The 60,948-nt window shown below is 41.8% G+C and overlaps 3 protein-coding genes and 1 long non-coding RNA gene across 5 annotated transcripts in view; 1 reads left to right on the plus strand and 3 right to left on the minus strand.

Annotated features, from left to right (window-relative positions):
* The window catches only part of MSH2 (mutS homolog 2), an 84,969-nt gene extending 84,941 nt beyond the window's left edge, over positions 1 to 28 (minus strand). The window contains exon 1 of the mRNA XM_048504761.1: positions 1 to 28. This exon is cut by the window's left edge and continues 491 nt beyond it. The gene's annotated coding sequence lies outside the window, so the exon portion shown is untranslated.
* Positions 29 to 1,976: 1,948 nt separating this feature from the next.
* On the minus strand, positions 1,977 to 10,579 carry EPCAM (epithelial cell adhesion molecule). 2 transcript variants are annotated; one of them, XM_048519479.1, is made up of 9 exons: positions 10,282 to 10,576; positions 7,809 to 7,916; positions 7,468 to 7,711; positions 6,781 to 6,840; positions 6,628 to 6,688; positions 5,963 to 6,064; positions 5,657 to 5,848; positions 3,167 to 3,208; positions 1,977 to 2,431 (listed from the first exon to the last, which is right to left on the minus strand). In XM_048519479.1, exons 1-9 carry the CDS (start codon positions 10,349 to 10,351, stop codon positions 2,390 to 2,392), a joined length of 921 nt encoding a protein of 306 aa, XP_048375436.1. In that variant the 5' UTR covers positions 10,352 to 10,576; the 3' UTR covers positions 1,977 to 2,389. The 2 variants fall into 2 exon arrangements, with proteins under 2 accessions (XP_048375436.1, XP_048375444.1); XM_048519487.1 differs by lacking the exon at positions 7,809 to 7,916 and having other exon boundaries at positions 10,282 to 10,579.
* Positions 10,580 to 10,631: 52 nt separating this feature from the next.
* LOC125446021 lies at positions 10,632 to 14,749 on the plus strand. The gene is made up of 3 exons (XR_007246353.1): positions 10,632 to 10,738; positions 13,033 to 13,101; positions 14,485 to 14,749. It is a non-coding gene; the product is annotated as an uncharacterized LOC125446021 (long non-coding RNA).
* A 15,401-nt stretch (positions 14,750 to 30,150) lies between these two features.
* LOC125446029 (adipocyte plasma membrane associated protein) lies at positions 30,151 to 60,558 on the minus strand. The gene is made up of 9 exons (XM_048519523.1): positions 60,364 to 60,558; positions 52,658 to 52,774; positions 48,669 to 48,784; positions 40,821 to 40,913; positions 39,093 to 39,209; positions 35,578 to 35,752; positions 33,393 to 33,527; positions 32,757 to 32,949; positions 30,151 to 31,502 (listed from the first exon to the last, which is right to left on the minus strand). Exons 1-9 carry the CDS (start codon positions 60,453 to 60,455, stop codon positions 31,293 to 31,295), a joined length of 1,248 nt encoding a protein of 415 aa, XP_048375480.1. The 5' UTR covers positions 60,456 to 60,558; the 3' UTR covers positions 30,151 to 31,292.
* Positions 60,559 to 60,948: the final 390 nt, after the last annotated feature.

Consider the following 60,948-nt stretch of genomic DNA (forward strand, 5'->3'; position numbering starts at 1 on the left):
CTGTTCTTCCGTTAGATTGCCCAGACTGCTGCTCTTTTCCCCTTGGCTTGGTGTACTCTTGCCAGCAATAACAGTCTCCGCCCCATTGCGTGTCGCGCAGCCAATGAGAGCATATTGATATTACCAGTTCCCCCCCCCACACACACACACACACGCTGATTACGTTTAGGCCGCAATAGAAATAACACAATCTATCTCGAGCACCATGGCAACTGGTGCATGCTTGGGGCTATGATAGGATGCGAATAGTTTAGAAACTATAGAATCAGAGTATTTGTCCAAGGCTTTCACGACCGGATTCAACTGGTTGTGGTGGGTTTTCCGGGCTGTGTGGCCGTGGTCTGGTAGATCTTGTTCCTAACGATGCAGGCGAAACGTTAGGAACAAGATCTACCAGACCACGGCCACACAGCCCGGAAAAACCACCACAACTATAGAATCAGAATTGGAAGGGGCCATATAGGCCCTCTAGTCAAACCCTTGGCTCAATGCAGAATCAGCCTAAAGCATGCCTAACAAGTTTTCCTCCCAGTGCTCCTGGAAGACTAGGAGAGGGAGCTCAGCATCTCCCTAGGCAGCCAGTTCCACTGCTGAACTACTCTTGTGTATGTTTTACCATCAAGTCAAGACTAACGTCCAAGGGTTTCCAAGACGAGAAGTTCAGAGGTGGTTTTGCCATTGCCTGCTTCCTGTTAGGCCTCTGGGTTTTCCTTCCCCAAACCCTACTAGACTTGCCATCTCTAGGTGGGGAAATACCTGGAGATTTTGAGGATGGCTCCTGACGGCAGGGTTTGGGGGAACTTCAACGGGATGTAATGCCTCAGAGTCCACTTTCCAAAGAAGCTATTTTCTCCAGGGGAATAGATCTCTTGTAATTGCAGGAGCTTTCCAGCTACCACCTGGAGGTTGGCAACCATAGTCAAGGCTGACATGTGTGACTGGCCCAAGGTCACCCGGCAAAATTTCCACTGCAGAGTGGGACTTCAAACCTAGTTTCCCAGATCCTAGTCAAACATCTTAATCACTACACCACAGTGGCTCTCAAGTACTGCTCTTATTTTCCTAACAATCCAGCTGGTACCTTTCTGCCCATAATTTATACTGATTATCAAGAGTCTTATCCTCTGCTGCCAATGGATGACAGCCTTTCAAATACTTGAAAGCACCCATGTCCCCAGTCAACCTTTTCAACAGAATGAATATTCCCAAGTCCCTCAGCCTTTCCTTGTAGGACTTGATCTCCAGGTCCCTGATAATCCTTTTCTCTCACCTCTGCACCAGGCTCTATTCTGTCTTGAAGTGAGGCTTCCAGAACTGAACACAGGTGTGGCCTGACTAACGCAGTGTACAGTGGGACTATGACAGCCTGCGATTTGAATGCTGTGCCTTTGTTATATACCAAGATCAGAGTAGCCTTTTTGCCACTGCATCACATTGGTTGCTCAAATTTAGGTTATGGTGCACCCCAAGAGCTTGTTTGCACACAATGCTAGAAGCACATCTCCTGTCCACTATGCACAATTCTCATTTTGCTCCCTAGAACTCTTCATTTATCCTTGGCCTATTGCAGTAGTTCTCAACCTGGGGGTCGGGACCCCTTTGGGGGTCAAACAACCCTTTCGCAGGGTTCGCCTAAGACTCTCTGCATCAATGTTAGGGTTGGGGGTCACCACAACATGAGGAATTGTATTAAAGGGTCCGGCATTAGGAAGGTTGAGAACCACTGGTCTATTGCATCTTGTTCACATCTGCCCACTTTTCCAGTGTATTCAGATCTCGCTGAATTCTCTTCCTGTATGTTCGCTCCTCCTCCCAATTTGAAGTAATTTACAAATTTAATGAGAAGTCTCTTCACTTCATCATCCAGATAACTTAAGAATCTTGTCGACTGCTGTCAAGTCAGTCTTCCCTTTGAGCTGAAGAACTTTAGTTACTTCCACTGATCAGTCTAGCAATATCAAGGAACTGGCAACACATTGGATCCAGGATTTATTAAACTCATAACTTGTAAAAAAGTCCAGCAGATTTGAATAAAAATATTTTACAGACACTTTAAAAAGCACACCACACTTTACTGTATGCAAGAGACATGTCTGACAGTCAAAGCAGATTAGACATTCTGTAGAACTTTCAAACATGATTCTCATTCAGTATACACTAAACAACAAGGCATCATTAAAATATTACATTAATTGTGACAAGAGGAGGATTAATTTGAACATGCTATGTCTTAGCCCTGTAAATGCAATATGCCTGTACAGGTCCTACATTTGAGGCAATCCTCTTCACTAAAGCTACAGGTATTCACTGTATAAAAATGACGTCCACATAGTTTATGTTCAGTTTTGTTGTTTTCACCACACTTATCTTGTGATCCTTGTTACAACAGTTAGGATTTTAGTTCTCTGTGCATTTCATTCATTTCCTTTACCTGAGGAAAAAGACAGAAAAACTTAGTTGTTTACCAGTAGCACTAGCTAAAAACCATGGCAAAAGTTTAATCAGCCTGTCAAGAGGTGATGTGAACACTTATCGCAAATGTGCATCTGTAATGTTCATAGTTATGAGTAACCCTCTTGACTAGTGTTTGAGTCAAGAAACGCACTCTCATACTGCTAAGTATTGATCATAAATTAGGTTCGCAAGAAGTCATTAGATACAGAAAGAAATTAAGTTGCTATTGTAGTTATACACCAAGTTTTAAGATCAATATATGCTCTAGCCACTTTATGAGGAAGCTTGAAATTCATTGCCACTGCTAGTTTGCCCAACAGATGTGTCTGTTCACTATCAGTTTTATCTACAATTTTAGGAAAAACCTCTTTCCCTAGATAATCTGAACTGAACACCCTTAAAAGAACGTAGCCATAGCTCTCCTGGGCAACAATGGACTTCACCTACCAAGCACAAGTTAGTTCCCAAGCCTACAGGTGTCAAAGCCTGACACTCAAAGGAGATTGTTGTTCATCCTATTAAACTACTGGCAATCTCCTGGTCATCTTTGTTGCACAGTTTATTAGCCCCTGGTTTCTAACACTTGAACCACGCAGATTCATTCTACTGAAGTCATTGTCCACAGAACATATTCTAAGTGCTCCAAAATTTAAGGTATTAGAAAAACTGCCCAGCTATTTTAAAGGCCCCTCTTTTTGAAATGAGCACTTACCTCTGCTTTTTCATATTTCCCCGTCTTTCTTCTAGTGAAAACCTGAAGGGAAACAATATATTAGGCACAGTCCTTTCATAACATAATTTAGTGTATCCACAACTACAAAGAAACAAAGAGCTAGAAGGGACTTCAGGCGTCATGTAACACTTGCACAACACAGGAAATTGACAGCTACCCTCCCATTCCTCCAGTTACCCCTGACCTATGCAGAAAGGAAGGCAAAAAATCTTTAGTATTGCTGGCCAATCTGACCTGGAAGAAAAATCCTTCATGACCCCCAAGTGGCAACTGGCATTACCCTGGGCTTGTAAGAAAGGACCATGAGACCCAAGTACTGGCATCCTTTTCTGCTCTCCCTCTCATGACTTGCCTAAGTTCAGGAATAAGCATTGACATCAGGTGGCCATCTAGTCTCAACTTAAAAGCCTCCAGGGAAGGAGAGCCCACTACCTTCAAAGGAACACTGTCAGAAAGTTCTTCCTAATGTTTAGCTGAAAAATCTTTATTTAATTTCAACCTGTTGGTTCTGGTCCAACCTTCTGGGGCAAAGAACCTCTTCTCCATTCTCTATATGACCACCACTCTGAAGCCGTTGTAGCAGGGGAAAGCAGACTAAAAATCTAATAAGTAAAACTTTGAATATCGCTATCATATCACCTCTCAGCTATCTCTTTTGCAGGCTAAACATACTGAGATCGTCTTTCAAACTGAAGCGCCCAAAACTGAACATAATACTCCAAAGTGACGCCCAGCCACAGCAAAGTGCTACCATCACTTCATGTGACCTGGACAATACTGCTGCATTTGCTTTTTTAAGCTACTGGACCACATTCCTGGCTCATGTTCAGTGTCTGGTCTACTTTCTAAGTCCTTCTTGCATATGGTACTGCCAAGACAAGTCTCCCCCATCTTATGATGAATTTGATTTTTCTTACCTAAATGCAGAACCTATCCTGTTGAAATTTATTTTAGTCGTTTTAGCCCAATTCTCCATTATGTATCTTGACTCGATCTTTGACTGTATTTGCTACCTCAGTTATTAGTTACCATCTGCAAGTTTAATGAGCCTCCCCTTTATTCCTTCATCCAAGTCATTTATAAAGATGCTGAACAACACAAGGCCAAGGACAAAATCCCAGAGGTATGCCACTTGCCACCCCTCTCCAAGAGGACGAGGAATCATTAAAAAGCAGAGTCATTAAAAAGCAGGTCAGTAGTTACCAGGATCCTTTCCCCCCCTTTCTTGAAAATGGGGACAGCATATGCTTGCCTCCAATCTTCTGGCACCTCACCTGTTTTCCAAGAACTCTCAAAAATAATGGATAGAAGCTCAGAAATTACACTCACATGTTCCTTCAGTAGCCTTGGATGAAATTCGTCAGGCCCTGAGGACTTAATATCATTTAAATAACTAGTTGTTTAAATAGCACCCTATGCCTATCCTAGGCTGTAACTCCCTTCCCTCATAATGTGTTCTCCTTCTGCCAAGTTGACCACTATTTCTCTTACAAGAGAAGACTGAGGTGTTTTCTTCATAACTTGTTAAAAACTTCACTTTTTTTCTCCCTGCAGTGTGCCTTTCACTTCCTTGTTCTTTTTCTTGCTTTTTTGTTGTTTAGCCTAAGGTCTTATTAAGCTTTAGCTTTTCTTACACTCTCCCTACAAAGCATTGGTTGTTTATATCCATCCTTGGTTTTAAGGCCTTCCTTCCATTTTCTAATGAGTCCTTCAGGATTCATTTATTTAGAAAGCTGTTTATGGAACCATCCTGGCTTCTTTAGGCTCCTCCCATTTTTCTTTCTCACTGGAATTTTTTGTGATTGTGTCTTCATTATCTCACTGTTAAGCAACTCCCACTCCTCTTGAACTCTCTTGTCCTTAAGTATTTCTGATGACATTCTATCCAGCATACATTTAAGTAACTCCTATGTCAGAGGCTGTCCACTAGTGAATCTGCTTGTTAAACATACTGCCCATGAAATATTCCACAATTAACCTTTCCCAGGGCTGGCTGCTCATCCAAGGAACACATCTCATCCCTACTTTCATTTTAGTGAAAGGGAATGGAAAGTAGGGAAGAGATATGATCCTCATATGAGCAAACTGCTGTCTCCAGAAGTGCTCCTAAGTTTTTGCAACAGTGAAAACAAAGAGGATCCCTGGAGCTGTTTCACATCTGGTAAACAAGTTTGAGCAGACTTAAACCTTTTCTCAGAGTCCTGATCCAAATCACAGCCCTATGTCCTTGAAAACTAAATACTTTCAAAGACTGCCAAGAGTTTAATATTTGATATCTGGTTTGCCAGGATCCAGGGCTGACCCAGAAACAAGAGTTACATGTAGTTGGAGCCTCACTCTCCCCTTTACACTTATAGTGAAGTAGTATTTCCACAGACTGAATAAGTCTTTTCACAAAAAATTAGTGCCCCCTCTTGGCTTTAACTGTAACCTATAAGGAGCTAAAATTGATCATTGGACAAAGCGTACCAATACAAGGATGCCAGCAACTACTGCTAATGTCACAACAACAATGACAGCAATTATTCCAGCGGTCAAATTAGTCATTGCGAACTCTGGTGGCTTTTCATCAACGTAGTAGATCAATGTGTCTTTAAGTTGCAGAGGTTCTCCTTGGACTGTAATGTTCAAGAATGAATAATGTATGGCATTCCCTTTAACCTGAAAGCGAGCAGAAACATTACTCTTTCCATGTGGACCTTGGAAAGGTGGTATTGAACATGTTAAAACAGAAAAGAGCATATTTTGTTTAAAATAACAGGATGATATACATACCTCTTTTTCAAAGTAGTATGCTACATCTGCTATATCCACATCCTTTTCAGATTTCTCTGAAGCATTTTGTTTCAGTTCAATAGTGATATAAGGGTTTTCATACTGGAAGAAAAGAGATAATATAATAAGTCAAATCCGATTGTTCCCATTTTCATATTTGAGAAATCAATGAGTTTAACAGCAATGTTCCTTTGAATAGTAGTATGAGAGACATAACTACATCAGCAACTACAACTAGTTAACTAACTGTTTTAGTGCTGACTGATAAGAATATAACACGTGAACGCTCAGCTTTGATAGCTCAGAACACTGAAATGGGATTTCACAAGAAATGCCAACTGTGAAATAGCAAGCTATGGAATGGATAGTGAAGTAAGAATAGATTATAGCCTGCTTTTCCTTGTGCTCCCACCCGCCGCCAGCAAAAGTTAGGAATTACTAGTAAGCAAGTACAGATTGGCAATATCAGTTCTCCCATTCTAGTTTTTCAGCCATTTGATATGCCATCTTGTAACTAAAAGCAGCATATATTAAACAAAGAAATTACAATGTACACATTTTAAAATTCCCACTATTCTAAATAAGGTATGTTTGATATTGATAGGAAGCAGCCTGCAAGTGAACCAAGAAGATCTTGCTATTAGTATTCTATGTCACTATCATACCGTAACACTTATGTGCTTCTGATTCAAGAGATAACGTTGAGCAAGTGCTTCTGTGAAGGCCCTGCAAATTAAAGGTTAAGAATTAGAAGCTGCCTTGTTCTAAAGATACTTCCAATAGGGGTATAAGTTCAGCCCAATATTAGGAAGACTTACCTCTTGACAGAATGGTTGTCCAAATCAGTATTAACAGGTGTCGTTTCAATAATAATCCAACTGGGGAAAAAATTGAAAGTTTTTTTTACCCTAAAGAAATTAGCTGGATATTCCTGGAAATTAGCTGGATATTCAGGAAAATGTTGCCTGTCAAAATTGCTATAAGGGTGAACTTTTAAACTTTATGGGAGCCATTTTGTAGATGTAAACTGCAAGTTTTAATTTTAGGATCAGAAGCAACAACCAGATTATAAGGCTGCCTTCTCTTTAAAAGCTTACCTGTGCCCCCACCTCCCACCAGCAAGAGTTAGGAATTATTAATAAGCAAGTACAGATTGACAATATTAGACCTACCATTCTAGTTATTCAGCCATTTAATATGCAACCTTGTATCTTGTTTGTTGAGGTTAATAAAGATTTTATCCGTTGGATGGGCATGCTCCTTCTAGTTCCAATTCTGACCCCATGTCTGTTGTTGTCCGCTTTAATGGTATATTGCTGGATCTAATTTTAAACCTTTTCAAATTGCTACAATATGTGGATGTTGCTTGCATGCTCATGCAATTTTGATTGATACAAAAATTTACCTGCTGGCAGCTATCACAAAAGCATTGTTGATTATGCTTGCATATTCTCTTCAAGGAAACATGGTGCAAAATACAAATTCATTTTCACATTAAGACTTACCTTGTCCTGACTACTTCACTGCATGTAATATTTTCATCACCCTTTTCAGTTCTTCGTACTCCAGCGGAGTTCACACACCAACAAGTGCTTGTCCTATTACACTGTTTAGCTTTGAACCTGCCATCATTGTCACACTCCGGATCATAAATACCATCGTTGTCTATAAAAGCGTGACTTGGTCGAACTGTCCTAGGCTTTTTTAAGCGATACATTTCTGCCTTCATCAGTAGGCATTTTGAAGTCACTAAAAAGGAAGAAATATAACAGCCCACCTTCAAACTCAAGGGTGATTTTTACCAAAAATATGTATGTTAGAGTTACCCAACTATTCTTGTACTTACATGTTTCACAGGACACTGTAACATTAGACCCCACAGAGATACACTTGCATTCACCATTACTTAATATGCAGTTTTCTACTTGTTTGTTCTTTTTACATATACATTCTTCTGCAAAAGTCAAAATACATTTATTAGAAATCTTTGGTTATCAGTAAAAGATGCAAGCAATTATCTTTACTTCAGAGTGGAAGCTCAACATTTTCAACACAAGGAAGTCTGGTGCAAGGTTCTTGTTATTTCTTAATGTCTGCTATACGGATGCATATAAATACTGTGAAACCAACACCATGCTTTATTCCTGCACTTTTATAAAAGGTGTAACTGGTATCATTATTCACAGCTCAGATTAAGCCATTACTACAAAGGATTAATCCACTGGTTTTTTGTGCACACAAAAAGCAGTTACAAAAATCCAAATAGGTCCTTAACACAACCCCACATAACACTGATTTTCCAGGCAGGATGGAAGAAAGGCAGCTAGGGAATGTGCAAACAGCACTTTCAAGGAACTGGCTTGAATTCTCTTCCCTCCCCACCCGTCCATCAGAGGGGAGGGCTGAGGGTGATTGAGACCCAGGCACCTGCCCCTGTTGCTCACTGGTTGTAATCTCCCCTGGTTTAGCCTTCTGTATATTTTTATTTTAAACGTATTCAACTGCTCATGTAGAGCTACTCCACCCATTCACCTAGCCTGAAGAGTACACCGGTTTTGATTACAAGATGTACCAAAACTCAGTTAATATTGCATACTCAACAAGTTGGCCTCTTCTAAAAGGTGTGGCTCACAAACACAGGGCAGTTTCTCAGATCACATTTAAATACCTAAAGAACTATTTTAACAAATATCCTGGAATCTTTCCTTATTCCCTCAGACATTGGTCTCAAAATACAGTCACTCCCCATCCATGTCCCCAAGGCCATTTTGATTTTATTTATACTTTCAAAAAGCACCAAATATTAAGGCAAGTAGTGTAACATTCCAGTTTCATTCAACAGATTGAGCTCAACATCTATGATTTGGGGGACAGGAAGAGATTTCTATGAAGACATCTCTCAACACTATTTGAGAATGCTCCAGCAGCATAACTTTGAGGAAACTGAGCACAGCAGCCAAAAGGTCTTGCAGCTTTTGGAAGACTATAAGAAATTCATTCAGGCATAATCATTGCTGAGCCACAGACCAAGATGAAATATCCTTTGACTTACAAAAGACTGTGCCCACAGGAATAAAACACCACAAGACAGATTAACAGGGCTATCAAAATATACCCTTAAATTAATTTCATGGGGAGGGGATCCCATGGAATCCAAGTCTCCCTCCCTCAAATGTGATGCTTTTTGAGGGTCTAATCGTCAGATACGGCAAAGTCTCCCCCCCCCCCCCCCCGCACCTCCTTCAAGAAAGAGCAAGCTCCTGGAAAGAAAAGTGTGGAAGAAAAACCTACTGTTGGGTAAAGTATTGGAGTTGGGAAGAGGAAACTTAAGAAACGGGCAAGTCCTGACTGGTTGTTAAAAAGAGTTTTAACTTCCCGCTCTAGAACAAGCAAGAATGCCACAAACAATATCCCTTGATTTGTATCTCGCTGGGAACACATTTAAGGCTTTTTGACTCCTCGAATAGTCAAGATTTCTTCCCATCTGTGATTAAACTAACAAATCTTGTAAATAGACAGGAAAACATGAATTCGATGGGAGATGGAAACTTTACTTTTGATAAGAAGCTGAATCGATCATGTAAAAATAAAAACTCTAGCATGGATAATGTGATAATGATTACCTAACCAGTAAAGGTGTTTTAGAGTTGGTGGATAGAAGACAGCGATTCAAAGACTTCGTGAAGGTTTCTCTGGGATCCATTATGTAATGATTAATTAATACAGTTTTGGATAAATGTCTTTTCTGTTCCTAACTATTCTGAAATACCTTTTTCTATTTCTATTCTGTCAAATAGATATTGTAAAAATTAATTTAATTTTTAAAAAAATTCTTCCCACAATGGCTACGCGAGGTTCACCTGTGATCGACGGAGGTTGTACTGTAAAGGTGGGCAGGTGTGCTTAATGGTCTACCTGTGAGGAAGAAGGCGCGCCCGCCCGTATACAGGCAGCCCTCGTGCTTGGGGCGCTTCGGTTAGGGCGGCGCCATGAGGGGGTCTCGCGCCTCCGAAGCAGCCGGAGCCTCGACGGGTAGGCAGCCAGTCAGGCAACTCCTCCCTCTCCAGGTGCGACTGTCGAGCTATAGATACCACCCAAAGCCCCGCTGTCCGATTCGTAACGCGCAGGTAACCTGGTTCTTCCCCCCACCCGCTCAGAGCCCCATAGACGCGACGCCATTTTGTGGCGCCGCCCGAACTTGCTGCCCTTGTCCATGGGGGCGCCCGACGGCGCCATTAAATATCCCCTCGTGCAAACTCTCGGGAGAAGAAAAGAGCGCAGCGAAGAGAAGAGAAGCGGCGGGGGAAAGTCCCACTTACCACTGTGTACGGAGACGGTGAGAGCAAGCACTGCCATCAGGACCAATGCGAGCCTGCGGTGAACAGCCATCGCCAGGTGAAGAGTGGCGCGAGTTGACAGAGCGCTTTTCCTCCTCAGTCGCCCGCCTTGTTCTTCTTGTTTCTCAGCAGGTCCCGCGGGTAAACCGAGCCTCTCTTCTCACCGAGCAGCGCCGCTGCCGTGGGCTCCGCTCGGACCTTTGCTGTCCCTTTCCTGGTCGCGCTCCCGCTGCCTCTTCACGCAAAAGACAAATGAGTCTTTTTGGCTCCCGCCTCCTAGGGTTTATAGCCCGCGGCAACACCTGAGCGAAACCGGGCGCGGCTGGAGGGGGCGGGGCGAGAGGGACTCACCTGCGAGCCTGGCCGACCGTGTATGGGCTTCCGGCGGAGGGCGAAACGGGGAGGAGCCGTCTGGTGGAATATACCTGTTTGGAATATGGTGTGTAAAGCCTTCAGAAGGATCGTTTTAATTTAATGAACCTACTTGTGTAGGATAATTTTATTCTTTTTGCAGACACTTTTTACTCCTTGTGATTTCTCCGTTTTCCATCCTGCTGTATGGTGCTTTCATGGTGTGTAAAGCCTTCAGAAGGATCGTTTTAATTTAATGAACCTACTTGTGTAGGATAATTTTATTCTTTTTGCAGACACTTTTTACTCCTTGTGATTTCTCCGTTTTCCATCCTGCTGTATGGTGCTTTCATGAGCAGCTTTATGATGGTATTTATCCTGTACTTTCTACATCAGAGGCAGCGTGGTGTAATGGTTGAGAGTATCTGCGAGACCCAGGTTTGAATTTGACTTACACCATGCAAGCTCACTGGGCGACTGAGTCAGTCACACTGTCATTGTAATCTACCTCATAGGATGGTTGTGAGGATAAACTGAAGAGAATGATGTAAGGTGCTTTGGGTCCCTATTACAAAGAAAAGCAGGATACATAAATAAATAATATACAGCAGGGGAAAGAATAAACTATGATGATAGTAACTTTGTATTAACATAGAGTTCCATATTCCATAATAATTTTTGAGTCCACTGAAAGGGAACAACAGATTGAGTAATCAAATAGTTGAGACAAGGGTAAAAAATACTGATTAGGGAATATATATTGTTAATAAAATCTCATCAAAAACCTGGAAAATATGTAAACCTCTCACACCAGAAAAACTTGTGAATTCTAATTTCATGTTCAGACTGGACCAAGACACTAAGTTCAGAGGAGGATTTTGTCAAACTGTTTTTACAAGAGGCAAACATTGGTTCATGGGCTCTAAGTTTCTTCACTGCAGTCATTTATTGGCTAGACTGGAATCAATGATTAAAAATAACATTTGGAAGAAATGTTAATGAACAAAATTACAACCAAAATAAGAAAAATTGGTAAGGAACTGAGGTGTCACCATCCCAAAATAAAAGTTTCCCTCCAAAACTTAAATTTGCTGTGTGTGGGGGCAGGTCAGGGATTACTTCTTATGGACATCTCTCAATTTCAGGGCAAAAGCTTGGGGAATGACCATACTTCAGTAACAGACCCCATATACGAGTAAAAGCCCAGCATTTTTATCTGAAAAGGTTTCAGGTATTAGAACTGAGGCAGGCATCTGTTTGAGACCCCAAAGAACTGAGGAATAAACAATATTGGCGAAGGCTTTCACAGCCGGATTCAACTGGTTGTTGTGAGTTTTCCAAGCTGTGTGCCATTGTCTGGTGGATTTTGTTCCTAACTATATTGATACAGTAATGCCTTCAAATATGTAATTTAAGGCAATGAAGGGCTTTAAAGATTACAACCAGCACCTTGTATTAAACTCAGCAAACAACCGGCAACCAGTGTTATAATTTTAATATAGGTATTATAGTAGCCTGCGACCTGCTGCTCAACAAATCAAAGTTTAGGTTGGAAGAGAGTGGTTTCTTTGGCCATAGGAACTTCCTCCAACCTGTGTAGGACATTACCCACTTATTTATTCATTCAGTCATACATTGCCTTTCTATCAGAATGTAGAGTACTTTACAACACCTTTCTCTCCTCACTAATCTTCACAATAACACAGTGAGCTTCCAAGGCAGGGGGGATTCAAACCTGGGTGTCACAGATCCTAGACTAACATAATAAACACTACACCACACTGTCTGAAATGTTAGAGGCAACTGTAAAATTTAATTGAGAGGGCATTTTTATGGGTTGATGACAAACACACAAACTGGTTCCATCTGTAATTTTAAAAGCACAAGTGACTGCCTATCAGTAATCACTCTACTCTCCTTTTCCTACAGCTTGCTTTGTAAAATACTTTGCTCATTGAAAATTAGCAGAAATATGAACTGTAATAAAGATGTGGAAAAATTATTTCCTAATAAAAGAATCCTTGTGCACACTGAAATGAGCTGTTTAAACCCAGATCATATGGACACATATGTTCCAGATAGTGTCATTGTAATCCATCTGATTTCAAGCAAACAGAGGTTAATGAATGTAGAAAGCAAAGATAAAGCAAATCTACAGAGGGCATAGGCTTCTGTGGGATTGATGCAAGACTGCCGAAGGAATTCCCACAGGCCTTAATAACGACATAGACCTGTTATGTTTATCTTGAAATGCAAGATGAACTTCTTTGAGCTCGTGTTTATTAACATATTTGTGAAGGGGGAGGGAAGGAGTCCTTATTTTCAGTGCCTGCCTTCCTTTCTCTTTTTCAATGCCTGCTTTTCTCTTCCCTGTACAAACAGATTTTTTGGCATGGCCTTTGTAACTAAAGAAATAATACAGTGCCTGAAAAATATTCCCTTGATAATAGGGTAAGTAAAAAACTAATTAGCTCATGTTAAGGATACAGCTTGTTGCTTTTCTTTTTTAGGGAATGCATTTGGATACTCCCCAAGTTCACTCCACAACTTTTAAAAAATTTTCATTAGCCCATTATGCATGGAACGCTTTCCTCGGGGCTCTGCACTGTGCAGTGGAGTTGTAATGGGGTCACCTCACATTTCTTTGTTTACATGCGAGGAGTCACCCCACTGTCTGCTGCGCAGCTTGCCTGCTGAACTCTTCCAAGTGTCAGTTCTAACTGCTTTTTCCGGTTCTTTTTACCCATCAACTCACTGTTAAAGGCACAAATCTCATTACACCCAGTGGTCGCAAGATTATTAGCTTTGTTAAAGCCCTTTAACTTGCTGTTATAACTGTTGTATCAATATTGTAGCCCCTTTCTAAAAAATAATCCCTCTGAACAGAAGAAGCAGAGCAATTCCTTGGACCACACTCTACTGAAGAAGAGGACCATGCCCTAGAACTCATGGGGTCTGTTGCATGGTGAGGGGGGAGAATAAGAGGTACAAAAGAATTCTCTCTTACTGGATCAGCTTCTGGGCTAATTAAGCAAAGGAGTTTTTTCAGCTTTAACTTTGGCATCATGAGGTATTCAGTATTAAAACTTCCAGTTCAGAGTGGTATTAATTGTCAGGATCTTTACCTGGTAGTCCATACATGATTGTCAGAGTTGCATGCGTTCCTCCTGCTTTAACAACCTCCTAATCAATTTCCCTTCTATGCAAGTGCATTGTGTCATCTCATCCTTTAGAGCAGGGGTTTCCAAACTTTTCAGTACAAGGGTTTTTAATCTATTAAAATGTTATTCATACATTTTATAAAACTGATTTTTTTCAGCCTGTGAATATTTGTAAAATGTATGATGTGGCCTTTGTACTAAAAAGTTTAGAGGCCCCTGCTTTAGAGTCATGATTAGACAAACAAATTAGTCAAAAGTTCATTTTGGCTAGCTCAGTTCTGCAAATGCTCAGGCAGACAGAGTCCTCCTTTCACAAGAGGATAAAAACACCAGTTGTCCAAGGCAGCTCCAGTTTCATGTCAGCCTTCTCTGCATGGGGGCACCTGTTTGAGCATGTTTGCATACTCCAGGCCACTTCAAACATTCCTTCTTTCACAGTTGAATCTATGTTTGCTTGAATCCAGCAGCCTGGTCAAGGAGGCATCATGCCCCTTTGCTTTGTGGGACCATCACCAAACCTAAAAGCAAGGGTGTCCCTTCATGGAGCTTGTAAGGGTAGTATGAACTCCAAAGAGGCTGCAGTGCTCATTCCAGGACAATGTTTTGCTAGGGGTTTTGGTCCATGTAGGAAGCATTATTACCTAAATTTTCTTGAACTCTGGCTTACATTTAGATCTGCCTTGGATGAAGAACCATCATGTACTCATAAGAACAAACAACGTAACATGAGACTTACGCAAGTAGAGGAATATTTTCTGGTGAAGGCGTCGTCCTTGTTCTGCCGAGCTGAAATTATCTCCCAGCTCATGTTAGCAGAGCACCTCAGGAGCACTCTTCCCAGGTAGATTGGTTCAGATGGTAGAAATCTTTAACTAATAAAAACTCACAAAAAAGCAGGTGTTGATTTATTTGCCACCAAAGCAAACAGAGGTTCAAGGTTCAGAAGCAGTTGGAGGACAGGAAGCAAAACAGGCTAGGTGGGTCAGAGGATTGATTTTTGCATTCCTGCTCTTTCCTTTCCTTCGTAGAACTTTGAAGATCAAACACCAGGAAAACATGATTACACCCAGGTGCCCCTAGTGTTTTGACATAATGACGTTTTCAATCAAGAGTCCTTGGAGGTGCTTTCTGTGATACCTGAAATGGTGGGAAGTCTCTCCCTTTTAGTGTTGGGAAATTAGCTGGAGCAGACTCTTGGCATTGCAAAAGGCCAGGCAACATGGGGTCTTGACTGCCTATTTATACAAGAATCAGTTTTTATATAACAGAGCCCTCCGGGGATGGGGCGGTATAAAAGCTTAAAAAATAAATAAAATAAAATAAATATAGAAACATGCCAGAGAGTGGATCAAAGGTTAACTTTTTTATTAAGGGGTAAAAATGGGATACACAGGCACACAATAAAACAGCAGAACACACACACAGTCCTAAGATATAGACAGTTGTGAGGGGATAGATCTGGAATAAATAATAGATAGGGAGAGGCAATTAAGTTACAGTCACCTGATCTAGGAGCGGAATGGTCCAAGGAACAGAACTGAGCGACCCGCACTTAGCTCTGGAAGCACTGTGGAACAGTATCACAGACAAAGAGTTGTCCAAAGATACCGAACACTGTCTATTGGGATTGTGGTCTTTATAAGGAAAAATGGACCCTCAGGATTATGCAGAGTGATCTAAATCTCCCTAAACAAAAGGGATTTCCTGCCCTTCATGGGAAGGACAAGAAACAGACATTAACCTGCCCCCCTACCTCTCACAGGCTGACCTAGCCACAGTAATCCACACAAAGGTCCCCTCTGGGCTAAACTAGCCACAGTAATCCACATATCTGCAAGACCGCCTCTCCCCTTATTCCCCTCAAAGACCCCTACGGTCTGCAGAGGTGAATTTGTTGGTGGTCCAGGACCCCAGGAATGTTCAGCTAGTAATGACATGGGCCAGGGCTTTTATGGCCCTGGCCCCAGCCAGGTGGAATGCGCTCCCTGGTGATGTCCGGGCCCTGTCTCAGTTCCACAAGGTCTGTAAAATGGAGTTGTTCTGATGGGCCAACCAGGCATCCCTTTTTCTAATATCATTCATGGTCCTCGTCTGGATACAGCATGCACATCTGTCTTTTATGTTTCTATGCCATCTTGTTGAAACTGGTTTTTAATGCTTATGTTTATATTTTTATATTATTTACATTTTTGTATTGTTTTTATATGTAAGCCACCCTGAGTCCTATGGGAGATTGGCGGGGTAAAAATGTAATGAATGGTGGGTCATCAGTCTAATGGGTTGAGATATCAGCCTGATGTGCTGCCAATCACCCAGAGTTGGCTGACGTGTTAGGGGTGCCACTGTTGTTCATTAAAAACAGGGACTCTTGGTCCACCACAGGTCAATCTGGCAACAGCTGTGTTTAGTGTTGATCCTGAGGTTATCTCTACCAGACAGGAATCATGTCAGTCTTTGATTACAAATTTAAAATACCACTTGGAGGCATTTGTTGAATGATGTTCAGGCATTCTTCATCTGCCCTCAGCTGTTAAATCCAGGATGTGCTTTTTCTTCAGAACTGGATGCAGGGTTAAGATTAAGCATCAAAAATAATCAAAAAGCATCTCAGGGCCTGATCCTTGATGTCACCTCCTTCCCTCCTGAACCCCCACTATGGTTCTTTGAACTCTTGTTTATCTACCCATGAAGCATTGGGAATAAACGTCACTGAAAATTCTCATGCTCAAATTTCTGGTGGTGGGAACTTCTGCAAGACTGGTTTACAAGGTGAGTGCCCATACCATTGATAAGGAATATTGTCCAAAATGATTTCAGTGTCTCAACCTCCTCCCTGACTAAATAATTGGGAAGGGATATAATTTTCACCTCAAAAGGGTGGCATAAGTCCGTGCCCTGGATGCCAGCATCCTGGGGGCAATGCCAGGGTAGAAGCCAACGGGTTGTCTCTGCCCCCAGCCATACCTCCGGAGAGCCCCTGCTACACCAGCAGAGGCGCAAGGGTGCCGACACAGTGCTATGGACCATGGCGGGGCATTCTGGGAGGCTGCGATAGCTGCCTGCCGGAGGATTTGCCCCTCTGCCAGGGTGGGTACTTCAGGGAGGGTAAACCTACCAGCACAGGGCTCTCCTGCCTCCATAACTGTCTCCGCCGCCGCCCCCACCCCCCGGGTCAGGATTGGGCTGTTGGCCTCTTATGCTGTTTGTTGGTGATCCAACCAGTAGATTGATAGCTATGTGGCTGTTGCCTTCAGGGTGATGCCATATAGGGCAGTGTGAAGGTTGGGACCATGAGGGGGAAAATCTCTCACCTCCCAACGCTTTAAGGTAATATTCCATAATTCTTTAAGATCTTCTGTTTGTTGCTGGTCAGCTTTTCTGTGTGTGTGTGTGTGTGTGCGCGCGCGCTAGCAGCCCATTGTGGGGGAGATACAGTGGACCCTAGCAAAGGGTGGAGGATGAAGCATCTCTCCCCCGCAGTGGGCTTTAATGGGGCTGAAGCAGCCCTCCCACACTTGCTTGCAACACAACACTTACCTGGGTCTGTGGCTCAGGGGTGGGAGAGGTGTGGCTTGGGGTAGGTTGGCAGGTGAAGGTCGGGGGAGAGTGGAAAGGAGTAGTTTGGGTGGGGTGGAGAGGGGAGGGGAGGGCAGAAAGGCAAGGGTTGGGATGCAGGAGGATCGACTGGAGTGGCTTAGGTGGTGGGAGGATTGAAAGGGGAGGTTAGGAGTAGAGGAGAGTTGGTAGGTGAGTATTAGGGTGGGGAGGGATGGAAGGTTAGTATTGGGGGTCGTGGAGGATGGCAAGGTGAGGCTTGGGTGGGGGCGAGTGGCTAGGCAAGGCTTAGGATGAGGGGAGGGTTGGAAGGTGAGTATGAGGGAAGGGGGTTGAACAGTTAGTATTGGGGTGGGGAGGATGGCAAAGTGAGGTTTGGGGTGGTAGGGTTGAAAGGTGAGGGGGAGGGGCTGAAGGTGAGTATTGGGGAGGGTGGGAATGTGAGGCTTGGGGTGGGGGAGGATTGAAAGGGGTGGTTAGGGGTGGGGGGAGGGTGGCAAGGTGAGTTTTGAGATGGGAGAGGGTGGCAAGGTGAGGCTTGTGGTGGGGAGGGGGGAATTTAGATGGTTGCGGGGAGGGGTTGCCAGGATTGCTTACTTTGTCCTAAGGAAAGTAGAGTGGGATTCCAATATTTCTTCAAAATAATATTTAAAACTGATAGGTAACTTCAAGGTCTCAAGCAAAACATTTACAAAATAAAATAAAGTCACACTGCACTCAACATAAATGAAATCTTTCTGACAGCTCTCCCTCTCTCATAGTTCTCTCATACTTTGTCTTTATTTTGTCTAACCGTTTATTGAGACTCTGACTTTCTAACTCTCTCACAAAGCTTCGACACTCTGTGACTTCTCACCCAGAAACCCTAACACACTCATTAGCATTTGCTCACACAGAGCTTTTACTCATTCAGTCTTTTCACCCAGAAGCCCTAACACATTCTGCCATGCTCACACACAGCTTTAACTCTCTCTGATTTCATTTTGAAAACCTGTCACCTTCTCTCTGACACCTGCCCGTCTATCATAGCCCTTAGCAGACCAGGTGATCGGGAGCAACAGCCGCAGAAGGCCATTGCGTTCACATCCTACATGTGAGCTCCCAAAGGCACCTGGTGGGCCACTGCGAGTAGCAGAGAGCTGGACTAGATGGACTTTGGTCTGATCCAGCTGGCTTGTTCTTATGTTCTTGCATACTCCCTCAAATCAACCATTCTTATCATCCCCCTCTCACCCCTCTTTCTAAAGCTCAGCTCTCAGTTTAAAGTATCTCTCTCACACACACCACTAAAATTACAAACCATCTTAGGAAACTGAGGTGATCCTCAGTTTCACATTTTCTTTTTATCTCCAATAACCATGCAAAAAAATATTTTAAAAAGTTTAACAAAAATTTTTTAAAAAAATCTTCAGGGGATTAGGTTAGGTCAGTGGTTCTCAACCTGTGGGTCAGGACCCCTTTGGGGGTCCAACGGCCCTTTCACAGGGGTCGCCTAAGACTGTCTGCATCAGTGTTCTCCATCTGTAAAATGGATAAATGTTAGGGTTGGAGGTCACCACAACATGAGGAACTGTATTAAAGGGTTGTGGCATTAAGAAGGTTGAGAACCACTGCGTTAGGAGGAAATATAGGAATTCTTCTCTCCATAGTAGTAAATTCCCTTCCTGGCTAGAGTACGATCTCTGGGATGTTGTGTGGTTTCCGGGCTGTATGGCCATGCTCTAGTAGCATTTTCTCCTGACATTTCGCCTGCATCTTTGATGGCATCTTCAGAGGATCCTCTGAAGATACCAGCCACAGATGCAGGTGAAACGTCAGGAGAAAATCTACTAGAACATGGCCATACAGCCCAGAAACCACACAACATCCCAGTGATTCAGGCCATGAAAGCCTGTGACAATACAGTTTGGTCTCTCTTCCCCCAATATGCTTTCTACCAAAACCACAAGTCTTTCACAGACACTAAATATGTTTGCTTTCTCTGGAACTTAGAATTGAACTCCTTCAAATCTTGTCTAAAGCTCCAACTCCTAAAACTCAATCTACTCCCAGCCCGCACACTCTCTACCCCTTTGATATTCTTGGCTCTTTTTCTCTGCCTCTGCCTGCTCCTCTTAGACCTCCAACACATCGGAAGAAGAAAAATACAGGAAATTAATGAGATTTTGGCTTGGCAAATAAGCCTGGTTCTATGCTAAGTAGTGCAACAGATATGGTGTCTCTTTTAATATCTGCAATAAACCTGGTTTGGAACCTAAGTAGTACTCAGGTTTTTGATACAACAAAGTAATGGATTGGCCAGTGATTAACTAGCAACCCAATCCAGATGTGTGTGTGGGGTTGAGTGGCTGTAGGAGGTGGCGCAGGTCTCCTACAGCCATGGGAACAGACAGAAAGGGGGTTTCATGAGATCTTAGCCTTACTATTTGGCAGCGCCAGAATGGACTTTGCTTGCTGCTGTTTCATTTCCGTTTACACACCTAGCCTTACACATTTTATTTCATTGGCTATTATGAGTCAGGTTTTTTATGATTGTTGAGCATGCATGTAGCTTAACAGGAATAGAAATCAGATGTTTAGTTCTTGGAAAGGTAAGGGAAACAGCACTAAATGTTGAACAAAGAAGAAAAGGAGTTTGGATTTATACCCTGCCTTTCTCAACAATAAGGAATCTCAAAATGGCTTGCAAACTCCTTCTGTTCCTCTCCTCACAACAGACATTTTGTGACAAACCAGAATTAAGTAGATGACCCTAACCCTGCCACCAACCTGCTAAATTTACACTTGTCACAAAAAGCAGTTGAGCCTTCTTGGAAAATAGTTGGTTAGTGACCCAGAAGAAATGATGATGCCCAGAAATGTGCTTTTCACAGCTGAGCTAACAGGCAGGAATGTTAGGGCTATTGCTGTTTCCAGCCTAGAGAAGTAGGTACCAAGACAGACAGGTTTTTTGCTTGTAGTGAATCTGTTAAAGACACAGGAGGGTTGTTGGGCAGGGGGGGGGGGCAGCAACTGGTGGTGAATTGGGGGGTGTCAGTGATGGCATGATGTTACTTCCAGGGAAGCCAAGAAGTGACATCACACCTCCCGAAATTTCTTGGAACTCTGTGGTAAAGACAGAATTTTTGGCTATACCTAAAAGTCACTTCCATCCTTGCATTGGCACTTTATCAGTCGATAAATAGGAAATCAAGTGATCTGTAATTTCCCGAAAGACAGACTAAGAGGTTGCATGTGAAGTAATTAACTGCTCCCTCAGGGCCATGACTTCACCTGTACACAATGCTAGCTTAACTTTCTCATTAATCTTAGTATTCCATTTCAGATGTCTCTTTCCTGGTCTATTTCCACTTATTTGCCTCCCTGACTGATTCCTAAGGGCGCAAGAGGTTACACTCAATGGGACATAGTCACTTTCCACTCTATTTTGGGTCTCAAAGCAGACAACCCTGGGTAATAAGTGGTTTGACACTAGTATATAATCAACACTAGTGCCCCTTGGTCCAATGAATAGGAAGGCCTCTCCTGTCCTATCATATTTGGTACCATTTAGAAACACGGGGCCAAAAGCAAACATAAATCTTATTTGTAAAGTTCCAGCATAATTAAAACCATGATCACAGGAGCTCCAAGGGATAAGTTAGGAGTCATGGACCCATAACTGACAATTGCTTGTAACACTCAATGCCCTGTCCTACTCTAGCATGGAAATCTCCCATCAACAAAATTATAGCCCCCAGGAATTCTTCCTTAATTCTATCATTTTATATAGGTTTGCCAATTTTCATTGACACCCCAGATCACCAGCCATAAATTCTGGTAGGCAGCATTTAATATAAATAAGGTGACATATAATCTCATTATTTACCCTGAAGATCTGGATATGACTATCCTTTTCCTATTTTAACCAGTAGCATGTGCCCTTCAGTCTTTCTGAAATGAATGTAACCAGATCTCCCCTTCCTGTACCATTGTTAGGGCCCAGCCTGGTCTGAATGGTAAGCTCTGGAAGGAAGATTCAGATAGAGAAGAGGTTCCAGAATCTCAGGCACTACCTGTAGATGCAGAGACTGAGCAGACAGAAGATCCTGCAGGACCAGGTCATCAGGCTCAGGAAGAGCATTCAGGCTGGGATCCGCATCCAGGTCCAAGCTCGGTGATTCCCCAGCAAGAGCTTAGCTCTGAGACTCTTCAGCCCCTTGATACAGAGCAAGAGAGAACCCTGACAGCTCCCTCACCCCCCCCTCCCTCCCTCCCTCCCTCCCTCCCTCCCTCCCTCCCTCCAGAGCCCCAGAGCAACGCAGGAGGAAACTATATACTAGCTTACAGCAAAGGAGACCAGCAACAGATTAGCAGCTATGGGGCGAGTTAGAGTAGATGCAGTCTTGTAAGGAGCCTGACTAGAGTAACCCAGCTGCAAGAGGTTATTGCACAAGGGTATGGGAGGCTCGCTATAAAAGAGAAGCTACAGCTGAGCTAGCTTGTGGCAGCAACGTTGTGGTTTAGTTTGCAGGTTACTGTTTCTGTTCCTGTCTTGTCTGGATTCCTTGCTCTGTGCACATTAAACGTCTAAACCTGCTAAGACCTGTGTGGGAATATCCTTGGTTCCTGTGGCCTGTCTACGACAGCCATATAGATTCAACTTAACTGCAGGGGTGCCATAGCACTTATAACCTGGGAACATTATGTGGTTTTGCTCCACATACCAGGGCTCCTGTAGTGAAATAATATCCAAGTTGTTTTTAAAATCTCTAAAACTAGGGTCTGCCAATTTTGAATGCCAGCCTGCAATATTCCATGAGATGGCTCTCCAAGATCCATAAGATGATGTTGGTCATTTATTCGATTATTTTTGCCAGCCACTCCATTCTTCACTGATGAAGTCTCATCATCAATCTCTAAAGGTGCCTCCTTCCTATTTAATGGGCTCACCATATATTGTACAAGAGAAGTTCTAGTTTGGTCCAATCTTTCTGTAATTTTCCTTTGTTCTTCAGCTGGCAAATCTCTAAAAGTGCTTACTATTTCTTCTTCCAGCTCCACCATTGAAGTATCAAAATTTATTCTCTCCTGATTAATCAGAGAGAATCTTTGCACCAGTTCTACAGAATTTCCTTCTGCCCCTTCAATCAAGGTAAATGTCGGAAGGCTATCAGGGTTTCCAGAGACATTCAGGGAAGCATTCGTTTCTCTCAGCTCTTGTGTCCACAACTTTCCTAGATCATGGCAACATCTCTCACTTTCCAGGACTTTAGATATCCTGCAGTCTACATCATAGGATATTTCCTGTTCAGTTAGTTTGTGAGCATCTTTCATTTCACATAGTTTGGGCTGTTATAAATTCCGTTGTTCAGAATCCTCTGTGTTGCTTTGCCTAGCTGTTCAGTATCCATAAATTGAAACAATGCAGAATATGACAACGGGAGTTATTAATCTGTGCCAAAGCAAGTTCTAGTTTTCCCAATCCTGTGAAACTTGCCTGTATGTAATGTTTTAAATGTCTGTAAGTCACCCTGAGCCCAAGTGTGGTTGGGAATGGGTAACGTATACATGCACTAAAATAAAAATAAATAAAAATGCTATTTCCCTGATTATTTCCATGTCATGAAAAATTTCACCTTCCCATAAAACTTGTGTCATTATTTAACTAATTTAAAGAGCCAGGACTTCTTTTTCTCCAGGCTGTTTAACCCTACTTGTATGCATATAATATCAGATTCATCCCCAGGCATCTCATGTGGCACAGCTCAGAAAACCCTCTACTCGAGATCATGAAAATCCTCTTGTCAGGAGGATCAATGTCCAACTCAGCATATTTGTCAAATATTTTAAGTAGATTAGTCTGAGAGAGAGAAACTGACTAAAGGTCACTTAGTGAGTATGATGGTTCAAAGGTTCATAACATATTTGGGACACAGAAAGCTATCCATACTACAGAGCCTATATGGAGTAGCAATTAATAGGATTAAAACCCACATCCTATTAATTGCTGCTCCATATTGTCTCTGAGTGGGCGGCGTCCTATGTCCCAAATATGTTAAAGTAAAGGCCTGCCAGCATGTTTTCAATAACATCTGTTCATAGCAAGACAGTTGCAGAATCCAATTTTGACTTGGCACCTAAATTGGCATGTGCCCAGCTTCAAAGGTAGATTTCTCCTCAGCTAAGGAGGGCAGCAGTGTGGAGCCAAAGCACTTTTTTTTCTATTGAAGTCTGTCCTTCATGACTGTTACTGCAGCTGCAATAATTCATATCTACCACAGGTGAATCATGAAGGAGTATATTACCACAAACCTTGATGCCTCCTTATTTAGTTGGAAGGTCAAAGAGAAACTGGATTCTCTAAACTAGACCAGAAATAAGGCCAGGAACAGTGCCCAGAACCGAAATAGTGAAAGGTTAAACTAGCATTTCCTACACTTTTTGATCCCTCTCTAAAATAAAAGCAGCATACTCCATACTGTTTTTTCAATCAGCTCCCAATCAGCAAATTCAAGTTACTGTTGTATCTAGTCATCTCACACTCCCTTTGCTCAGTTAAAATTTAGAGAGGGAACTCTTTTTGGGGTGTTGGCACGATATTTCTGGGATTTCATTGTGACTGCCAGCTGTAACATGAACTGCAAAATAAATCATGGTGTACGGCTAGTCCCCTGCTCCATTGGAATGTCACTGCTACCCTACTTCCTCACCATCTGTATTCCATAGACAGTTGGAAACTGTAGTTTTTGGAGCTTATTTTGCAATATGTACCCCACTCCTGCAAGCTCCGCCATATGCAACTGTTTTGTAGCTTTAAGACCAGGGGAAGGAGGTGAGTCATAATTAGAGCTTATTCTACTTCTTTTTGTGCTTTTTTGCTTTTGTTTCTTCATATAGTTCACTTTTCACACAACTTTAACATTTGCTTTTCTTATATTCTTCAATCTATATATATAAAAAGCTAACAGTGACTTTGTTACTCATGCCCTAACGCAGAAACGGCTGGATGGATCGCCCCCAAATTTTCACATGACATCCATCCCTGTTGCAGGCAGGTAATCAGACCTTCAAATTGCCGAAAGTCCATACCTGAGCCAGGTAAAACGTCTTTTTCCTGGCGCACCAGGCCACGAAGCTGGCTGTGTTTAACTGTCACCCTTAGAATGTTCGTGCAGCATGTCTGTGGCTGAGGACTTGGTATGAGGGCTTAGAATGTTCGTGCAGATGGGCAGAGATGAGCATTGAAAACAGTAAATAGGTAATACTGTTAGGTAATACGAGTAAAAGTGAAACACATTCGCACTTTGCCGTGTGAGATGTCAGGTGGGGTTCCCCCCTCACACGCAGGTAACTTTCACTCTCTGTGCCTCACCCACTGCTACCACACAACACACATACTCTCATACACATCCAGCTCATCCTCACACACCTCACTCTGCCCTCCCTCACTTCCCACTTCCCTCACTACCCACTTCCTCACCCATATTTGCTACAGCTCTCTTTTACTAAAAGCGAGCTGGAGTTTGCCTTTTTCTTCTAAGAAAATCCATGGGGTGGGGGTGAGCCAACACTACTGGCTCCACTTCTTTTGCACATGGCCCTTTAAGAACCCAGAGAGCTGGTCTCGATCTGAGCGCCTCACCACCCTGCCTCTGCTGCCTGACTGGGATAGCCTCCTTGCCCCAGTTCTGCCTTACCCAAGCCAGGACTGTGCATGTCAACCAGCCTCATGGACAGCGGAATTCGCACTCTGGACAGTTCCGTTGTGGAATGGAAAGGGTTACCTTATACTAAAAAACCAAGACACTACCATATAACAATGTGGATTGAAAAGGGAAAGAGGGATTTTATCTGATCACCCCAAAAGGCTATGCTGGGGATCATTGGACCTGCATGGACATCTGTGTGTGTTGCGGATTGTGATGAGAAGGACAATTGCCACAGCAACGCGTGGCTGGGCCCCACTAGTAACTCATATTAAAACCTGCTGAGCCCCCCCCCCCCCCCTCTATCCAGTGACTCAGCTTTCTGGCAATTTCCAAACAAATACTCAAAACAAAATAAAGCAGTCCACTGTTTCTAACAGTTTCAGTTTTATCTTATGTAAACCACAGACAACTAACTGCCCTGCATTCAGAGACAACCCAAAAAACAAAGTTTTCTTTTCTTTTTTTACCAGAGAGTTAAGGATACAGCTTCCTAGCAGACACTATCTTTTTAGTGCATGAAGACACCATATCTAGAGAGGCTTTATCCTTGCTAAAAAGAGAGATGTGGAACAGGTTCCTGCACCTGTTTTATAGTATAATGAGATTTAAGACACTTTCCCCAGTATTAGCAAAGCTGCCAGGTTGTTTGGATATGTGTAGAAAAATTACTGACCACTGAAGACCTTCATACTATACTTTTGCCTTAATGTGTACCAAGTTTGCACTAAGTAAATCAAATGTAATTCTGATAGTGGACTTAACTTTCTTTAAAACTTTTAATTTAAAATTGTTTATATTATATTCTATTAATTCTGTATGTGTACAATTAGCTATGGCTATGGTTTTAATTTTAGTGCATTTGTTATCTATGACAGTAATAATTATAATTTAATATGTACTTGATAGCTGACATTTTCAATTGGCTTATTAAAGACTGTGGCTTCTATTAGGTTTTCATTTTCATGTCTTCTTGCAGTCCCACGATAGGATCTACACGAGCATGATCCAGCTGTAGGAAAATTCTGTAGCTCATATGAACTTACAGCACCCTCTAACACTACATCTACTGAATTTTGTGGTAAAAGAATATCATACCAGAGGTACTTTTATAAAAATGCTTCCATTTTATTTTGTGAATGTTTAGTAAACACTTTTTGAATGCTTGGGGTTAAACTTAAACTGTCTTTATAAACTTTAAACTGTCTTTATGTGTGAACTACAAAAATACAATAATTTAATCATAATAATAATCACATTAAAATCCTATCATAATTAAAACAATAAAACCATAATTTTTTCTTTAAAATGGGAACTATAAAACAGCAGATGGCGACAAAACCCAGCCCCCCACTGTGCCCACAGGCAGCCTAGATGTAATGGAGTTCAACCCGGCTGGCCGCACGCCTGGCAGAACAGGTCCGTTTTGCAGGCCCTGCAAAAACTTTGTAAATCCTGCAGGGCCCTGATCTCCCTGGGGAGCCTGTTCCACCAGAGAGGGGCCAGGGCCCTTGTAAAAGCCCTGGCCCTTGTGGAGGCCAGCCAGATGTCTTTCGGGCCAGGGACCCCCAATAGGTTCTCCTCCGAGGAGCAGAGGGACCTAGCGAGCAGTACAGGTAGATGTTGTCCCTCAGATATGCAGGCCCAAGGCCGCTTATAGCCTTGAAGGTTAAAACCAACACTTTGAACATGATCCAGAACTCTATGGGCAACCAATGAAGGTGGTACAGGACTGGTGTAAGCCAGTCCTGACTAGATGCCCTCATAAGGAGCCCGGCTGCTGCATGTTGAACGAGTTTAAGTTTCCAGATCACAGTCAAGGGTAGGCCAGTGTAAAGCAAGTTAAAATAGTCAAGTCTGGAGGTGACTGTTGCATGGATCACTGTGGCCAGGTCAGAATGGGAGAGATATGAGGCCAATTGCTGTGCCTGCCACAGATGATGGAATGCCGCCCGGGCAGTCTGAGCAACCTGGGCCTCTAGCAATAACACCGGGTTCAAGATTACTACCAGGCTTTTGACGGACGAGGGTAGGTGTAATGCCTCACTGTCCAGCGTAGGCAGGCAAAAGTCCACCGGTCGTTTCCCCCCCAACCCAGCCACAGAACCTCTGTCTTCATAGGATTTAGCTTCAGCCAACTTGCTCTCAACCAACCAGCAACTGCCTCTAAACAACGCAGGAGAGCTCCAGGGGCCATCGTGAACACGAGCTGGGTGTCATCAGAATATTGGTGACACGGCAGCCCAAACTCTGGACCAAACTTGCCAGGGGGTGCATGTAGATGTTGAAAAGCATTGGGGAGAGGATCGCCCCCTGCGGCACCCCACAGGTGTCGCCTGGAGTTCCCCCCCCCCCCCCCCAATGTCACCAGCAGTCCCCGGTCTTGGAGAAATGAGGCCAGCGAACACAAGGCTGACCCCCGAACTCCAACATCGGCAAGGTGGTGGACCAAAAGGTTGTGATTAACACCAGCAGCACCCAACCGTCTCTGCTCAAGTGGAGCCGGAGTCCGTCCACAACTGCAACCAGTACCGTCTTGGTCCCGTGGCCAGCGCGGAAACAGGACTGGAAGGGATCCAATACATTTGCATCATCCAGGAACCTCTGGAGCTGATCTGCCACAGCTCGCTCAATTACCTTACTCAGAAATGGCAGATTTGAAACCGGGTGGTAATTGACCGGATCCAATGGATCTAACTGTGGTCTTTTTAGGAGCAGGCGGACCACTGCCTCTTTAAGCCGATCTGGAAAAACCCCTTGTCAAGAGAGCTGTTAATGATTTTCAACAGGTGGCTCCAAAGTTCCTCCCTGCTGGCTTTCACCAACCAGGAAGGGCACGGGTCAAAAGGACAAGTGGTAGCTCGTTCAGCCGCCAGTGTCCTGTCCACAGCTGTTGGGTCAAGCAGGCTGAAGTGGTCCAAATAAGGACCCAAAGATGGCCCAGGGGCCTCCAGTTCACTTATTGTATCAATCATCATGGGTAGGGTTTGGCAAAGGGCCATTTCTGAGTCCAATTTAGCCAATTTAGAATTAAACTTCTCCCAACCGACAATTGTTTGAAGTTTGACCTTGGTGTTATCAATCTCTGTATCCAAATTAACAATCTCTTCCATAGCTCTCTCAATTAACAACAATTGGCTAAACTGAACTCAGAAATGATAGCTTTTGCAGACAAAATTAGGGAAGTTAAAAAGGATATATTTATATTTTTGAGAGAAGTTTTTGAGAGACAGTAATGATTACAGTAAAGGGTATATTTATAATTGGATATCTCAGAGACTTAATATCAGAGAGGGAAAAAAAGAGGGTTATGTGGCAAGACCACATAGAAAGAGACAGGCCTTCTTCTGATTTTGATTCCACCTCAGAAGCCATGAGTATTTCTAAGGAAGATCAATAATTGAGAAGTTATTTAGGTTGGGCAGGAAAGAGGTCTATTCATCCAGTCCCACCACGGGATTTTCAGAAACGCCCACCCTCCCAAGGCAGGAAAACTTAGTTACCAATTGTTGAGGGTTTTCTGGTCTGTGTGGCCATGGTCTGGTAGATTTTGTTCCTGACGTATCGCCTGCATCTGTGGCCGGCATCTTCAGAGGTGTATCATAGAGAGAAGTGTGTTACACTACAGTACCAGCTGGCACTTGCCTATGTACTTTTTAAGGAAACTGTGTTTCACAGTATTGGAGCCTTAAAGGTACAGAATTCTTTTTGATAACTTTCAGGTGTACCTATCCTTTTTTTTCTTATGTCTGAGCACTCAGAAGTGGCTCCTCATGAGAAAGCAGAAGCTGACCACACTGTTCAGCTAGAGCAGGCTGCTTGTGAGGAAATTTTGGCAGCAGAGTCAGCTACCAGCCGGTCCTCACCTGATACCATGCAGCTGAGAGAACCTGCACAGACCTCCATCAATCCCTGTGATGAGTCAGCTGTGCAAAGGAGGCAGAGACAGCAGCAGAAGCTACAGAGCCAAAGGAAGAGTGCTCATTTCTCTGCCAGGCATGGCAGAAGGCTCTGCAAGATGGAGGCATCTGCGGAGGACTGAGCTCTTGCAGGATCTCAAACTCAGTAACCAGAGCTTCCGATATAATTCTTGCTTTGGGCTTAGCTCTGCCTGGGTGCAATGAGTGCACTTCCTGCTGGATCTTCCCATGCTTGCTATAGCTCCCAGTCTGCCTGCCTGCTTGAATTCCTGTGCTCTGGACCTGGGGCTGTCTGCCCACACCTGCATAGCTGGCACCTGCCTGTAGCACACAAACTTTGCCAGCCTCTCAGCAGTCTCTTGTAGAACAACCCAAAACTGGATTTTGCTTCCCAAATTCAAACTCCAAAGGTTCAGCCAAAAAGGATTAAGCATTATCTTTTACTCAATAATTTAAATGTGGCTATTCTTAGGACCCAGATCAACTTGAAACTGGGCAAGAACTGGCTTGCCCAAGGACTTCTCGCTGAAGATATTTGACAAATCCTGACCTAGACCATGGATCCCCCCCCCCCTTCTTCTCCTGCTGGACAGATAAAATATACTTTACATTCTCTCGTCTTATTTCCCATTCAGGCAGTAATCCCCTTGCCCACATACCTACATAAAACGAGAAAAGAGCAAGACTCCAGTATCAACTTAAGAACTAACAACATTTCTGTCAGGAATGAGCTTTTCTGAGTCAAAGCTCACTTCTTTGGATACAGCTACAATGTGGGTCCTATCTGTCAAGCTGAGAAGAGTGAATTCAGACACCTATAGCAGGTAAACATCAATAGCAGGTAAATGACAATAGAAAGTATTTCGCTTTGATTGACTCTATCTGTGCTTTTCTTTATGCAGTCCATTTTATTTTAAACAAAAATGTATTATTTAAATATTTTTGGCCTCCTATTTCTAGGAATACAGTGCCAAATTTGACCCATGTATTCACAGTCCTAAAGAACACAAAGTCAACAGAGACTGCTTCAGGTGCACTAATCCCCTATATGCCAACAATACATTTTCCTTTTTTAAAAGGATTGCCTGTGGCTTTTGTTTTTATCATAAAAATCCAAGGGATTTAGCTTGCAGCATAATCCATAATATCTTTGAACAAAACAAACACATGACACTATAAGGTGAAGTAGTCATTTAATTTTGTTTTCATTGGCAAACTGTAACAACACTTTGCACTGTTTGTTTCGATCCTTTAAATGCCACCCAGCTGCAAGTCAACAAATCTGAGATTTTTACTCATTTATTAAAATCTCATGCATTTAAACCTTTTTTAAATCCTTTCATCTTGAAATACCCTGAGCTCTCCATATTACAATAAAAGCACTTAATGTTGTGTCAACGCTGTAGGAGAAAATATACTTTAAACAGGACTTACCCCTTATGTGCTTGGAAAAGTAATTTCATACATACATACATATTTAATGCTGTATGAATGCAGCTTCTGGTCAAATCCTATAGAACAGTATGATACTTTATACCCATCAGTCTTACCATTTCAAGGTCCGTTTCCCACACTGTCTTTGAGTCTTAATGTGTCACAGCAAGTTATTCAATCATTGAGAAAATTGTAGGAAGCACAGGAATGTCCCCATTTCTTCAAATGGCAATCTCTACTTCTCAAAGTTACCTGCATCTATTTTATCTTAGAAAGTCTCACAAAGGAGCGATCTTATGTTTCTAAACTTATCGTGCAAATAGCAGCGCTGAAAAGAGATGGACATGTACCTGTCAAGTTCATTAATATATATATATGTATATAAAAGCGCTGCAGGATATTACAACATGCATGTTTGGAAATTCATGCTCAAATTGGAAACAATTGCATGCATGACCATCTAAGACTAGCAGCTTCGAATTCAGGGACTGATTTCCAGTATATTTTGAAGTATGGAAGTTGACCAGGTATACCTGTGCTCAACAGTTTAGTGGAAGCTGATTCTAAAGATCATTAGATTAATATAAGGAATTTTCTTTAATGAGGTAATTTTATTTTCACCTCACTTAAAGATGTCACAAAATGGACACGATCTACCACAAATTTCTACACTCAGCTCATTGACCTGACTGAGAGATACATGAAACCATGGTGGATTGTGTCCACTGGTTTTCAAATGGCATACATGAAAATAAGACACGGTCCCACTTAGTACCCTGTTAAATAGTACTGTGCTTTCACTCTTCACCCATAGCAAAATCTGTGAGTAATCTTCCTCTTCCAGACCAATATGACGCAGCAGTGGAATTTCTTTTGGCTCAGAGTTAGACATCCTTAAGATCCAGTCTGCAAATAAAGGGAGATCGGAAGGAGCCCAAGTAGAGATGTCCATTGTGCTCATGTGCTTCACTTATGTATGTTGCCACCATTCCATCAGGATCATGGAAACTTCTTCTGTAGGATCCAGTTTCGCTTAGCTCTACCACAAGGCTGTACTTGGGCACAAACTTCATTACCGTTTCTTGGCTGAACAGCTAAAATGGAAGAATTGTTTTTGTGGGAAACTGTTTTAGCGATCAGAATCACAAATACACAAGTTTGAGCAAATGGTCAACTTAGTACCCAAAAAGAGATCCATAAGCATAGGTTTCAAAACATTTAAGAGATGTTCCACCACCCAAATCTATTAAGGCAAAAGGAAGCAATTGATTTCAATGGCAGAGTTAAGCATGTGTGTGAATCTCTTCTGCTGAAATCAATGGAACTGTGAACATAGCATAATAAATAATACTATTTCAAATTATCTTGGAGAGAAATTTATTTTAGATATGGATAGCTCAGACTTTCTCAGTTTGCCTATGCTACAAAGGCATAATTTAATATCATAATACAGTTGATCTCTGAGACCCTTCAGCAAAAAGTTATCTAGTTTATGTGGACATTTGGAGAGCCAAATGGTTAAGAGCAGTGGAGAACTGGTTTGATTCCGCATTCTAGCACATGAAGCATGACCTTGGGCCAGTCACAATTCTCTCATAACTCTCTCAGACCCACCTTCCTCACAAGGTGCCTATTGTGGGGAGAGGAAGGAATTGTGATTGAGATTCTGTTTTGAGATTCCTTAAAGTAGAGTGAAGTGGGGTATAAAAAGCAATTCTTCATACAGTTGAAGCATCTAATTCAACTATCCTTCTGGACTTTCTCACAATTGAGATGTTTTTATGTGGACTGCAGCAAATTATTTTCCATTTTGGCAGCTTCCAGAACGTTTTGAAAAACACCACAGAAGTTTTGTGAACATATACTGAAGTACCTCAAAAGTATGCCATTGTTGTACATCTTATAAGTCTTGCTTAAATGAATTATTTAGAAGCTTATCAAAAGCATTGGGAATGAAATTTTAGCCCCGTGACACAGAAAACAGGTAAACGTGTGCACCCTGAATTGTTCTTTTTTTTAAAAAAGTAACCCAAAAATCCTTAAAGAAAAGCATACATATATTTACATTAGGCAAAAATAAATGCCCATGCCTCTAAATGAACATTCATGCAAATAAAAAGGGAGGTTTCACATGTTACTAGTCATAACAAAAGTGATTACCATGCCCAAGATATATGGTGAAAAGAGATCCTAGGATAGAGATTTAAATTATACAATTCATTATTAACTGTACTAGTGGTGAACAGGAGTCCGCCCCATATAATGAGCTTAGAAAATGGGATTACCCGTGAACTCATTCTAGTTGGAGAAGACTAGATGTAGAATACTATGAGAATACTTTTTTTTACCTTAAATATTATCCTTTTAATCCATGGTTTATCAGATAAGAAATCCAGCATGGAGAACCCAGGATTGGCCCGAATAGCTGACATAGCCACCCAATAACCTCCAGAGCTACTTGAACGTATATTGTCTGGAAAGCCAGGCATATTTTCAACAAACATATCTTCTCCACCTTTCATTAGGCCAGATACATAATATCTGAAAAATGCAAAGAAAAAAGCATAACGTCTTAAAAACAAGTTGGCAAGTTTAAGGAAGCATCCTTTCCAATAAGCAGTCAATGTCCACCTTACACGAGGGTCCAGCTCATCTCTTATACTCTTCATCTTGGCAGTATTTATTTAGAACTGTATATTTATACAGCGCATACAAGTAAAGAAATGTGTTCTCTGCACAGAAAATGCAATAAGGCCACTTTCAGAGCACTGACTTCAAGAAACTGCCTATTCTCCAGGGATGGTAACCAGACAAATAAAAATCAGAGTCCAGAGCTCAGTCTTATCTGACTAAGCACCAAACATGCCCCCTCCCTACAAATCTTGCATAAAGTGTATTAAAAGAATAGATGGGTCCAAATATTTAGCTAACACCCCCCATACACAGCCATGTAACAGGAAGAATTCTAGAAGTGTCATACTTGCCTGCGTATTCTTGCCATAGTTGTTTCAGCAACTAATACAAAGTCTTCAGCAGGAGACAACTGGACTCCATTTGGAAATCTGAGGCCCTCCATCAAAACTTTCACTTCTTTTGTCACTGTGTCATACTCAAACAAGCTAAGGGAATAGTTACACAGGCATTAAAAAGGAAAGTCTATATTATGATCAATGTCATTCTGTACTGCCCACTTTCCCAGACTGAGAACACCAGAGAACTTCCACTTTCCAGCATGTCATTTTGTTAATTTTATGAATGGAAGAGTGCAAAATTTAAAGCAATATAAGGGGAGTAAACTGATTCCTTATCTCCACAGGAAAGTCAGTTGCCAGGCCCAGTCACTGAAGTAGTAGTAGCTTGTAGGCAGGTGATTTGTGCACCCTTCACATAAAGAGAATTAATGAGGATGACAAATATATGATCCCATTCAGTATCACTGAAGTTAACACCTTCCACTTCAGTAATTAAAGTTCAGCCAAGGAAGCTCTCAGAATATTCTGTCCTACCGTTGTGATGAAAGTACAAACACTCGCAAGAGGACAGAGTTTTCCAGTTAAAAACAGAGCCCCAACTGCAGCTGCAATCCTATCATGTGAGGTCATGTCCAAGTGATAGGACCTGCGAGCATAAGTATGCAAGGGTTCAGCACCCACGTAGTCATAAAACTGACTGGGTTATTCTCTCAGCCTGCCTCACAGGTTGTCAGACAAATTAAAACAGACAAGGTAAAAAATGCAAGTGAAATATTTTGCCCAACCACTCTGACAAAATATGTGAACATGTGCTTTTTTCAGTTGGCTCTAGAATTTTGTTGCCATGATCAACCAGGTAGGCAGGGATTTTGGTCTAGTCATACCAATAAACTATGAACATCCAGATAAGGTAAATTTTAGTGAACAATTTTGGAGCCTTAAGATATTCACGGCCAGCTTGACTATTCAGAATTTCAAAGAAACTTTGACCACTACAATGTAGTTAATTTCTGTGAAAAGTACAAAGGGAATTCACTTACATATCTGCCTCACAGTTATTTGATCATCACTTTTGAGAAACAGCACAACACATTTTATTTTTATTTTTTTATTTATTTATTGTATTTGTATACCGCCCTCCCCGAAGGCTCAGGGCGGTTTCCAACAAAATAAAAAGTTAAAACATCATATATATAAGTTAATTAAAATACATAAAATATTAGACTAGAGATGGCTTCAGCTATTCTATTCCCCCTTTTATGAACCCACGGGAGGCCAGATGTTTGCTTTTTGTTGCAGTTGATATCATCCCGGCTGGCCAAACGCCTGGCGGAACAGGTCCGTTTTACAGGCCCTGCGGAAACTTTGTAAATCCCGCAGGGCCCTGATCTCACCTGGAAGCCTGTTCCACCAGGTAGGGGCCAGAGCCGTAAAAGCCCTGGCCCTTGTAGAGGCCAGCCGGATCGCCTTGGGGCCAGGGATCACCAGTAGGTCCGCCTCCGATGAACGGAGGGGCCTAGAAGGGCGATATAGGGATTTTATTCCAGATAACACACATTTATCCTGAAAGCATTATTTCAAAGTAAGTTTAATTAATATAATTAATCATAGCTCTGGCAGCCACTGTTGGAGGCTTCTCAGTCATATACAAAGGTGGAACCAAGATACTTAGGTCAGTTATGAAGTCATATAAGTAGAAGGCATTCCTAACCTTACAGGGAAAAAAACAGAAGCAAAATACTACAGCCCAGTATCATATTCGGCACTGTGTCATATAACCCAATGATAAAAGACTGTGGATATCCACAGGCCAAGAACGAAACCAGCCAACAGGCAAGTTTCACAGGGTAGTACAGAAGCACAGCCTATGCAAATAGTCTCTTTGCTTACAGCAAACCAGACTAGAGTTTTGTTCTCAAGAATACCAAAGAGCCAATTCATATATACAGTATTAAAGACAGAACACCACCAAAACAATTATGTGTGCAGAACAAAACCCACATAGGCTGCTATACATTCAAACTTTTAATTAACTAATTTAAGTAAGGATCTCTGAAAATTCCACAACAAGTAATCACAACATTACAGACAAAATTATTCAAAAAGCAATGCCGTTGCACTGCTTTATGAATGTTCCCCTCTGACGATTCACATTTCAAAATCAGCGTTTTTAAAATTTCACAACTAGAGTACTTACCGCCCATCATCTGTAGCCTCCATGATTAAGTAGCAAAAGTCTTTTCTGTGCCATTTACTGCTAGAGTCCGTAAAATAAATTTTCCTTCCATCTCGAGTCACTGCAAGATCATTCACAAAAGACAAGTTCTTCCCCTCAATAGGAACCTTGGAAGACACAAGTCGTTGCACTTCTCCTAATCATAGAAACAGAACCATTTTTTAAAATCACATATTTTCTAATAGAAGTACAGATATTGCATTGAGATACCCATTTTAAGTATAAACTATCTCAATTCACACACATTTAAAAAACATTTTCTTTATTTTGACTCCAAGACATCCATACACATGACAACTTATTTACTTCATAAAGCTTCCAAGTGGGAATTCAAGCCTCAGTCTCCTAGATCCTAGTCCAGCACTCTAATCACTGTACATCAATGTCCAGTTCTTAAATAGGCTCCTCACACTGGCCCAGCTACAAGCATCAGTTATGCTCTATAAAAAATTTGGGAAAGAGGCCCTGAAATCTCAAGTTAAGTTTGCACTTTACCTTTCTCCAAGGACCTCTAAGACATTTTTTCATCTAGGAGTTCTGTTGGGTAGGTGATTATGAGGGAAAGAGCACTTTGCCCAGGGCCGTTTGGGAGATATTCAAAGCTGAATGAATGTTTGAAAGGTGGTGTAGTGCAGAAACTTGGAAACCAATTTTCAATTAATAAGTTGTTTAAGAAGCACATCCCATGCCATGGGACTAATTACTGATACATGAAAGCATTAGCCACATGACTACCAAGTTGCCCAATTGCCTGTCCAATCGCCTTCCCAAGTAGGGTAGACTGAAAGTTGCCCAATCGCCTGTCCAATCGCCTTCCCAAGTAGGGTAGACTGAAAGTAATGCATTAATTTACAAGTAGGGTAGATTGAAAGTAATGCATTAATTTATAATGCATTAATTTACAATGTATGTATGTGTGTCAAGTGCCATCAAGTCATATAGCGACTACAGCAATAGGCTTTCAAGATAAGTGAGAAACATAGGTGGTTTGCCATTGCCTTCTTCTGCTATCTTCTTTGATGGTCTCCCTTGAGGATCATCATTTGGCCAGCATATTTTTACACTGAAGATGATATTTGTACCTTGGGGTTGCTTGTTTGGCTAATTTTTAAATTCAACAAAGAACCCAATTTCTTTTTAATAATTTTAAAAATCTCACCCCTTTACCAGAAAACTGTCTTAAAGAGATGCTGCTTTCTATGATGCTCAGTACTGAATTTGTTTTTAGCTGAAGTCATGATAGGGTTGCCAGACCACCATGTGGCATCCCTAGGGATTCTGGGGGCAAGACAAGTGGCAGGAATGTTGTTGTACGATGCACTGATGTCACATCTGGATTTTTGCTCAGACTTTACATCAGCCAACATTCCAGACTTTCCCCAAAACTCTATGGAGGACATTCCAAAGTGCTGGCTGATGTACTAACATCATATATAGTTTTTTACCCAGATGTGACATCAGTGAGTTGCACAACTTATTTCCACACTCTACCTCCCAGTTCCCCTGCTTGTCCAGGTGCAAGGAAAGGCAGGAGTGCCAGACTGCTGCGATTAAGGCTAGGTCATATCAGTAGTTAATAGTGGAAAAAATCAATCTGTTAAAGGAAATAAAAGCCCAACTACACCTTAACCACCAACTTTAAAAAAATGGCTATTTCACATTCAGTATCAGTTATTTTTTAAAAAGTCATGAGACCTATAAAGTTATTCTGAAGCTTAGTCCTGCTTCAGGGGTAGCCTGTGAAAAGTTAAATTACCACTCTGTACATCAATATCAGAAAGTGCACTATTGGCAGAACAACATGTACTTAATCTGATTAAAAGAATTTCTACTGTTGCTCTAGGCCTGGAACACTTTGTAATTCAGCCTGCAAGAGTCTACCTGCAGTCCTATGTACACCAGCATAGTGTAGTTGTTAAGAATGGTGAACTGAATTGGTTTCCCTGGTCCTACACATGAAGCCTGCTGGGTTACCTTGGGCTAGTCACAGTTCTCTGAGAACTCTCTCAGCCCCCACCCACCTCACAAGGTGTCTGTTGTGGGAAGAGGGGGGAAGGAGTTTGTAAGCTGCCTTGAGACTCCTTACAGTTGAGAAAAACAGGTTATAAATCCAAACTCTTCTTCTATTTAGAACTTACATCTGAACTAAGAATCACAAGAAAATTGGCTACAAATGCTTTTAAGAGTAATTGAGTTCACTCGGGATCAGTATTAGAGCTTGTGCTATTTAACTTCTTTAGGGATAATCTGGAATCTGGTGAGCATTAAAGAGGCCAACTATGTAGATGACATGAATTCAAGACAATAAAAACCAAAGCAGACTGTGAAGCACTTCAACAGGATTTCTCTGAACTGGGCAATAATGTGACAAAGAGGTTGAATGTACACAGGTCTAAAGTGATGCCCATTGGGGCAAAAAATCCTTAACTGGGGCCTAAAGTAATGATGATTGACTGTGTATAACATTGATTTTAAAAAGGCAAAACCAACAGTGGGAACTGAAAACAAGGCAGCTCATACTTTTCTGCCCTTGTAGGTAAGTCTATGGAGTGGCTGCAGTTGGAACACTGTGCAGCTTTCTGGTGATCCCATTTCCAAAAGAAATGTCCTTCAAGATTTTTAAATGGAAATCTTCCACAAACTCCTTAGACTTTGGTTCTTCAGAACTGTCTCTGGATGTCTTTCCACATTCCTCCATGTTTTGTAACACTCTAATCAAGCAGCCAATCAGAGCCATATTTTTCCCTATCTTGACATATTCCTTGTCCATTTGTGAAGAGTAGATGGCTGATAGCACAGACAAAATAGAAGCCAACCCTGTCTTCTGCACATGAACAATAATGGTGGGTCATTTGGCTGGCAAAGTTCATTACAAACGAGATCATACAGCAAATCCCAAGTTTCTTTTCCACCATCTTTTCCACTTTGGCCTCTGCATTCCTTTTGCAGTTCATTCTAGACAGTAGGTGATCTACTGGCAGGGCATTCCACTTACACTTTCATATTCTTAAGATGTCTTCAGATTTTGTTGGGTGCTTTAGGACACAGTCAGATTATATTGCCAGGATGTTTAAGACCAGCAGCAGCTTATAGGCAAACAACTCCATTAACCAAAGCGATGGGAACAGCATGACTCTCAAATTAGGATGGCATCTGAATTTACTTTTTATAAGGGTAAATTACAATTATAAAAACATCTTAAGAGAAAACAAGCCCCTTCTCAATCTTCTATAAACATAGTGAGCTTAGTTCTGAGACTTGCTCCATTAAGAAGACAATTTTGCCCAATACCCCTTCTTCCCACAACCCCACAGGATGCATGGCATTTTGATATGATAAGATCAAGTGTTTACATAATATATGCAGTGCTCATGTTAATTTACAGTGATGAACATCACACTGAGTATGTTTGGATGATGATGATGTCTGGTTACTTCTAAAAAACTAAATTTTTAGCAAAAAAAACAACACACTACCTGAGGAAGGAAAAATTTCGAAGATTCCGTAATAGGCATCTGCCACAAAAAGGCTTTTCTTTGGTCCCACACGGATTCCAAGAGGTCTACCACATGTTAGTTCATCCCCACCAGTTCCTGATAAGACACATCAGCAGGTATAATTATCGAATAATTACCATTACCTGATTTACCCTACAAGAGATAGGGAAGCTGTACCTTCTGAACCCTAATCTCCTAAGCATATCCATATATATATACCAGGATAACAACATCTACACAAACGAAGAAAATACAAAGTTATGCAGGAAAAGCTGACAGTTCTTGCAATGTAGGGAAGTAAACAGCAGAGTCCCACAAGGATCAATATTGGGGCTGGTGCTATTTAATTTTTTAATACTGATTGGAACTTGGCGGGGTGTGTGTGTGAGCAGTGTAGTGGCCACGTTTGTTCATGATACAAAATTCTAGAGGATGGTGAAAATCACAGCATCTTTTGAAGGGACTAGCAGTAAAGCCCATTTTATATTCAAATAAAATGGGTTCTAGAAAGATGAGGAGGGCAGGCAGGGGACTGATTGGGAAGAATCAAACACACACTTCCAGAGAAAGGAAGCTGGGAGCTGGGGGAAGAGAACAAGAGAGAGAAGAGAAAGCAGAACAGAGAAAGAAAAGATCTCAGCAGAGGTGCACCTAACCTTTCCCCTTCCCCCACACGGAGGAGAACTGGAGCCTGTCCTCCTCACTCCCCTAGTCCCTACTCACCAGCATAGCTCCTGCCCAGCAGCAGGCAACTCCCTGCGGAGAAGCAGCTCTTAATCAACCACCATCTCCAAGGTAAAAATTGTCCCTGTTTGGTTTGGGGGTCAGTGGGGAGGGTGGCTGGCCTGGAAGAGCTTGGTTTCATCTTGGTTGAGGGTGTGAGAGGGAGGGCAGGGGTCTGGGGAGGTTTCTGCTGGGTTGGCAGGGAGGGTGGCTGGCCTGGCAGGGCTTGGTTTCGTCTTGGCCTGTCTCAGCAGGGCTCTTATGTGCTAAGTTTAGAAGAGAGCCCCATTTCATGAAGTTTGAGAACCAATGGTAGACAAACTAATTCCATGACTGTAACACAATACAAATCTATTGGCTTGGATTCCTCTAAATCCTTTCACCCATGAAATGCCATTTCCCTACCTTCAACCTCCTGTTAAAGTCTGAAATAGCCTCCCAAATGTTGTTCCTGGAGGATGAGCACTCCCAAAAATTGTTATGAGGGAGAACTGGAGGTCTGCTGCCAAAGGGGAGAATAATGAAAATCTTACTCTGTCTCACAAACACACACTCCTGATGTTGGCAGAAGTTTTCGATGGAATATCATAGTTGTTAAAGTTCTTATATACAAATAAATCTTGGGTTTCTCCTTGCTTTTTGACAGTTAATTTACTCGCCTCTGCATACTGAAATCCATGGAGGACAAATCGCATGCAATTTACGACATGGGTCTAGTCGAGGAAAGTTTGTGTTACAATGTATCTATTAGACATTACACAACTACAAGACCATTGTGGTTGGCATGCAGCTCAGGTAACCTTCTAAAAAAAAAGCAGTAGAGTGCATTTTCACAAAGTAAGCTACTCGGTCTATTTGGAAAAAATGTTCAAAGTACAGGAGAAGATAAAAAAGGACAGAACAAAACTAAAAAGAAACCGGTTGATCACTATAAGATACAGATAAAAGTATAAGCAACTCTCAAAACAAATTGTGTTAATTTACCGCAGGGACCATGACCAAGTCGAGCTATAGTTTGAATGTGCCCATCTTCAATCTTCACAATTCTTCCATCAGAAGTACCAGTGAACAGAACATCTGAAAAAGATAAGAGCTAAGATGAGCTTGGCTATAGTTTACTATTTATAAAAAAAATAACAATACACAGGACACTGTGTCAAACTGCACACTGTGTCAAACTGCACACTGTTCCTCCAAACCTTATCTTCTACTAACAATAAAAGTAAACTGTAAATACATCAGATTATTATGCATAATTAAGAAAAAATGTAGAAATCATTGAAGTGATACTGAATGATGTATCTTTTTCTGATTAAGTCTGTTCACTTTGCTTCCTGCATTTCATGGGCCCCTGACCTTGCTGTTAAAAAAAAAAGAACAAACCTCTTTAAAAAAAACAAAATGAAGAGCCAGTCACAGCATCTGAAAAAGTAGGTTCTAGTCTTCACAAGTTTATACCAAAATAAGATGGTTAGGAATGGATCCTATGATGCCCTTCCACAAAGTCTTCCAATGAGAAAGACAATCTCCTTCAATGGAAAAATGTTTGCCTCCATCAAAAAGCCATCCTTTTTTTCCTTTGAAAGAAGACTTGCAGCCCAATCCAGAGCTGTCAGGTGTCACAAGACTTTTTTTAAAAAAAAAACTCAACAACTCAACAAAAAGATTCCAGTGAATAAAGAAATAACTTTCAGCCATAACACCTTTCTATGTTGGTGAATGTTTCTATTAATATGGGTATCCAACATGGACCACAGTGACCTTTTGTTAGGATAGATTTGTAGGAAATATGTACATTAGCAGTACTTGAAATTCTGTTCTTCCATTGTCCTGGCTTATATAGATGTGTTGTGGAACTTCATGTAAATTGTGCATAGCATGTAGATTATATGTATTTTATAGGCTCTGCTTCATTAATTAGCATAAGTTAGCCTGAATTAGCTATGGCTCACTGAATCTGCTTAAGACTTACGTTTATTTTAATAATTCTGTATCTTATTTTCTCATGTTTCATTAGATTACTTTTAAACAAACTCTTAATTAAAATGCTGAGTGTTTATTAACCAAGACAGTAGGTGTTCACATTGAATCTGGAATAAATAAAACATCTGGGTTTTTTCCCCATTTAAGTTAGAATATTGATACCCGCAAGTGGTGAACACAATTTTGTGATATGTTGCTGCAAAAATTCAATCAAATTTGGCAGTCCAATTTGAGGTGGGGGATCAGCTCTTGGAGCTGGCACAGTGCTTGCCAGCACATTTGCCCACCCTACTCGTGTAAGTGGCACTTATGCCAGCAGGGATGGCAAAGTAGGAGGCGGGCGGGGGCCACAGAGCTTCAAAGTGCTCGACCCAGACAAGCCCACTCCCCACATAGGTACACTCAGAGGTGGGATCCAACCAGTTCTCACCACTTCTCTAGAAGTAGTTACTAATTTTTTCTAAGTGCCGAGAAGGGGTTACTAAAGCAACCTCCCTGCCCAATAGGGACTGGAGGTGCGTGTGTCCGGCGGCACCACTGTTTGAATCCCACCACCATCGGAACCTGTTATTAAAATTTTTGGATCCCACCACTGGGTACACTGGCCTAAAGCTGGCACAGCTGGTTATGGGCTAAGGACATTCCCAGGGTGGAGCCAACTTTAGCCAGTTTCTATCAGGCTTTGGAGCCCAGAACACTCCTGGTGCAGGCCTTGGTTACTTACACCCATATGGAGGGCTTTTAGGCAGCCAGAGAGCCTCTGGAGCTTGCTGCTCTGCCCTGCTGCCCCCTCTGGAGGCAGTGCAGCAGCTGCACCATCCCTGGCCACTCGAGCACTCTGGAGTGGACTATAAATGTGTTGTCGCTTTGGTAATGTCCCCTCAAAAGTGTCTCCCAGACTGGCCCAATTGTTTGTTTTTATACGCATACTTGATCTTTCAAAGTTGTTGCTGAAAAAAGGAATTTTCATGATTTTACTTTGAGTTCATTTTTTGCAACAAATGTACAAAAATTGCAAGTGTGATAAGGAACAGAATTTTTCTTTTAAAAAACACAATAATCATACAAGCAAGAATACTTCATAATTATAATTCATAATTAATATTAACTTTTCGAGTTTCTAAAAGTGATAATGGCTAGAATTTGTTAAGAATTCCTTTGATAGTAAATGTTTGGCTGTTCAGGAACTCCCAGTGCAATCTTAAGCAGAGGCATATCCTTCAATCTGCCCTGTCAAAACTTTGTTAAAAACAATTTATACATCTTGGGTGCTGTGTGGTTTCCGGGCTGTATGGCCGTGTTCTAGCAGCATTCTCTCCTGACGTTTCGCCTGCATCTGTGGCGAGGATCTCTGAAGATGCCAGCCACATGATCCTCTGAAGATGCCAGCCACAGATGCAGGCGAAATGTCAGGAGAGAATGCTGCTAGAACACAGCCATACAGCCCGGAAACCACACAGCACCCAAGTGATTCCGGCCGTGAAAGCCTTCGACAATACAATTTATACATCTATTTATTCTACATGAACTCTATGTTCATATACATGGACAGAAGCTGTAACACAGAAATCCTCGCTGGGTTCAAACAGCACTATTGTAAGGCAAGCAAGCAACCCTGTCTTTATTGGCATAATATATAAAAAGAAAAAGAGAAGTATACAAAACCAGCAGCAAACATTAATATCTTAATACATCAAATAAGCAACAAAAAAGAGTATATTATTTAGACATTAACTCTAACAAAAAGTTTGCTAACGTTTCATTAAACAGAGCAGAATTACAAATAAAGGACCTCTATCAGTTTGTAACAGTGGAATGCTCGCGAAATATTTTGCTCTGGCTTCAGCATATTTAGGACACATCAGCATTGAATGATATATGGATTCCACTTGAGCTAGTGGGCAGGAACAAAGTCTATCTGCCATCTTCAAATGCTTATACCGGCCACTCAGAAAAGCTGAGGGGATGATGTTCAACCTTGCCAAGGCAAGAGCTCTCTTTTGGCTGTGATTAAATAACTGAGGTAAATATTTGGCCATTTGGCCTTGTTCCAATGGAATTAGCAGACTTAAAGTAGAGCAAGTCTTCTTGGCCATCCCTGAGAGAGATTGGAATTGGCAGTTAAAGAGTGTTGTTTTCAATGTCTCAAATGTCTCCTTAGCTGAAAGGAGAATTAGAGACTCTCTCTGAAGTTCCCTTCAATTACAGAGAACCATCTAGAGGATTCAGACTCTTGTAAAAGTTGGTATGTAAGATTAAGAGGGTTGTTATAATGGTATAATCTTAACCCATATTTTAAAAACTCTCAGCCAGGCCAGAGTCTGGAAGAAAGGTTGGCCCAGTTCCAAACAGAGAGCGGCGAATGAAACGCAATTGGGGAAGCCCATTATATAGTGAAGAACTTAGATTGGACCCTATTTAATAAAGAATTCACCACATTTATCCAAACTGGACTGCCATAAAGTAGCTGAGGTCCTACCTTAGAGTTAAATACTCTCAGTGCCGCAGGGATATATTGATTTCCCGTTCTATAAAAGAAACGGGAAATTGCATTGGTGGCATTGAAAACAATAGCAGCTGAGGTGAGATGTGTCTTCCAAGAGAGGCTGTAGCTGAATAAAATGTCTAAATATTTAAATTGTTTAACTTGTTCTAGGCAAGTTAATACTCCCGTTATGCTTTTTAAAGCATTTGGAAAAGACTAGGATTTTAGATTTGGCATAATTTCCAGTTTGTTATTTTGGAAATAGTTGGCACAGCAAGAGAGTGATCTCTTAAACCCAAACTAAGTATTAGACAGCATACAATACAATAAAGCGTATATACAATAAAGGCATATGCAAAGAGCCCAATTTAGGAGGATGACAATTGATACTGGAAAGGTTCAAGATCAGATAATTCAAATAAAGGTTAAACAGGGTTGGCGCTAAAACAGTTGAGAAAGAGCTTCTGCAGACCCAGTGGTTCAATAAATAAGATTAACATATGGCTCTACTGCTTTCAATACATTCTGTATCAAACCATCTACAGCTCACTTCTTTGTTGGCAGTTAGTGTTTTACAGTGTTCAAGAGAAAATGCAGAGATAATATCTATGAGTTTATAATAGCCTGTTATTGCCACATTAGGGAACTTGTTATTGGTCACTAATGTTCTCAGGTTCATGATAACCTGAGAGTCAAGACATAGATTAACCTTTAATTCTAGAGACGGGGACCAGCAAATATGAGAGCCCACAGAATTGAGGGATGTGGGTGACTCATACAAAGACTTGGTGTTGCTGTATTTAAAGGTTATACATAAAGGAAGATGGTCGCTCAGTGGGAAATCATTGATATAAAATCTTAGAATGTGACTCAGAAAGCATGGAGAAGACATTATAAAATCAATCACACTGCAACCTCTCCTAGATAAATATGCAAAATGTTCAGAGTTGGAGAATGAAGACAACCCATTAAGCCACAATGTATTAAACCAGACTGCAAACTTAATTAGGTTAAGTCCTACTGATTTGTGAAAGCTGTCAAGAGAATTTCTCAAGTCTGGTTATAAGAGCTGGAAAACCAGCTCTCCATATAAGCCCATATGGGTTCAAAAGCTTGAGAGTTGGCTGCCAACATGGGTATTAAAATTATCTGCTAACACAATTTCGACTTATGGATATGCCTTTTCTAACTGGTCCATATAGATTGCTAAGGTATTCCATACATATCAAGGGTCTTATGATCTGAAAATGGAGGCATACATATATTAAGGAAAATAACTAATAGATTTCCCAATCAGAGCAAGGTCGCTTGAGCTATGGGGGGACAACTTGGTAAGGCCCTTGCCTTGATGCAATTATTGACAAATGTTTAGAGGCTACCCGAAAGGCGACCACTATTAAAATGTTTAATGGCAGGTAAATAAAATGACTGATAACCATCAATCACAGGGGCTGAGCAGGACCAAGTTTCTTGTAAAACAATGATCTCAATTTTTTTTAGATAGTTAAAAAATATTATTTAATTTGTTGGGCCATATTCCAAGACTTTTGCAGCTCATTAGTAAGAGGTGATATTTTTGGCTGTTCAAGTTGGATTTTATTATGTCTATAATCGGATCAATTGTCACATTTTAAAAAATTGATCTTTAAAAGAGTGTGTAAAAATGATGTCATACATCTTCATAAAATACTCTAAGAAAGGCTAATGGAATCTCCGAATTCTGAAATCTTAAGATCAGCTTTTTATATTGATTGTATGACGTTAGTGCAACTCACCACTGAGCACCATCTTGAAGCCCCCTATAAGGCAGTACAAACTCTGTGGGGATTCTCTGCTTTGAGTTATTTGTACAAATTTGCAGACAACTCATGGAGAAATTCACAAACTGTCTGTTCCAGTCTCCAGATATGGATCTGGAAAACAGCACATTTGAATTCCCTTCAAACAATGGCTATTTATTCTTTAATAATGGTGAATTACAAAATGAATTACAACAGTAAAGCTGAAGTGAGGTCTTCAAGAAATAGAAGACTCCAGATTAGGAAATACACTAGAGAGAAACTTAGAGGAAGGCAAAAATGCTGACTTTGGATTTCACAAGTAACTCTGAACAGAATGTTCAAAGCTTGATTATGCAAGCACATACATATCAGACACAATTAAGTCCCTGTGCTTGTAAGATTGCTTGAGTAGATGGAATCAAGTCTATACCCGTCACTGGATCTTGTTCTTGCTAACATAATTTAAAGCTGCTTGAATTTTATTCAGTATACTTGGCTTGTATGCAAATAAAGATTTCCAGTAATTCCCTCTTTCCAATGCAGATCTTCAAGGTGTGCCCAGTGCTGTTCATGAATGTCTCTTGAACCCCAGGGATGCCAGTTCAGAAATTTCAAGGATCAGCATCAAGAAGTGGCTTGTAGAAGCAGTGTATATGCCAGGACTGTTATGGCCCTGGCAAATAGCAAAGAGATGCCAAGTCCCTGATTGCAATAGCTGAGCCCTCATGAGAGCCAGGGCAGAACAAATTCTGACCAATGATCTACTTTGTCCTTCAGAGTGACTCGACTGTTCTGTAAAAGTTTCCTGAGATAAGTTCTGCAATGGGCACATCAAGGATATCTACAACAACATACCCATGGGTGAGTTAGGCAGAATACAGAATTTTAGCACTTCAGAGGTTTTGGTCTGTTTGAAAGGGGTGACGGTCATTCTGCCTTTATTTGTCTTTCAAAGAAGTCTGTAAAAGATCTATCCTTTCCATTTCTGACAAGCTTAGAAGATAATTATTGTTTTCCTTGGGGAACACTGCATCAGACTCTGAAGGATGCTGAGATAGCTCTAGAGCTCTGGTAGCAGAGACTGGAACTCATCTGGATTGAGAAGGTGAATGGAAGGTTCTGGTTCAATAATTTTCTCCTCTGAAATTTCATTTCCTTTTCTGATGGGGCTCCAAACACCTCATATATCCGGCTGTGTGAATTAATTTCCTGCTGGGGGCACTGATTCCTCTGGTCAGGTAACTACTATTATTTGGACTGCCCTAGTTGGCAAGCTCCTTCCCCCCACAATTGACTGGGCTCTAGATGAAGATTCCTGCCAAAATATCCAGCACGGAAGCTGCAATGGGGTGGGGGGGGGCGCACCCTGGCCGCGTGCCATTGGCATCACATGTGGGCGGAAAATCGCTCCCAGACCCCCATCCCAGGGGCGGGGGGAGGTGGGGACGTGCGGGCACGGGGGGAGGTGGGCACGCCCTGGGCGCAGTTTCCTCTTTTTCCGTCCCTGAAAATATCCCACCACAATTTCTGCAGAGCCAGATGAGAAGAATGAGCTGAAGATCTGACTAAGATCTGACCAAGACCAGATCTTAGTCTCTTGCATCCTCTGGTGGCTGCCTCAAGATTGCTGTTTTGCAGCCACATACATTCTTACAGCCATCAACTTGTTACAGCCCACTGGTTGTTCAGGGAGAACTTGAGAAAGACACTGAGAAGCCTCAAGATGTTTTTCTGTAAATACTTTGCACCTACAGCCTGACTGTAGAGCAGGGCTGGTCTGCAGGGCTTGAGCTGGAACTGTGGGATCCTGCAGCAGAGGTGTATCAGGGGAAAATGGCACCTGGGGACAACACCTCCTCCGGGCACCCCCACACACACCCGCTGCGCTTGGGGGTGGGTCTCAGGGGCGGCTTGGACAGGCACCGGCCTCCTGAGCTAGCCTCCCCACCTCCCTGCAGGCCACCTCTTGCCCTCCCCTGGGGAGGGCAGAAGCCAGCCTGCAGGGAGGTGGGGGCAGGGCACTGTGGTGGGTGGCTCAGGAGCTGGCCTGCCCCCGCCCCGAGGGTCTGGGGAGGGAAGGAGGTGGCTTGGGGGGCACTGCAACGCTGACTTTAGGCACCTCCTCCACACCGACCTAGCTCTTCCGAGCTGGGTTGGCATGGGGGAGGAGGGGAGCAATTTTGCCCCCCCCCCCTTGCCATTGCGCCCGGGGTCATTTGAACCCCCCGTCCCCATGGACCATTTCCCTTAAAAAGTTATTTTCTGGGCACTGTACTGACAGCCAGCCTAGTGTAGCACACTGATCACTGGGTTATACTTACACCAACTTAACTAGAGGGATTATGGTCATCTATTCTTACTAAGAATCATTTGAAGAAAGCACAAAGTCCAGAAGAAGCTAAGCGCCCAGGGGACTGCAGTGGGTACAGAAAGTCTAGCTACGTGTCTACCTTGGAATCTTTGGAATCTTCGTGAAATACAGCCCTTTGCAATTCAGAATGGAAACAATGATGGAAAGGTCCTTAAGCGTGTAGCAATCAAATAAACAGCAACCTGAAATCCCCACTTGTCTTGTGTGCTTACCACCAATATTTGCAATGGATTCTGGTCCAACAAGCTGGTTTTCAAACAGTCTTTCTGCTTGTCGGAGCTTAAAGTTTGGCTCTAATGTGCCAGTGAAGGGAGGAGGTTCTTTGAAGCTGAAAAATAGAGGAAAATTCATCAGTCTGCCGAGTGTGTATAATGAGTATTCTTGAGCAGCAAGTGGAACAATTTTTCTTTCAGTTTGCCAATCAAATTGCAAGCATCAGATGTGCTTTCAAAACAGCATATTTTGTTTTCCTATTCAGCAATTATTTACTGTTTAATATGTAGATACATCAGCTTCAGGAATAGTGAACGAGCAGCTTGAAACAAGTTTACACAGGGGGTTCATTAACCATTCATAACTGAAATACCTGTTAATTACATGTTACCATTCCTAGAGAATAGGGACCTGCTCTACTAAATAGAAATTCATCAGGATATTAAAGTCAGCATGTGCCACATCACACCATAAAGAACAAAATGCTTAATTCCTGAAATTCAACGGTTAATTCTGCACATGTTTTCAGTTACTTCGGTATACATTTTAACTCAAAAACTTCTTCACAGGATGACACATGTAGAAAAAACGTAAACATAGGTACATCCTCATACACAGTTTTAAGTACACTACGATATTCTTGCAAGCAAGCTAGTAAAATGTGGGCTAGACAATGCTACTGTTAGATAGATATGTAATTGGTTGACTAACTGAACCCAAATGGTGCTCACCAATAGTTCATCTTTATCCTGAACAGATTCTGTCCTCGGCCCAGTGCTATTCATTATTTTCATTAATGACTTGGACAAAGGACATGCTAATCAAATTTGCAGATGATACCAAATTAGGAGGGGGAGCTCATACCTCAGAGGACAAGGTAAGAATTCAAAATGACATGGACAGATTAGAGAGCTGAGCCAAAACTAACAACATGAATTTCATCAGTGATAAATGTAAGATATTACACTTGGCAGAAAAAATGAAATGCACAAATATAGGAGGATGCCTAGCTTGACAACAGTACACATGAAAGGGATCTGGGAGTCTTTGCAAACCACAAATAGAACATGAGTCAGCAGTATGATGTGGTAGCAAAGAAAGCCAATGCAATTCTGGGATGCATTAACAGGAGTATAGTGTCTAAATTGAGGGACATAATAGTACCATTCGATTCTGCATTGGTCAGACCTCAGTTCTAGGCATCACAATTCAAGAAAGATATTGACAAGCTGGAACAGGTCCAGAGGAGGGTGACCAAAACAGTAAAGGGTCTGGATTCCACGCCCTATGAGGAATCACTTAGGGAGCTAGGTATATTTAGTCAAGAAAAGAGAAGATATACTACACAGTACTGGAAGTTCAAAGGACTGTCATTCTTGATGTGACAGCCCTGTGGTCTGCAAGGATTACCAAACTGATACCACCTTCCCTTCCCTGAACTATCATTTTACAGTAAAAATTATTAATATTATTATTATTAATTTGTTTGTTTGTTTATTTATTTATTCGATTTGATAGACCGTTCTATACCTGAAGGGCTCAGAGCGGTGTACAAATTAAACAAAAGACTACAAATAACAGTATACAAACAAATTGAATAACATCATTAAAATCCAGTTAGAACAGTAGCAACAGTACATCCCATCTTCAAATTGATAGATAGCATCCAGTCCTAACCCTGGGAGGGGGCCGGCAAATTGACAAAGATAAACAAGTGGTACATGGGCATCAAAATGGGGCGGAACTCAGTGGTCAGCCTCCCCAAAAAGCCAGGTGGAACAGCTCATTTTTGCAAGCCCTGCGGAACTCGCCAAGGTCCCGCAGGGCCCTAAATGCTGGAGGAAGAGCGTTCCACTAGGCTGGGGCCAGGGCCATAAAAGCCCTGGCCTGGGTAGAGGCCAGCTGCATCATAGAGGGGCGGGGAACCACCAGCAAATTCGCCTCTGCCTCTGGCAGTCTTTACAAAATTCTGGAATTATGTCATTTTTTTGGTCCATCAATTATTTCCTACATGAGACCGGATGCTGATATTTTAGGAGCCAGTGACTTTGGGACCTCATGAGCTTGCTATAATTAGGACTGTGTGAGCCTATAGTATACTTATTTGTAAGTGTATACTTAACAGTTACTTGTTTGCTGGCTGCCAATATATCGGGAGATTTGGGTGTTCCCCTACAGCCACTTGAGTAATATTGTGAGGTTGGGACGTGAAATCCTGACAAAATCTGCATTGCTACATAGTTACTTGTTTATTCCACCTGCAGTTTTTTTTCTGAATATTTAATCACTCGATGCTTCTTGTTCTAACAACCTTACAGTGGTATACTTTGTGAATGCTGTTCTCCTGTACTTCTTGTGCTTTCTCTTTCCTTTTCCCTCCCCTCTTCCTTTTTGGTGATTTACAGCATTTTCGGTGCTTTACAGCATTTATGCAATGACATGCACACAGTTGGTTACAGAATGGACAGTATTTAAAACAATGTATTTGTCTCTCCTTTCGTCCTCCAAACTGCTCAAAATTCATTTGGACTTGTTTTGAAGTTTTGAATAAGCAACTAAAGATGTGGTACACATCCACATGTCCTCTCAAAGTGCAAATCTTCCTTAGAGAATACACTGGCTGCATCTGAAGTATTGTGCAATTTGGTCTACTCAATTTCTCATCTCCTTTGAGCCCTGCAGGAGTATAGGGAGCAGCTGCCCTAAGAATAATTATCATATTTACTCCCTCCAGGGAAACAGCCCTCCCTCCCCACTGCCCAAGACTGTTCAGTTATCAGGTAGCCAACAGCACGATGGTAGCAATGGCAACAATGAGTACATGCCCAACTGGGGAGAGACTGCCATCAAGGGCAGAACTGCTACCACCTATTCTCTTGTTGTCATCGCCACCCCACCCCACCCACACACTCTCTCTGCAGGAGGGAGGGAAGAAGGGACTGCCTCAGGACAGACTGCTGCCATCAAGGACAGAGTGGCTACCACCCAGGCGTGAGGTCACCATGGCACCCAGAAATTCACTGTGGTGCCTAGCACTTTTAAGCAATGATTTTATTGTAGCACTTCTCTGTGAGAAGTACGCTTATTTGTCGTTTCCTATCAGCATACATTTGTCGTTTAGCATAAAAATGCATGTGCATTATGTTCTTGTCTTTGTTTATATGTTAACTTCACACCAATGGTGGTTAATGAATTAATTTCTTATCAAGTTTTTTCTATACTAGTTCCAATATTCAATTAAATGGAGCCTTCAAAACAATAATGAAGTTATCAGAAATATAAGAGAAGCTAGGCTAGGGTTACAGATACACTTTTTGATGTAGCAAAGACAACCAGTTATCTCTAAATTTATTTATATACAACACCGTTGTCTTAGCTTTAATAAAATTACAAGGAACTATACAAAGGCTACAATTAGATTTGTGGTAGCAATAATTAGAAAAGGTAAATTTTTTGTACAAAATTGTACCAAAAATGTGTACAAAATTTTGAAGACTGACAAACAAGCTGGCCCCTGGAGCCAAAGAACAATTGTCAAGAACTGCATAAGTGTGTTGATAGCACAGTGTAGATCTGTTGCTAACTTGGGTTTACTTTTTTTTTGTTTTCTGTAGCAGGGACAGTTGATATTATAAGCCATTTTGAGGCCACACTGAGCGGTGTGAAGCAGGTTAGATGTACCCATTCAAATAGAGGAAGTTGCACCCCAGAAACATTTCTGTGCACACAGTCCACATGAAGGGAACTTGCCATATCATTAAGATAATCCTTAACACACTCAAAATTCAGCATCCACATCCAACTCTACAAACCAGGAGCTTCTAACTCCTATGATCCTGCTCCCATTGTAAGCAACATTCTGACCACAGTGGGACATAATGGGAAATACTAGTATCCCACCTCTCGTATCATACAATAGTATCTCAAAGTAACTTACAACGCTAAATTATGTGTTACATTGTGATATCAAATGCTGCTAATGACTCACCTTATTGGCTGAGGGTCTATTGGCGAATCCAGAAGAACTATTGCTCCAATTAAGGGAATAATTAGCAATAGCGCCAGAATCATGAAAGTCATACGGAACACTTTATTGCTGTAAGTACTGCAATAAAAATACAAAACAGAAGTCAAGCTCTAATAGCCAAAGAAGGATCTTCAGGACCCGGTTGGCCTTCAACAGAAGAAAACGAAGTTATTTCTACAATTTATTTCTGAAAGCAACAAAATCTGTTAATAAGGATAAAACTGTACTAGTCAGACATATTTTATAAACATATAAGGATCTTAATGTTGTGTTGTTATCATGCATATGGCCAGAAATAGAGGAACAGATGCTGGAGTTGAGCAAAAAGACCACAGAGGATGTTATGACACATGAATAGAGTAAACCTGGCTTCTCAGGGAAGGATGAGCGGGATCTAGAGACCCAGAACAGAAGAGCCTTGAAGAGCAGTAAGAAAACAACTAAGTAGTATTGTAATTATATGGTCTTGAGAAGATTAGAAGCCATCTAATCTGTTGTCAACAGAGCCCTTCGGGGATGGGGCGGTATAAAAGTCCAATTAAAAAATAAATAAATAAATAAATATTTTCGGAGGCCCAGGTGAAGAAGCATCTAAGAATCACAAGAATGTCCAGTGTCACAGAACTAAAAATATGATTTAAGGATGGGCATACTGGTTGAGAGCCAAAAGATATTCATATTGTGGAAAGACCCTAGTCGAAGGACATCTCACTTTAGGGAGGGTCACAATAAACTATTTACAAAACCCTGAGGTCTGAGTCCACAGTAGCTGCCACCAGCCCCTTTCTCTACTCAAAACCCCAGAAGCCAAGGGGCAATCTTTCAACCTTCCTGGGATTACAGTTAAGAAAACCACCTCTGCAGAGTGAGTTTCACAAAACCTTTAACCTGATAGGTATAGCCATGAGTGTCTAGGGTTCCTTTCACACATGCAGAATGCACGTTCAATCCACTTTCTATGCACTTTTAGCAGTGCAGAATAGCAAAATCCACTTGCAAACAATTGTGAAAGTGGATTGAAAGTGCATTATTTTGCATGTGTGGAAGGCGTCTAGGACTGGAATTGGACTGAAGCCACATGAAGACAAAAACACTGCAAAATATGATTAAAGACATTTATTAAAATTGTGCAAGAATGTTATCAAGAGAACAAAACAATGAGAATTGAAATAATAAAATTTAAAACAGCAAGGACTAACTGCACAGTAAAATAGCACTAATTCAAGGGGCAAGATTCAAAATACAAGAAGCAGGATCTTACCATCCTTCAGCTTCAAAAGGCCACTCTTATCTAGAGAATCAATAAGGCAGCAGTTCTGGCCCTGAAGTCACAGAGTCCCAAGATGTCAATGAACCATGTTCAAAGGCACCAAAAACATGCTTCTCAAAGCCCAAATGGTGGATCAAGGTACCATAGTGAGGTACCAAGAAGCACATCAATCAAATACTTGCCTGGTGATCTAAAACATCAAGCAACTCAGTTGCTAACCAGGTGACCTAAAGGATCAGATTGAGATGGCAAGGTAGGATTTATCTGCAGTCATCAACCCTCTCCTTACTCACAATGACACAGCTGTAATTTCATCAGTTTAATTAATTGGAATGTGGCACCAGAGTTCTGTGACCTTGAAGACTTAGGGAGTCAAGCCTGAAACCATGTTTTACTCCCAGCATCTGTTCTTTTAGCTCAAAAGATCTGGGCTTTGCTACATTGCAAGCTTAGCACAGTTAAATTCCACTCATTATTTTGATGAAGGCCTTTAAGCCTGAACTCGTGTTGGAAAGAACACGAAGCGGAATAGTGGAACTCAGTGTCTTGACACATGAGAAACTTATAATAGATTTAAGTAGCAAGAATAAACTAGCATTTTTAATATATTCCAAGACTTTAAGTATAGATAATCTTGTATGGTGTTTGAAGTTTTGAGACAATGTCAGGCAAGAATATGTACTGTTTAGGGGTGTGCACCATTTTCCCCACTAGTATTTTTTGGGGTTGACTTTTAACAATGCAGAAATGTTCAAAAAAAAAGAAAAAAAAAGAAAGTGGAAAAAGCCAGAACCTCATGCTGGCTTTTTCAGCTCCTCCTATTTGCCCCGTCAAGTAAGGGCAGATAAAGTTATCCATTTTCTCCTTTGGTCTCCTCTCCATCTTGCAATCTTCTTTCTGGTTTTGGTGATGGCAGCAAGGATACATTATTTAAGAAAGTCACAGAAATTGTGTAAAGACAATGTTCACTTTAAAACTAGTGTATTTTGTTGTTATAGCGGTAAGTTGGTATGCACTTTTATTTTCTCTGTGCACTAAATCAAAATGTACTATTTACATAAGATTCTTTTTTTGTGATTTAGTTTAAATGAATCCACCACCACACTATAGCATTGTATAGATCTTCAGCACTTCTTATTCAATGAGCAATTTCTGTGCAGAATGCTAGTTTACAAATATCAGCCACTGACTTCAGGCAAGCCACTGTTCTTTTCTAACCCTAGCTCAGGTTTGTGAAGATACTATAAAAGCACTGTGAGTTCTGCAGAGAGAAAAAAAGTAAAACACAAGTAACTGCAAATGTCACACTTAAGGGACCATAACACATTTCATTCCTTAGACCCTACATTAAAAAGAACACAGGCTGTTCTTCATGTTAGCTGAATATTTAAGTTCATTCATTTAACTGACCAGGCAGAACTCACAGGACTGAGGCCACAATCTTATGTACAATCACTTGGATGCAAGCCCCACTGAATGTAATGGGCCTTACTGGCAATTACTTAAAGCTCAAACTTTCAACTCACCTTGTACAGGTTGGCTGTGCTTTAAAGGAAAAAAATATGTCCAACTGCTTCAAATATACCTTTTTCACAACAGACTTGTGGTTTCTTGTCAACTAATCTAAAAAAGATTCAAACATTTGGCCCACTTCCAATTCCAGCCAGATAAATTCAATATTCTCCATACTGAACACAGTACTTATTGTTGGCCTGATATTTTTCCTGAATTTCAGTAAAAAAATTCAGGCTAATGTCTGAAGTCTACATGTTTCATTAATACTAACAAAGCAAATGTATATTTTTTAAAGTACAGCGCAAACACAAGGTGGAGTTCAGGGAACTGTTGCTCACAGACACTGTGCCAACAAGCTGTTCTGTAAGTAGTATGTTTACATAATATACACCTCAGGAGACTTACACATTGTTTCTCCCCCCCCCCTCCCCTCTTTGGTAGATTGCCTCTTGATACACAATCACCAAGATTCATCTTGGAGAAACTTGTTTTATTTGAGGATGGCATGTGTAAAAATGCATTAACCATGGGGACATAAATGTAACTACTTAGCAAACAGCTGTTCTATTCCCATCCCAGCCTGGAAATTATCCCAGGCTACTACCATCTAGGAAGAAGCCCTGACTGATGTCTACTCAAGTGGAACCAGTGTGGTGGAGAAGTTGTTAGAGCATCAAACTGGGATTTGGGAGTTTCAAGTTCAAATCTCCACAGTGTCATGGAAGCTTGCTGGTCCAGTAAAACACCCCAGTAAAACACTCTCACAATTATTGTAAGGATAAAATGGAAAAAAAGAATGATGTGAGCCACTTTGGTCCCCACTGGGAAGAAAAGCAAGGTATAAATGAAGCAAATAAACATATTCTTAATCCAAGAAGTAGATAGGAAATAACATTAACAAAAAGGAAAAGTAAGTTTTAAAAGTATGATACCAACTGCCAAAAACAGAGATGTCCAGATTTATTCTTACACCACAAAAATTAAGGTTTAGGGCTTAGTATTTACTTATAGCTTAAAATTTGTTCTCAAAGAAGCTGATAAGAAGCAGGACTCAAAACTCTTAAATGCTGCACTCTTATCTCTATATACCAAATCTACTACCGTGTTTCCCCAAAAATAAGCCCTATCATGATTTTTCAGGACTTTTGGAAGAGGCTTAAAATATAAGCCCTACCCCAAAAATAAGCCCTACCGGAAGTTACAGCTCAGGATGGTGTGATCAAGCAGGGTGCTCCCTGCCAATGAGGATGAAGCTTCCATCACACCTGACGGAGAAGCAACAGGCTGCTGAGAGCCCACCTTAATGAATTATGAAGGTACCGTATTTCCCATAAAATAAGCCCTACCCCGAAAATAAGCCCTAATGCATCTTTTGGTGCAAAAATTAATATAAGACCCTGACTTATTTTCAGGGAAACACGGTAAACAAAGACACTCAGTAATATTTCTTTAAAACATTGTAATGCCACCTTTCCACTCGAAGTAGCAGCCTCACCCCAAGGAAGCAATCTCATACATGTATACATATTTTATATTTTTAATAGGTAACAGGGTCAGGAGGAAATGCCAAACAAAACAAACATGCATTCATCCACCAGCAGAAGCCAATGGGGGAGTCACTGGGGAGGGAATTCCTTAACATTAGTGCCACAACCAAGAAGGCTCAGTCTCAGGTTGCCACCCATGTAGCCTCATATGGTGGGGGCACCTGAAAGGAGAACCTAATATATATAGCATTTCTATCTAAGAGTATTCCTCATTAAAATGTGAGTTGTCATACTTAAGAAATTTCCCCCTTCCTTCATATTCTTAGCGCAGCACCAAGATTCTGCTTTAGAAAAAGGCATTTAACTTGAATAAGTAATCAATTTTTTAAAAAATCCCTATGGTAACAACTGTGGGTCAAGATAAATCGCCAAGCAACTTCCAGGGAATACGGCTATTTGACTGCGTTTAGCTTGAAAAGTTCCCTGCTGCCCTCACTGAAAAGGGTTTGCTCCTCTCCAGAAGTTCTGGAGACCTTTAATTTTGACAGGTGAATTAGTTAGGGCTTATCTTAGACCCACTAGCTCTGAAAAAATGGTAATGGTAATTTAAGTTCTATACCGCCCTCCCCCGGAGGGCTCAGAATCTGGAATCTGTAAGCATGAGCTGTCTTCATCTTTAGAATCTGCCTCTCCATTTTTCCCTATCCCCCCTTCTCAGTTTCACTTTCAAGTTTTTTTCTTCTATTGTATCTGCAATATAATAAGACTTTTATATGGTACTAGAGGATTACAGAAACCTGTTGTTTTAAAAATATATCAAGATTGTTCTTCAGAGATCCTCTGAAGATGCCAGCCACATATGCAGGCGAAACGTCAGGAGAGAATGCTGCTAGAACACGGCCATACAGCCCGGAAACCACACAGCACCCAAGTGATTCCGGCCGTGAAAGCCTTCGACAATAAGATTGTTTTTTATTTTAATTATAATTTATATTCCTTTGATAATCAGTGCAGAGTCATCTATTGTGTTTGCATATTTATTTATTATCCTTTCTCCTGTACCTTTTTTCTTTTGTGTTTTACGAAGAATACTTTATTTAAAAAGTCAAATTACCAAGCCACCATAAGTAAACAGAAATTACTATTTATGAAGATGAGGCTGAAAAGCCCTAAAGTTGATCATAATGAAAGGAAGCTGCCCCAGAAAAGTATATAATACTCTCAAACATGTACTCCACACATACTCAAGCTTACAATACACACACAAAGAATGATACTTCTCAGTCTCAGATATATGGGCTCTCGCTATAGGTGTGAGTGAATATATGAATCTCTTTGTTTTGGGAGGAGGGGGTGACATTTGTGCACATGTTACATTCTCCAACTGCATTCAAGTCAATAGGTTTGATGTGCAGTTTGGAAGGTCTCGACCTACTGAAGAGAGGCAGTACTATGATGCTATTTTAATTTCACTATTGTATTATAAAATATATGTATTTTATATATGTATATATGTAGCCAGCCTGTCCTCCAGTGAACTCAGGGCACCAAACACAGTTCCCCCCTCTACCCTCTCAACAATCTGGTGAGGTGTGTTAGGCTAAGTAAGTCACAAGAATAGCTTCATGGCTGAAGTGGGATGCACACTCAAGTTTCTACAGTCAAGACTGTAAGCTATTAATAAGCAACAGGCCACAAGACCTTGCACATTGCTCAGATCTTGCACACTGAAGACCATGGCTTCCTTTATTGAGTCAATCAATTCATCTCTTGTTGGGGTCTTCCTCTTTTCCTGCTGCCTTCAACTTTTCTTAGCATTATTGCCTTTTCCAGTGATTCTTGTCTTTTCATAATGACCAAAGCACAATAGCCTCCATCTGGTCATTTTAGTTTCTAGGGAGAGTTCAGGTTTGGTTTAATCTAGAACACATTTGTTTGGTTTTTTTGGCAGTCTGTGGTTTCCATAAAACCGTCCTACAACATCACATTTCACATGGAAACATTTAACACAACTTATAAAGGGAAAAAGATGCGGGGGGGGGGGTGAACTGCAGACAGTGATTGGAATTTTACTCTACGCTTCCTCAAAAGATTTCAAGGCGGCATACAAGGGGATTTATACCCAGATCTCCCTAGTTTTAGGTTCAATGCTGTACCATGTACATCACATCAATTCCATGTCTCTGCCAATAATGTAAGATCAACTTAGCAAGAATTTACAGCATGTCTCATATTTTAATTTCACCATTCATCTGCCAAGTCCTTGAGTTTAGCACATGTTAGCCTGAATTCTCCAAGCCAATGTGTGCTAAAATCCTACAGACACTCAAAAGGAAGTCAGTCAAACAAAACTCAATTGTACTTATTCGTTAATGAGCTTTTAAAATATTGGGCTGGGAATGCTGCTTTTATCATTAGTTGTGGACTTTGTTCACAGCCATTGCTCTTTTTGGCTATAGCTCTCATATAGCAGTTACACATAAATCATTCCTGTTGCTTTCCTGAACATTTAAACAATGTTAGTACCAAGTAACTCCATACTGCTATGTGGAATTTATCAATGCAACTAAGACTCAACTCTACTAACCTCTCCCCTAGTTGATTGCTCAACCATCAACCACTGCCATTCATTTGCGTCAAGGTTAATGCCTGGAACCATTTTTGACATTACCTCTCGAGCCAGAATAAAAAATATTTTGCATTAATAAGAGTATGCACACAGAAGCCAACCTCCTCAAAAGACAGCCGATCACGTAATCTAGATCTCATATATCTAAGACTAGGAAACCTCATTTTGGGGTTTAAAAAAATTGTTGCCATTTTACTGCCTTCACTGTAGCTATTATATTTATTGCTTTTATGCACTCCTTGTCATCAATGTATGCAGCATACTTATAAGAAAAACCCAGGCAGTTCCTTGCTCCCTCGACACTGAGCAGCGTATTTTGGGAATGGGATGATGAGAAAGAAGCCAGGGATGAACGTGAGCAACTGCAGCAACACGTCCTTAGGCTTCGCTTTCCAACTGCATCGTGTGCCTCAGGACCGTCGAGCGCCGGCAGTCCTAAGGGGGAGGCCTGCTAAACAAGGTTTCAGTCCAGAAGGGTCTCTTGGTGGAAGAGTGAAGTATTTCGCCTCCCTCCCAAGCAACCAGAGCAGCCTTTCCGACACGATTCCCTCAGGATAGCACGAGCACTGCAAGGACGCAGGAGCCTCCCATGCACGCCGCGCACCGCAGCCGGCCACGAGTCGCTCCCCGCCTCTAAGCTTCAGCTCGCCCTTTGGCGAGGGGAAGGAGGGGCGCGTCCCTCCTTCGAGAACAGAGACAAGCACGAGCTCGCTCCCCTCAGGTGAGGGGGGACCAGCGCTGCCAAGAGGACGACGACCCCACGCACCTGCCGTCCTTGCTTTCCTGAGCCGTGGTATCCTCGGTGACCACCTGCGGTCGGAGAGGCCGGCGCTGCCGCAGGCCCTCAGCCTCATTCATGTTGCCCTCGGGGTGACAGCCAAGAAGCGCGCCCGTCCGCCGCCGCCGCCGCCGCCGCCGCACGAGCCCGACGCCGCCATGGAACCCCGCCCCAGAGCCCCGCCCGCTTCCCTGCACGCCACCAACGGCCGCGCTCTTGGCTAACGGCCACCGCGAAACTCCTCCCCCTACGCCGCGCTCAGCCAACAGCGAACCGACAGACGCTCTGGAGCCGCACCTCGTTCTATTCCAATGAACGTTGCTGAGCACAGCCCGGTCGTCCGAGACCATCCAACCGCAGTCCAGAGAGTCTGGCGCCGCCTTCACGATTGCCCAACCACAGACTGGGGAATGCCCCCGGACCAGGCCTTCCTGCTCTCCACTGCCACCTGCAGGCCCGGCAGCCCTTCTTACAAACTTCTTTGTCACCTACACTATTAATCTTAAAGCTGCTTGGGTGTTTTGTAATTCCACTGTGTGCGGAAGGCTTCTGCCATGACTGCATAATTCAAAC

This window comes from Sphaerodactylus townsendi, linkage group LG01 (assembly GCF_021028975.2).
Source record: "Sphaerodactylus townsendi isolate TG3544 linkage group LG01, MPM_Stown_v2.3, whole genome shotgun sequence".
In the NCBI taxonomy this organism is placed as follows: domain Eukaryota; kingdom Metazoa; phylum Chordata; class Lepidosauria; order Squamata; family Sphaerodactylidae; genus Sphaerodactylus; species Sphaerodactylus townsendi.

Coding starts and splice junctions, on each gene's coding strand:
- EPCAM (XM_048519479.1), bottom strand. CDS start 10,351: ATGGCTGTTCACCGCAGGCTCGCATTGGTCCTGATGGCAGTGCTTGCT. Junction 7,917..10,281: donor CACCGTCTCCGTACACAGTG/GTAAGTGGGACT, acceptor TGACTTTTGCAG/AAGAATGTATATGTAAAAAG. Junction 5,849..5,962: donor CATACTACTTTGAAAAAGAG/GTATGTATATCA, acceptor GCTCGCTTTCAG/GTTAAAGGGAATGCCATACA.
- LOC125446029 (XM_048519523.1), bottom strand. CDS start 60,455: ATGAATGAGGCTGAGGGCCTGCGGCAGCGCCGGCCTCTCCGACCGCAG. Junction 39,210..40,820: donor ACTTGGTCATGGTCCCTGCG/GTAAATTAACAC, acceptor GTGTCTTATCAG/GAACTGGTGGGGATGAACTA. Junction 35,753..39,092: donor CGAAATTTTTCCTTCCTCAG/GTAGTGTGTTGT, acceptor TTCTATGATTAG/GAGAAGTGCAACGACTTGTG.